The sequence below is a fragment of the Heterocephalus glaber genome, unplaced genomic scaffold (assembly GCF_053883595.1).
Source record: "Heterocephalus glaber isolate CG9 unplaced genomic scaffold, H.glaber_assembly_v1.0 deba00001497, whole genome shotgun sequence".
NCBI classification, from domain to species: Eukaryota; Metazoa; Chordata; class Mammalia; order Rodentia; family Bathyergidae; genus Heterocephalus; species Heterocephalus glaber.
The window spans coordinates 41,212,147-41,284,235 of NW_028258320.1; the positions used below are offsets into that span (position 1 = coordinate 41,212,147).

The window sequence follows — 72,089 nt, forward strand, 5'->3', positions numbered from 1 at the left end:
CATGTGTTTTCATTCCTCTCAAGTAGAAACCTAAGAACAGGACTGTTGATTCTTAACAGTAATAGAAGAAATTTCTATGTTGTTTTCCAAAATGGTTTTATCATTTTACATTCAATTAGCAAGATTAGAAAGTTCTAACTGGTTCACACCTAAGCTGACATTTGTTCTTTTAAAACTTTTAACTTCATCTCCCTAATGAGTGTATAATTCAATCTTGTTATTGTACTGATTAGTATTTTTCTGATTCTAGTGTTGCACACCTTTCCTTGTGCTGTAGTGGCTATTTATCATCTTCTTGTGTCTGCTTTTTAATCGGGATGTCTATTAATGAGCTTCAAGTGTTCTTTATATATTCTGGTCATAGGTTATATGCATTATAAATATGGTCTCTTTAACGACTACTTTTCATTTTCTTAACGATGTCATTTAAAGTTCTAAAGTTTGATGGACTCTCATTCATCAATTTTTTTCTTTTATACATCATGTTTTTTATATCCCAGGTAATTCTTGCCTATCCTAAATTCATAAACATTTTCCCTTATAATTTCTTCTTAAAGTTTTATACTTTTAGGCTTTCATATTAGGTTCATAGATCCTTTCAATTTATTTTCATGTATGGAAATAAAGGGTTGAGGTTAATTTTTTTTATATACAGATACCAGGTGTTCTAGTGGCATTTGCTGAAAACACTATCTCTTCCTCTGCTCTTGAATTGAGTTTATGTTCTATAAAATGTTAATGTTAAATAATCTTTCAAAACTCAGTGGACCATATATGTGTGGTTCTAGTTCTAGATTCTTTGTTTTATTCCAATGATCTATATGTCTTTCCTTAAACCAACACTGCCTTGATTACTGTAGCTTTAGAGGAAGTCTTAAAATTAGGTACTAAATATCTTCCAACACCATTTTTTTCCTTTCTTTTTACTTTTCTAGGTCCTTTGTCCTCCTACATAACTTTTATTTTTCAATATCCAATTCTTCATTTATACCAAGTATACACAGACTTGAATTTTTATATATACCTTGTGCTTTCTAATCCTGCTAAATTCAAATACAAGTTCCAGGGGCTCCTAGAGATTTATTAGTATTTTCTCTGTAGATGATCATTTTATCTACATATAAAGATTTTACTTCTACCTTGCCAATCCTATCCTAGTTGTGTCATTTTATTGCCAGACTATTTTAGTTTGGGCCTATGTTTCAAAGCTTAATAGACAGATGAAGAGTAGGCATATCTGCCCTTATTCCCTACCTTAGGGAGAAAGCATTGTATCTTCTCCATTCATATAAGGCGTTTTTGCTGGAAGTATGGAGTACATGTCTTTGATCTGTTGAGAAGGTTCTGTTCTTCCAGTCTCCTGATAGCTATTACCATGAACAGCTGTAGAATTTAGTCTGAAACTTTTTCTCCAACTAGTGACAGGATCATATGGCTTTTTCCTTTCCTCTGTTAAAATGATGAATTATGGGGGTGGATACTCTAATGCTGAACCAACACTGCCATCCCTACAATAAAACCACTGTCTACATGCTGCCAGATCTGGCTTCTAATAGTTTGTTTTGTTAAATAAATTTCTAGCTATGTTCATACTTTTTTCTTCTATTATCTTTATCTAGTTTTAGTATTAGCACAATGTTGATTTCCTAAAATGAAGGGAGACGTGTTCCTTCTTTTCTCTGCTTTAAATGTTTGATATAATTTATCAGTTAAAATGTATATGAGCCTGTTGTTGTCATGGAGGTAGGTTTTCAAGCTAGGAATATACTTTCTTTAATAGGTGCTATTCAAATTTTATATTTCCTCCAGAATTAGTTTCATTAATTTGTCTCCTAAGTTACTTCTTAGAAGCTGTCAAAATTATTTCAAAAAAGATTTTTGTAATATGCTTTCTATACCCTTTTAAATTCTGTAAAATCTGTGGTAATGTCTCCTAGATCTTGATATTATAATTTTAAAAATGTATAATAGATAATGTGTAATAGGAAGAAAAGGTCTAAAGGAGTAGGAGAAGTGGGAGGGGTAGGGGAAAGGAAAGAAGGGAAAAGAAAAAATATGAGAAAAGGAAAAAATGGAAACAAAGTCTTTGCAAATAGAGAAGGGTGGAGGGGGTGAAGGGAGGGCAGGGGAAGGGGAAAAAATAAGAACCAAGATAGTCATGTAAAAGTATAAGATCCCAATGATGAATGTAACTGTATTTTATACCTAAAATATACCAATAAACTTAATTGGGAAAAAAAAAGAAAGACAAAATATTATCCTTGCCTTTCAGGTGCAAGGTGGTATGCTGAGAGCACAGAATGCTTGTTGCTTGGAACTTAATTTCACTGAATTATCATGGTTCTGACAATACTTGTGCTGCCCCAGGTGTCTTCTCTTAAAACCCATTCTGTTTAGTTTACAACAATGTATCCTGTAAGTTTTTAGGAGATATCTGATATCTACAATTACAGAAGAAAGGGGCTAGAGACAGCATGAGAGACTGACAGTTAACCAAAACTCCACCACCTCTAATGTACTTTGCTATCACACCCAGCCTCCTGGGAGGTGGTACAGGAAATGTGTTTGCATCTAGACTCAGAGTCATACCATAGGCACAGCTGGGATTCTTGCTATGCCCCTTAACTAGATAAATAACCTTGGGCAAGCCCTTGACCTCTCCCCATTCCATTTTCTATTTGTAAAATAGAAGTAAAAATAGTTCCTTCCTCATAGGATTGAATGGTTGGTTTTTATCTGTTAAACAGGATGAAAATAGTTCCAACCTCATACAATTGAATGAGGTAATGCATCTAAGCCCTTAGCACAGTGCCTAGGACATAGAAGATGTAAACTAAATAAGGTAGTGACTGTTATGATAATAATTATTACTAGCTCCTTACTGCCCTTTGTAACCATGTAACAGAGCTAGCACACTGGTTCATTTTGCTATTGTTTTTGATTCATTTCCTGCTATATTCCATGGGATAAATATGAGAAAACCAGTAAGAGTCTGTGAAACATGGAAGTACATTAACCGTCAGACAGAATAAGCCATCTTTAGGGATACTAGAACCACCCCTTGCTGAGCAGGTAGTGTTCTGACCATTTTTTGGTTTTGCTCTTTGCTTATTTTGTGGTACTGGAATTTAACCCAGGGCCTTTCAGTGAGCTACATCCCCACTCCTTTTTTTGGTTTTTATTTTTTTAGACAAGTTCTCACCAAGTCACTAAATTTCCCAGTCTGGACTTGAACTTGTCATCCTCCTGCCTCAGCTTCCTGAGTGCTGGGTTTACAAGTGTGAACCACCATGCCCAGCTTGTATTGGCCCTTTTATACATGGCTTCTAAGGAAGCAATTCAGAATATTGCTGCACATCACTCCCTGTGAGCTCCCCTATTCTTCCTCTAGAATCTACAGGGGCAAATTTCTGCCCCAGTCTCAATAACAGTGACCCATTATGGTGTTTCCCAGGGTGGCTGACATCCAATAGGATTACATCATTTTATGTGATCATTCCTTACCCACATTTTGGCCCATTCTAATTTCTTTTCAGGATGTTTATATGTGTTTATATATGTTTATATGTGTTTATATGTACATTTTCAGTACAAATGTGCAAACTTCCCTTTAGTTTATTAGGGTATACGTCAGATATTTTTAGTACTGTAACTCTTCAGAGACACAAAATATTCCTCCTTCAAAAACAGAAAAGTAGAGCACATGTTGGTTCTAAAGACCCTTCAAAGGTGAGGATGAAGCTACTGGGAAAAAAGCTCATGACAGCAGGCTCTGGCCCAAGTGAATCGACATTGAATATCTTAACCCTTCAGGGCCTCGATTCCATTTTCCCTTTTAAAGTGTTAACCTTTTTCCTCTTCTAAATAGGGGATACTGGCCCCCATGATCTTAAGCTTGCTTCATTTATCTATAAACAAGTAGGTGTTGAGCTCCTGGTATATGCATACTAGGAAACCACACATATAGGATACCAGGAAACCACAGTGACTTTAACAAGGTCTTACTCTCATAGAATTTATGTTGTAATTGTGAAGACAATAGGCAAATAACTGGACAATGAGGAGAACCATGACAAATAAAGCATGATGATGAGATAGTGCCTTGGGTAGGGGAAAAGGAACCACTGTTGGTGGAATGGTCAGAGAAGACCCCTGAGGAGACAACAGTTGGCCTGTGCATTGCATGAAAAAGAGTCAGCCATGGGCATTCAAGGGTAAGAGGGCAGAGGGAATAGTTATAGAAGAGAATTTTCATTGGGGGAATAGTCTGGGTCTATAACACAGGAGCCACTGAGCTGGAACACATGAGGAAATGTCTTTATATACACTCTGATACCATACCCACTCTGTCCGGGTAAAGAGGCACAGCCTAACTCCTCCTATAAAAATGTTAGTGAGTGCCTAGGCATTGTAAGGCTCAGCGCCTCTAAGTCTAATCAGTGCTCCAAGCTAAGTGTCTGGAGGCAGAGAGGAATGCATGCTGACCTTTCGGAGCCACAATGACAATGATAAATGAAGAGGGATTTGGATCCTCGCCCTTGACTAAAAGAGGAAATGGACTTACTGAGAACTAGGGCTCATGTTCTGAAGCTTAAGTTTCACCCACTGCGCAGTTTCTCCAGCAGCTTGTTCTTGCACAGCAAGGCAGGAATTTGGACTTAAGGATGGTCCTACTGAACTTACAGGCTGCTCAGCTTTCAGCCAGACCTCTGAGTTGACAGCATGGAGGCATGAAACTTACAGCATTTGCTTGGGGTGGGCTGGCCTGGTGGGCACAAGAGTGACTGAGGCAACATAAATGGCTGTGCTGGCAGTCAAAACACAGGGATCGAAATGGCAACAGTGCCCACAGGAGTCAGGATTTAATAGAAATGCATAGGGGGGACTCCTCAAACACAGTATCCATTTAACCCTCAGTGAAAGCACCACTATATCCCTGATGGATAAGGCTGTAAGAGGTTGTGCAACTTACCAAGGTCACCCAGTGTCAGAGATGAGATTCTAACTTGGTCAGGCTAATTTCAAGTTGCCATTTCACTCTCTAGCAACTCATCAGTTAAATGGGGACAGTAATCATATGTGTTCCACCCTCCTCATGCAGCTGGTGGGAGACTCAAATGAGATGAGAAAGTGCTTTGTAAACATAATGAGCTATTCCAGGGTCTGTTGGTGCCAGCAGTTTCTAGCAGCACTGCTATCTGCAGTTTCCTGTCCATCCCTAACCACACACCCATTTCCCATCCTCCCACTCCTGTAGGGAACAACCACCTGGAATCTTACTGTAGCCACTCTTGAAATTCTTGCCCAAGCTGCCCCTTGGGGTAGTGGCAATCACTTATGGCTGCTTTTTCTCAGAGCAGTAGCAGCCCTGTCCCCGGCCTTGCTGGGGAAGTCTTGGCTCTAGGCCGGCAGGATGGGGAGAGTGCATGGAAAATCTGAGATACTTTTCTTTCTTGGGAACAGAGCCAAACTGCAGTTCACTGGAATTTTATAAATTATGCACCCAGAGAAGATTTCATTTACAAAGAAACGGAGCAGGGTGTGTTGGGGGCGGGGGGGGGGCGGGGGGGGGAGGTCGGGGCTCTTACTGTTTGCTTAGTGAGCTGGGTTAGCTGAGCCAGACCCAAACCTCACATATTTGGCCTGACTTGCTGTGTTTGCAAAACAGGCCCATGTTCCAAGAGCCAGCCCAGGAGGCCACAAAACAGCCAGGATTTCTCTGCAGGCCTCTCTTTGGCCTATTTGCAATCTTCTTGTTCCCGCCTGAGTTGATGGCTTGGTTTCATGGGCCTAAAAGTCTAGAGGATTAAGGAAAAAACAGACCACTGAGATCTCTCTCTGCACAGGGTCTTTCTCACTCCCTATATCTTCAACCCCATGAGGACACCATTTCCAGGAAGCCCTGACCCTGAGGTGGGCCAGGGCTCTCTCCCAGGGCTCCCACAGCACCTAGTCAATGTAACATTGTATTCCCTACTGGGCCACCAGCTAGTCTTCCATAGGATCGGAGCAGGCAGAGACCCTGTCATCTTTGCTCACTGTGGTATCCTCTACGTGGTATTTCAGTGACCAAATCAGTGAATACCACCTCTAGCCTCCTATGAGCCATCCTGGGGCTCTTCCCAACTTGAGATCCAGAATTATTTTACTAGAAGAGAGGCATCCTGGCTCTTGTGTTCATTTTGTGCTGTTTTGTTCCTGACTTTCTAGCCTCATCTCCCACTTCCACTAAATGCCCAGTGCAGAGGGTGAACAGGCTGCCATTTTTCACCACTGTTTCTGCCCTGATGTTTTGCTCACCTTGTCTCAGCACCTCAGTCCCTCTTCTTTCCTAGTCAGAGCCTTGAAGAATCAATTCAATGTCCTCTCATCCAAAAGTCGCCCCTAACCCTCCTCCCTGGGGGTTAGACTTGTCATCTCAGATCCCATAAAAACCCTGCCATGCTAATCTCTGGACTTCCCACATTGGCTCCAAAGACTGTTTTATGTCACTGTCCCTGCCCAGACTCCAGGCTACTGGGAGCAGGAAACCTGTCCTTACCACAGTGCCTGACACATAGCAGCTGTTCGTCACATGCCTGTTGAATTAATTCATTAACTAACATATAGAAGACAATAATAGCCTGTGACCTCATGGGGTAGAGTGTGAAAAAGACTCCTCTGGCCAACACTATGAGCAACGAAAAGGCAATTGCTGGAGGCTGGAGCAACTTGGGTGGGGAAGGAGATGGTGTGGAAAGAGAAGCTGACGTGAGATAAAGCACAAAAGGTAGAATGGAGAATGGCCATAAAGCAGCAAAGGAAGTGAGAAGTCCAGACTAAATCATAAATCAGATTATGGCCTTCTCCTGCTTAAAATACCAGTGGCTTCTTCCTCTACTTAGGAAAATATCTAAACATTTTATCAAAGCCTGTGTGGCCCCATGGAGCTAATCCAACCCTCAAATTTTGGGAAAAGGGAAACTGAGTCCCAGAGTGACTTTAAGGGAGGTTATAATCTCAGCATTTTGATTCGAAACAGTGTGTGTACATTAAAACACTTTTTATTATAAAAAGTTTTAGCAAATCATATGTAATATTTTTACTTCAAATACATTTGCCTTTGGTTTGAAATTCTTAGTACAATTTTCCAGAGCTTTTTTTCGCAAGTGAACTAAGTCCTGTGAGCCTGCCTTTATATAACACAGTTGAGCTTTGTGTTTTTCCCATGATGACCCATTTGAAAGTTGCCCTATTTAATGCTGTAGGAACATATTCTTAGATTGTTTATCTTTTAAATTCCTATTAGCCCTTAATCTTACATCCTTCAAACAGGGTCTCCTGAGAAGTAGGAAAAGAAGAGTGAATTGTTTTTTCCTTCCCTAGATGCTGAGGCCCCTCTTCATGCAAGCCAGTGGGCCAGGAGTGCCTCAGATATGTACCTGCCCACACAGAACGTACTGTCTGACAGACTCTAGGGGTCTACTCAGTACCAGGTAATGATTTTGGAGCCAGAAATTGTGCTGACCATTTTACTCTTTCTCTCCCCTGAATCATAAGCAATAAATATTATTACCTCATCTTATAAGTGAAAACTAGCAGCTAAGAGACCACTCACTGGAGTCTGGCACCAAGCTAGGGTCAGAGTGGGGATTTAAGCACAGGAAAGTCCCCACCACCATGGCAGGGGTGGCAAACCTATGGCACGCATGCTGCAGTGGGCTGTTTATTATCACTGAAAGCTCTACAATGTTCGCCATCACTGGCTAAGGCAAAACAGGATTGCCCGCTCATTCAAAGGAAGAGGGAGAATTGCTTCCATTGCTCCAAGTGAGAGAAAATGCCCCGCACCTCATCCAGCCTCTCCCTTTCTCTGCTGAATGAGATAACTGTGAAAATACAGTGAATGTTTAATTTTTCAAAAAATGTGTTACAGTAAAAGACACATTGCCATAATCCCCCCTGTATAAATATTCCCCCTCACTTGGAACACAGTTGTCCTATCATTCTACTTTTTTTGTTTTTTTGCCAGGGTCTCGCTATGTAGTTCAGGCTGTCCTTGAACTTGTGGTGATCCTGCTGCCTCAGCCTCCCAAGTCCTGGGTTTACAGGCATTCATCACCACACCTGGCTCTTACTATTTTTTGAAGCAGTCCTGGAAGTCTTCCTTTGTAAGTGTCTTCAGTTGCACTGTTGTGGCTGTCTCAGTGTCCTGAATCAATTCAAAACCTTTACCTTTCATAGTCATTTTATGCTTAAGGAAAAGCCAGAAGTCGCACAATGCCAGATCCAGTGAATAAACTGGATGAGGACACCATAATATTTTCCCCTGCTTGGGAAGTTTTCTGCCATTATTTCTGTGAAGAGTTTTTTTATGTCATCTGCACTCTCTCCTGTTCCTTCACTGACTCCAATCAGTCTTATGTTATTCTTCTTTGCATTATCTAGCAGCTGCTGGATTGATTTCTCATGTTCCCTTATAATTTTGAAGCAATTTTTCTTTTCCTGGTCATTAATTGCAATCTTATCTTCTATATCTGAAATTCTGTCCTCACATTGGCTCATTTTGCTGTGTAGACTTTCAATGGAGGTTTTCATCTCCTGGAAATCTATTTGCATCTGTTTTATGGATTCCATTTGTTTCCTATGTTGGGATTCCATCATGTTCCTCAGTTCCTCTCTAGATTTATTAATCATGTCTTGCACTAGGAGCACAATTTCTCCTGTTATCTGAGAAATTATTTCTGATTTCATTTTTTCCAGATCCCCTTTTGTTGCCAGTTCAGTGTGTCCAGGTAGTTGAGTATCAGAGTGTTCCATCTCATTTCCCTTTGGGGTTGCTGTAGGTGATCTGGAAGTCTGGTTTTGAGACTTATTTATGTGTTTTCTCATTTCGACTGCGGGGCGGGGGGGCTGTTGGCGCCTGCACAGATCACCTCCTCTGAGCTGGGAGAGGTGGGACAGGGGCCAGGAGCAGCTGTAGGGATGGTGGCCCAAAAGCCCTTTCCTCTGGGCTGGGACCATCAGGAGGGATGGTGGCCGGGAAGTCCCTTCCTCTGCACCAGGAGCAGTGGGACGGTGGCTCAGAAGCCCCTATCTCTGGGCCAGGAGCGGCAGGACTCAGTACCATGGTCTGGTGGTCTGGTGGTCTGGTGTCCTCTGCATCTTTGTAGTGTGGAACCAGGTGGCTGTACAGAGGAGCGGAGTGGGGGGGCTGTCCAGTGGATTGTTGCCGGGGCGCAGGCTTCAGCGTGTCGACACCATAATATTTTGACTAGCCTGCCCTTCCATTAGATGGCACTCAGCAGCTGCACTCCCCTTAATTTTGGTCACACCTTGTAAATACAGGAAAAAGGACTTCAGAATTGGTTTAAAAAGTGGCAAGAGGGCCAGGGATGTAGCTCAGTGGTGCCACACCTGCCTGGCAAGCACAAGATCCTGAGTTCAATCCCTGGTACTGAAAAAAAAAGTGGCAAGAACTGGGGAAAGGTATGAGCAGTGGGGGTGAGAGATGGGGAGTGGGCTGTGAAGGGGCAATTCCTGGTGCCATACCAGTGACTTACTTAAAGGGGAAATGGACAGGGCTGCAGGAGAATGCAGGTGGGATGTCTGGCTGGGAGGCCCACCTTTAAAATAATGCCTGTGTCTGCCACACAACCATACCAGGGCTAGCACTTGTCAGTCTAGGCCTCTTTGGAGTGTTGTGGCTCATCTCTGGGTGGGGGCCCAGCATTGTCTTCTCTAAGTGCTCCCTACCTCGTGGCTGCTGGGACTGAATCTGCTTAGACAATCACTGGAGGACGTGTTGGGTGGCAGGGTTTGTGATTCTCGCCTTGCTGCTGCAGCTTTGTGCTCAGATGTGCAACCTGGCACTGGCCATGTTCGTCTTGGGCTACAACAACTTCATGGCAGATGCCTTCCCCAGGACAGCTCAGTCCCATCTACTGCCAAGGCCAGGCCATGGGGACCATCCAAATCTGAACATCAATGACATATGTACTAGGGAACTATTCATTGACTCTTGTGGATGCATAGGATACACTTGTAATGTTTAGAAATTTATCAGAGTTCCAAAAAGCAGTAGAGTTAGTGATCAATAATTTCATTTGATGGATTCCACCATCCAAGTCTTTGAGGCCATGATGATAAGGGTTCTGCGAAACCTCTTTTCAGCCTACAGAATAGTAACTGACTCCAGCCAGCCCTTTAGATTACGATAGTGAACAGCTGCACATGGCCCATGACCTGGCTGTGCCATTCTTCTCAGCCTTTGGAAACACAGAGATAGGGATCTCCTATATTTGTGGGAATCTAAAGACAGGTGTTCCTCCTGACAGCAATAATGAGACACGAAAGGCAAGAACGGATTCCTGGTGGAATTTGGGATTCTGAGGTGACTGCTGAGGGATTTCACCTTTGTATAGGTGACCAGACAAGCATTCTAGATTGACTAAAAGCCATATAGTCTGAGTTTACAAAAGCAACAACAACAACAATCCAGCAAGAGCCATCTGGAGTAGTCCAAGATGGGAACCTGCAGAGAATACTATCAGGAAGGTCAGAGACAAGGAAAAAAGCTGATATATCAGGGCTGGTTCCACCTTCCGAGGGCCAGCTTCATATTCCAAGCAAACTGTATGCACTTGGGAGACTGGAGTTGGGGGGCAGAGCAAAGGAAGAACAATTAAAATGGAGGGTTCGACTCCACCAGGTAGTGCTATGGGAACACATGGCCCCATTTGAATGTAGGAAGAAAGGTCTACTGTCCCTCACTGAGATGGGTCCCCTGGGATCTCTCTAGAGAGAGCATGCCATGAATTAAAGGTGATTGTTGTATTTATAGGTATTTTTCATCTACTGTGACCTCTAAATGCACACTAACCAATTCTTCTGATGCTCAATGAGCACCTGACTGTTAGAAAATAAGATTTCTGTGTTGGAATAGGAGGAATTCTGCAAAGAGCCACTTTCCTAATCCAGAGTCATGGAGAATTTGGATTGCATAAGGTTTTAATCTTTTGTGCTGACTTTGGACTCATCCCTACCTTGATAAGACCCCACTGCCTGGATGCCTGATTCTGTGGGGCACCTTCTGAAGGCCCAGAGTGCAGAGCCTGAAGGCATGAACTGCTACCTGGTTTTTGAAAAGTGGTTTTATTTTTAAAATAAAGCAGTTAAGTTCCTAACCACTAGCAATTATGGTGTGGCGGGATAACCCAACTGGGGAATGTATTTGTGGAGGCTTTTCAGGAAAGAAGTGCATTTTCTTTTCCTTATTGCTTCCTCCTTTGTCCCTTTACCAGATGAAGCCCAAGGTTCTCTTGCACTAAGGGACAGTCATGGATCCTTTGCATTCTAAAGCCTGGCTCAGTTTGGGAATGAACAGAGCTGCTACAAGAGGCAAGTAAACTGTGTTTTGTTTTGTTTTTTTAATTTAAGTATATTTTTACTGATACCTGAAAATATAAAAATTATATCTGATTATTTAAAATAATAAACAACTTACAGTATAAAAATATCCTATTTATGGGGTACCAAGTGAGGTTTCAATACATGTATATATTGTATAATATTTAAATCAGGGCAGACATATCTGTCTCCTGAAACACTTATCATTTCTTTGTGGTGAAAACATTTTAAGTCCTTTCTTCTGGCTTTCTGAAATATACAGTTTATTACCATTGTCTAAATTCACCCTGCTGTGCAGTAGCACACCGGAATTTCTTACTCCTATCTAACTATAACTTAGTACCCATTGACCAACCTCTCCTTATCGCTCCCTTTCCCTCCCCTCCCCCGCCTTTGGTAACCACCATTCTACTCTCAATTTCTATGAGATTAAAATTTTATATATCCCACAAATGAAGGAGGGATATAGTTCTATCTATGTTGTTAAAGATGGCAGGAAAGGAGGGTTCCCATAGAAAGTGAATGATGGGGAGAAAGGTAAGGGATATCTGAGCAATAGAAGTCCGCACCAGTCTCCCATGCAGTGTCCCACAGAGCCCTGACCTTGGGTGAGAGGTGACTGCCAGATGTCTCTGAAGACTGGACACTAAGCGCAGTGAGTGGCCTTGAGTCATGAAGGGGGTCCCTGTGACCAAGACTACAGTCAATAGCGGGCTTAAGGTCCACAAGGAAGAACAAGACCAGGACAGTTGGAATTCTCTTACAACAAGTAGTATCAGGCAGATGACGGAGATCACCATACCAGATACCACCAAGGAAGCAAAGGGAACAATGCAACAGTGGAGCTTCCATGAGGTACCTCCCATGTGTTCCCAGAACTAGGAATCTTGTACATGCTAGTGAGGGGCAGGGAGCCCTACTAATAACTAATGTTGGATCTGTCCTCTACATGAAGAATGATGGCAGGGTACTCAAGCTGTTTAACTTTTATTTATAAAAATGAATGAATGAATGGTTTCTTAAAGTCTAAGCTCTGCTTCATAGTTTTGTCCTCAATATTATTATTATGCCTAAAATTAGCAGAGGTTTCTCCATTTATACTTCCATGTGCAAAAGTTCCTGAGCTCTGAAAATTTGTCCTTTGGGCTATGGATTAAAGGACTCATGGCCTTTGACTTTATTCCCATTTGAGACTTGTTCCACAACACCCTTTTGTGATGTTTCCCATTATCTATTTCAACCTGGTAGAGATCTGAGTTTCTTCAAATAACAATTGGTCCAGACACGATACATATGTACCAATTTATCAAAACAAATGCAATTATTATATATCATCAACATATACCAATAAAAATAAATGAGTAAATAACACTGTAACTCCCCTCTGTGAACAAATGCCATAGACTACTGTAAGTATGTGGCCTGTGGGATGTCTGCTACATGTTACATGGTCAATAATTTTTATTGGAAATAAAATACAAAAAGTCATATGAATTAAACTGGTTTTCTTATTGTTAGCAGATTACATTAATAAACTTTATTTTTTAGAGAAGTTTTAGGTTTACAGAAATATTGAGCAGAAAATATGGGGAGTTCCTGGATACTCCCTTCCAGCCCTCACTCCCACCTCACCTTATCCCTACCACGTATACAGTTTTCTCTATTATTATCTAGCATTGATATGGGACATTTGTTATAATTGCTGAGTTAATACTGAGATACTATTATTAAAGTCCACAGTTCATGACTGGATTCATGCTTTGTGCTGTATACTTATACAGGTTTTACCAACTACATAATGTCATGTACAAGGTATGATCACAAAATATGATGAATGTTTACATTTTTAAAATGTATTACAATACAAGATACATTGCCACTAACCCCCCTCAGAATACTCCCCTTCACTTTGAGCACTCTTATCCCATAATTCTTGCCCCTTTCTAAAGCATTCTGGAAGTCCTCTCATGAGGTTTTTTAGTTGTACTATCATGACTGCCTTGATGTCCAATAAACATATTCAAAACATTTGCCTTTCATGGTCATTTTTACTTTGGGGAAGAGCTAGAAGTTGCATAGTCCCAGATCCAATGAATAAGTTAGATGAGGACACACCACAGTGTTTTTGACAGAAATTGGCATAAATGGTTAATTAATATGATGTGATCAGAAAATACTGTGACTGTTTAACATTTCAGTATAGTAAAAGACACATGGCCATTTATGCCCCTCAGAATACTTCCATTCTCTTGCTTTGAATGCACTAATCTCAACATTTTGGTAATGTGTCTTTTATTGTAAGAAGTTTTATTAAAATTCAATCAGCCTTTGTATTTGCCATTTTGGTATCATACTATAGATTCATAACTTCACTACCCTAAAATCTTCTGTCCTCTGCCTATTCATGCCCAACCACTATTTTGTGGCAACTACTAAATTTTTTGTCTCTATAGTTTTGTCTTTTCCAGAATATCATGAAGTTGGAATTATACAAACATGTAGCCTTTTCAGACTGGTGGAACTGTACATTTAAGGTTCCCCCATGTCTTTTTGTGGTTTGACAGTTCATTTCTTCTTATCATTGAACAATATTCCATTGTCTAGATGTACCGTGGTTTATCCATTCACCTATTGAAGAACATCATGATTGTTTCCAATTTTTGACAATAAGAAATAAAACTGCCATAAAAATTTAGACGCAGATTTTGTGTGGACATAAATTTTCAACTCATTTGGGTAAATACTCAGGAGTATGATTGCTGGATTGTCTGGTAAAGACTGCATTTAGCTCTACAAAGCTTAGTTTAAAAAAAATTTTTTTTTCTAGTTAGTATTATCTCATAAAAGAAGGGAGACGTAGTAAGTTTTGAGAAAGCAAGCCCTGCTTTTACTGGTACTAAACAAACAGTTCAAGATTCAAAATATATTCTACGAATATTGGATTTAATGACTAATATGCTACATACAATAATTGCCCCTTTGATTTCATTTTGGCCTTTTCAATTTGACTTCTAAGACAGACTGGTCTGAAAGTGTGTCTACTCATAGAGACATATATTCTAGAGGGAGAGACGATGAATAAGTACACAACTAAACTCCATTGTCAGAGAGAAATATTGGATAGAAAAGATAGCAAATATGCAAGCAAGAAAACATTGACTTATATGTTAAGTCTGAATGTGGAGCTGAACTGGATTTGGGGAAGAGGGAGAGCGGGCAATGCAGAGACTGTTTGGCTCCAAGGAGATACTATTAGAAGAAGATCTCTTGGAATAATTTCCACAATGTTCAAGTTATCCTACAAGAAAGGAAGACACATATGTTAAGGGTAAAGATTCATATTTTGAGAAAAGAAAACCTTTAAAACATGGAAAGAGAAAACAGGATATTTACACCATAACCACTTAACCCCTTTTAATTAAAATGGAAGAATCTTGCCTGTTTTTTTATTGTCCTTTACATTGCTACTTTGCATATGGTAGGTGCTCAAGAAGAACTTACTACATTGAAAAAGGAAACTATCACCGTAATACACATTTTTATAAAAGACTGCTATCATTCTCAAAGTTCGACTACACGAAAGTCAAAACAAATTCAGAAATATCCTCTAAGTAATTAAGGTTATTTTTTACGTGGTGGTGGAATAAACCAGCATATACATTTTCAAGGCTTTGTAATCATCAAAACTATTCTCCACCATCCTGGGAAACATGCATTTGGATAGACTCCAAGAATCTTAGCAACAACACAGCAGCTCCCAAACGGAGCCCAGTCCTCCGATGGGGCCAGAATCCCACAGACAAAGAACTATTTATCGACATGAACTGTTTTGTTTCTGAAGCTAAAATCCTAAGGACCAAGCTAATGAGGTGTCTTGTTGCCAGGATGTCATACTGCATTAGGAAGACCAATCCATTAACAGTCTGTATGTCTGCACTCAGCCCAGACTAGAGGAGATGCAGAGCAAATACATACAGCAGCTTCTGAAAAGATCTTAGCACTTGACACTAGAACACCAAGACAATCACTGTGTTTAGCTGGGAGTGTGGGAAAAGTTTCAGAACACAGAGCATTTCTTTAATAATTGGGCAGTGCCTGGCATGGAAAAACAGAAGCTGCCAGCCGCAGGCCTGGGCAACAGAAATGTCCTCAAACTCCTGAGCATGACTGTCAGGGCCATTGTATGATGACCCAAAAGACAAAACATAACCTCCCTCTTCTCCTTCTAGTCCATCTTTATCACAGGCCTCAACCAGGCCTAGTGTAGATGGGAAACATATACTCAGCACAGCAGTAGTGATCCCTTAGTTTCAGAAGAATAATTTACTTTTCTGCAAACTGAAAGAGGAGATAACATTTCTCTACACCCCATCTAGAATTGTCTTTGAATGTTTTCTAGCTTGAAAACATCAAGAAATTCAGCAAGTCAAGCATAGAAAAGTGTTTCAATCTATGTCAGTCATAGTCAAAGATCCACTAATGTTTGCTAAGCTCCTCACAGAGCAATTTGCTAAGCACTTTACATTCATCACCTCACAATTGTATAAATTAGAAACATCACAAACCTCCCTTTTACTGAGGGGACCAGCAACATCAAGAGAAATTTGTTAGAAATGAAATTTCTCAGGCCCTATCCTAGCCCTAGAAACTCTAGGGCCGGGTCAATTTATCTTTAACAAGCCCTTCAGGTAATTCTGATGTATGCTCAAGTGTGACAACCCATGGACCAGCAATTTAGCCAAAACCACACAGCCAGCAGGATCCAAAGACCAGCAATTTGGCTCCAGAGCTCTGGCTCCTAACCACTGCACTATGAATTTACCTGGACCAAAACATAAGATCTCCTTTTCTATCTGCAATCACTAACTTCAAATCTAAAAAAATCAGAGAGCATTGAAAGATATTAGGCCTCTAAAAATGTCTGGTCAGATTCATAAGGGGGAATAAAAGGGAGAAGTAACCTGCCTTTCCTACATTAAGGCTTCAGCCTCTTGTTGACTTCATAGGGCACTGTTACATTTCTCAGGACAATGAGGATTTCCAGCTTGTTTAACACCTCATTCCACCCTAGCCACTCCTAGACACTCCCAGAGACCACTCCCAGAGACCACACCCAGGCCACATGGATTCTTCATTTCACATCCAAGAGGATACATAGAGCAACTCAAAGGAATGGAAAATAGCTTACATTAAAAACTAAAAAATTAAAAGCATCTGTTTTAGTGTCCTAGGACTAGCATAACAAAGTGTCACAAAATGTGGCTTTGAACAATAGAAATTTATTGTTACACAGTTCTGGTTAGAATATTAGAAGTTTGAAGTCAAGGTGAAGGATGGGCCATGGTTCCCTGAAATCTATAGGGGAAAGATACTTCCTTACTTCTTCCAGCTTCTAGGGGTCCCAGATGTTTCTTGGATTGTGGCAACAAAATTCACATGGCATTTTTACTCTCTGCATCTCTTCACATCATCTTTCCTCTATGCCTGGCTCTCTGTCCACATTTCCCTTTTTCTATGGTCACCAGTCATATTAGATAAGAGGCTCATTCTTCTCCATATAACCTCATCTTGACTAATTCTATCTGCCAGACCTTGTTTGTAAATAAGGTCACATTCCGAAGTACTAGGAGTTGGGACTCTTAACATATGAATTTTGGGGAGAATGTAATTCAACTTATTAACAGTATCTATTTTGAGGGGGAGGATTAAACTGCAGAAATTTCCACACAATGTGTTTGCTGTGAAACCATTTCAGAGAATCTTAGGCTGACATCAGAAGATGCTTCCCATTATGGCTTATTATTAGAACCATCTGGTATTTGTTAAAACTAGAGTTTTCAAGGCCTCATCCACATATTCTGAATCAGAAAGGAACTCAGGGATCTGTATTGTCAAAAGGGGCCCTATGACTCTGATGTAGCCTTTTGACGCCCTCAAATTTTGGAAGCACAGTTCTGGCCAAACCTCACAAGTTGCTTGACATTCTGGCCCGGGTAACAGCCAAGGCTGAGCAGATAACCAGGCCTCCTTTAGCTCTCCCACTGTAGTGAGGCCCATTGTGAGCTCTAAACTCAGACCAGCCACTCTACAATACTCAAGGGGGATGTCCCAGACTTCATGCTCAGGTCCCCGATTATTACCGACTTTGGTTCACAGCCAGCATCATAAGTTTAGAGAAATCTGACTTCCAAGACAGATTATTTCATTGGGTTGGAATCAAGTGGAACCAAATCCCTTAGGATTCATCCTTCTCCTTCAGAGAAGTCAGTCTCTAAGAACCAGTGCCCAACTCTAGAAAGAAGTCAACAAAGGCATTCTCATGACTCTGAACTGAGCCTGGGGGAGAAGCTGCATGGAACTCTGGAGGAAGCGGGAATCAGTGAAGGAAAATGTCAGACAGGGTTAGCCCCACATCTTCCCTCCAGGACATACTTTCTTGCCTCATCTGCCTCACAGACTCCCTATCTGGAGCCCAAGACCAGGGAGAATAACTGTCATAGCTGTACTTGCCAGACAAAGCAGCAAAGACCATGTGCCTTAACTGGGCATCTAAGTTCAGTAACTGCTTTTAACTCTCAGAAAGCCCTTTTCTTCATCTGTTCAGTTCTCATTGATCTTCTTGTTACAAGGAACAGTACCTATTCATATCAGCCTAAGAAAAAGGAAGTTGACTTAACAACAACAACAAAATATAGTTCCCATGGAATCCAAGAATGGGGAAGAATTTCATGGATATGAGGATGTGACTGATTCTATCCTTCATGTGCCATGTGAGTCACCTGTCCTCCCTATGCCTCTGCTCATATTTCTCTTCACCACAGGGCTTCCTTGTCACTACTTCTGTGTATAATAGACATCACAGTTGCTTCTGTTACCAAGACCCCACAACCTTTCTGCTCTGCCCCCTGCTGCTCAATGGCACAGTCCCTCAGTTTCCAAATTCCAAATTCCAGGACAGGAATCCAAATCCATCCTGTATCAGGTGATTTTCCTACAATCCAATTAGCTGTGACTGAGGGGCAGATGACATAGTACAAATGCTGTAACTTCATGAAGGGCTATGGGTGGGTGCAGTCACCACAGAAGGATGCTATGGGTAACAGCACTCAAGGCATGTCTACGACAGATACAAAGTGATTGTCATTGTTAAAGCACATCTGACAGACAGAGCTACATGACAGTGATCCTTACTTCAGATATTCAAGGTAGTTATTGCACATATGGAAACTGAGCTGCAGTAATTTGTCCAGGATCTCTCAGCTAGTAAGAGATAGAGGGAGGAATTCCAACTCAAGTCCACCAGATTCCATAATCGTACATTTCCTATGTGTCGTTCAACCCAAGGTGATTCCACCAGAAGACGGTATCATCTCATCAAGTCAGGGAAAATTGGATATCAACTATTTGTTTCCTACCTATCCTACCAAACTATATTGAACATAAAGTGAAATCACAGATTGGAAAGTTCCTTGAGGAAGCTGATAAATGTGAAATCTTTAATGTACCTGCTGCCACCATCCCAGTGTGGTGTTTGCACATGGGGCATTTCCCAGAGAAATGTGGAGCATTTTTTTTACCTCTATTCTCTGTGGCCAGACTTGGTCAGGACCACAGCAGGGGTCTTAGCAGCTGTCCAAGACCTCCTAGAAGGAACTGCCTGTTGCTTACCATCTGGTGGTGTGGCCCCACATAAACAGGATATTAATTCTCAACTCTGAGTTTGGCACTCCAAGGCAGGCAACTGTTTGAATTGGAGTGACTATTTTTCACTAAGAAACTTAGCCAAAAGAGTTGGTTTACTGGGCTCCAGTTAGGTATAACTGCACAAACCATGATTACAGGCAACTCTCAAATATTATTGGCACCCTTCAGACCCTAATATGAGGGCCAGGCCATTGAGATTCTGCACCCAGAAGGGAGGTTGGTGTGCAGGGATATGTCCATACTTGGACATGGTAGGCACAATCTGAGACTGTAGAACAGGTCATGCTCTTTGGGTCTTATGTCCAGTTGGGTCGTACACTAGTGCAGATGTCACTAGTTGGTATTTGCAGGTATAATTAACATCTATAATCAGTTAACTTTAAGTAAAACATGTTATTCTTTATAATGTAGGTGGGTTTCATCCAATCAGTAGAACTTAGAAGCAAATACTAAGGTTTCCTAGAAAAGAAGGAATTCTATCTGACGTTCTAGCCTGTTGGGCTAGAACTGGAATAGAGACTTTAATATTAATCCTCATCTGAAGTTCCAGCCACGAATCTTAAGATCCCTTAAAATAAATCTCTTTCAGATGCAGATGAAAACAACACTGAGATTCCACCTTACCCCAGAAAGAATGGCTGCTATCAAGAAATCAACCAATAGCAACACTCCAGCTGCAGCCCCTGTGGTGCATGCGCAGTATCCAGCTTGCCCTGACGCTCCCCACAGACACCACAGCAGTTCAGAATGGCCAACAGGGGACCTGCATATGGCCTGAGCTGGGAGGTACAACAGAAGATTGAGAAACAGTATGACGCTGACCTGGAGCAGATCCTGATCCAGTGGATCACCACGCAGTGCTGAAAGGATGTGGGCCGGCCCCAGCCTGGGCGTGAGAACTTCCAGAACTGGCTCAAAGATGGCACGGTGCTTTGTGAGCTCATCAATGGGCTGCACCCTGAGGGACAGGCCCCAGTGAAGAAGATCCAGGCCTCCACCATGGCCTTCAAGCAGGTGGAGCAGATCTCTCAGTTCCTGCAGGCGGCTGAGCGCTACAGCATCAATACCACTGACATCTTTCAAACTGTGGATCTCTGGGAAGGAAAGAACATGGCCTGCGTACAGCAGACACTGATGAACCTGGATGGGCTGGCTGTGGCCCGGGATGATGGGCTCTTCTCTGGGGATCCCAACTGATTTCCTAAGAAATCCAAGGAGAACCCTAGGAACTTCTTGGACAAGCAGCTGCAAGAGGGCAAGAACGTGATCGGGTTACAGATGGGCACCAACCAAGGGGCATCTCAGGCAGGCATGACTGGCTACAGGATGCCACACCAGATCCTCTGATCCTGCCCCACCCTGCTGCCCTCTCATGAATGGTTAATATATATGTATATACGTTTTAGTAGTGACATTCCTGGAGAGCCCCCGGAGCTCTCAAGCTCCCCTCTGCCAGGGCAGGGACCCAGTCTTTCCTGTCACCTGTGAGGGTGCCTGATGGAGCCTCTCCCCCTGCTCTTACTAATACATTCCTCCCCCATGCCCATCAAAACTGGACCAACTTTTCCCCTGGGGCCAAAATTTGGGAGGTTTTAGCCTTCCGCTCCCCACCATTCCTGTCCTCTTTCTCTGGCCTCTCCTGACCCTGAGCTCTGTGCTCTCAGCAGTCCTTGGCTCAGAGTCAGGGATGCTGCCTTCTGGCCTGGGGTTGGACTGGCCTCCCTTCCACAAGCATGCCTGTCCCACAGCTGTGGCTGCAGGGACTTAATTTATAGGGAGGGCCTTGTGGCGACTGCCGCTCCAGCCACAGCTGCTGCGCTGTGCTCACCACACATCTGGGGCAGCCTTCCCTGCAGAGGCCCTCTTGGTTCCTCATTTTCCATTCCCCTCACTGTGGCTCAGGGATGGGGTTGAGGGAAGAGAAGAAGGAGGGCTGCCCACCACGATCTGGGGCTTGAGGAATATGAGTTTGCTGATTTAAATAAATAATCATGGTCATTTTGGAAAAAAAAAAAAGAAAGAAAGAAATCAACCAATAACAAATGCTGGCAGGGTTGTGGGGAGAAAGGAATCCTCTATTGTCGGCGGGAATGAAGACTGGTGTAACCACTGTGGAAATCAATATGGAGATACCTCAGAAAATTAGGATTAGAGGTCCCATTTGGCCCAGCTCTTCTACTGCTGAGTATCTTCCCAAAAGAACTAAAAGAGTCATACCACAGCAGTATATGCACACCCATGTTCATAGCAGCACAGTTTGTGATAGCTAAAACTTGGAATCAGCCCAACTGCCCATCAACTGGAGATGGGATAAAGAAAATGTGGGGTTTTCTTTTTCAATAAAATGGACTACTACTTAGCCATATAGAACAAGAAACTAGAGACATTTATAGCTAAATGGATACACATTAAGCCCATACTCTTAAGTGAAATAAATACCACGCACATGTGTAAATACCAAATAGTTTCTCTAGTGTGAGAAACTGAAAATGTAAATAAGGATCAAAGTGTATAATTTGACAATGTGAAATAGGAAGAAAAGGTCTAAAAGGGAAGGGGAAGTGGGAGAAGTAGGGGAAAGGAAAGGAAGAAATATGAAGAAAGGAAAAAATATGAAAAAGGAAAAAATGAAGACAAAGTCTTTGTAAATAGGGAGGGGTCAAGAGGTTGAAGGGGGAGCAGGGGAATGGGGAAAATATAAGAACCAAGATATATCACGTAAAGGTACAAGATTCCAATGATGAATGTCACTGTATTGTATATCTAAAATGTACCAATAAACTTAATGAAAAAAAAATCTCTTTCACTTACTGGGGCCTTCCCTTTGGAGAATCCTAATTGATAGAGTCCTCAAGAGCTAAACCATTATTGCTAGCCCAATGACAGCCACTCCCACATAAACTAAGCCACTCCTCTTACTGTCGGAGGAGCTGGGTCAGACAGAGAGGAAAGCAGGCCATGATGAACAGAGCCCAAGCAGGCATTATGGAGTGAATCCCTCCTCCATGGGCTCCTGTCTCTCCCAAGGTAACCTCAGGTAGCCTGTCTCCCATGGGGTGAGACTCAGGTAACATCAGAGAGTTCACAAAGGTTGGAACAGACCTTCATGCTTCAACATAGAGCCCAGATGCATAGATATCACCTGGGAGCTTATTTGAAATGTAGAAGTTCAGGCCCCAACTATGACCAACTGAAGCAGAATCTGCATTTTAACAAGATTCCTGCAATATTCAAATGTACATAAAGTTCAAGAGGCACTGTGGTTGAAAATAATCTGATTTTCCAGGATGAACACTAAACCAAATATCCATAAATATGGGTGGAATTCCTGACTGGATTCTAACCAGTTCTGAACACTTGGGCAGAACTAATTAGGAAATGGACTTGTTCAGAACTAATAAGAATAGATCCCCTTAGTAAGGTTTCACTATGTTCCAGTCACTGAACTAGGCATGTTGCATATATCAACTCTCTCAACCCTCCTATCAAACCTATGAGGAAGGTATTATTAATATCTCCATTTTACAAATGCTAAACTGAAATACAGAAATATTAAGCAACTTTCCCAAAGTCACACAGCAAATAAATAGTTGAGTCAGGATTTTAACTCAGACAGCCTGGCTCTATAGGTATATACCACCTCTCATACTGAAAGCACAGAATCTCCGAATTGTTATTTCGGTCATATGAGACAAGTTCTAGCATGGGATGGAGTAATTCTGATTATAAGAGCTCAAAGAAAACTTCATAAAAGAGGAAATTTTTGAAGTGATCTTTGATGACAGGCAGGAGTTTGGTAGAAGTTATGAACTGTGGTAGCTTCCATGGATAAGAAAACTGTTGGGGCCGGGGATTTAGCTCAGTGGTTTCACAGCCTGCTGCGCAAGCACAAGGACTCGAGTTCGATCTCTGGTACCAAAAAAAAAAAAAAGAAAAGAAAAGAAAACTATTTCAGGTCGGGGATTTAGCTCAGTGGTTCTGGCGCATGCCGCGCAAGCACAAGGTCCAGAGTTCGATCCCCCGTACGAAAGAAAGGAAGGAAGGAAGGAAGGAAGGAAGGAAGGAAGGAAGGAAGGAAGGAAAGAAAGAAAGAAAACTGTTTCCATGATGAAGAGGGAGTTTACCATGCAACCAAGTACTCTGTACTGATGCTACTCCCTCTGCCCAGACCATCCTCAATCCTTTCACCTGGGACCTGGTTTTTCTGATCCTTCAGATCTCAGCCTGCCAAGACCTCTAAACTGTGTCTGTCAGGTTCCCTGTGGAACTTCCCTAACATCAATGCCTCTTCCTTCATGACCCTCATGCCAGTTTATAATTAAACAGTTATTATGCAGGAGTGTCTGATTAATGCCTCATTCTCCCACCAAACTGTGAGCCTTGTGAAGGCAGGGACTGTACCTGCATCTGCACACTTGTGAACTTCTGTGGCCTCACCAAGTGCTTGCACACAGTCAGCACTCAGTAACTGGTAAGCACCATAGACGTACAGCAAGGATTGTCTGCAGCCCTTTGTAGTCACCACCCCTCCCTTCTACTCTCACAGAGGTTATAAAATGAGTTGTGACCCAAAGCAGAAAACCACCTTCCCCTTGATTAATTAATGTCAACCAAGAATGTTGCCAAACCTACAAGTCTTGGGTTTATCCATTTTGACTCATTCCTAATTTGAAGCCACAATGAACACAGACAAACAGCTGTTGATAATCCTAGTGGCTGTTATTTGTACAAGGTTGTATTGTTATCTCCAAAAGCACAAATCAGAAGGACAATATGCATACATTTAAATTGAAAACATGGACTACATTCCAACAATATTGTGGCTCCTTAAAACATCAAGATCAAAAAGGATTGAAACCAAGTTGAATCCTTCTGTTTTAAGGCACTGCAAGGTTAGCTCAAACACCAGAAATGTTGACCTAAAGAGGAAAATTCTTCAGAGTTACATAATAGATTCAAATAATTTTTCCAAATATATTCTCTTTTCAATATGAAAACTTTCTTTCAGATTCTGGTGGCTTTTTGATAAAGGATTAATTTAGTGGTCACTGAAAGGATCCATTGCAATTCAAAGCCCTACCTCAGGTATGCTCAAGAACCCACTGCAAAGCCTTCATCCCACTCCACTTGGCCAGGATGGTGTTTAAATAAAGGCATCTCTTTTCCAAATCAGGTTGCCATTTATTAAAGCTGCATTTCTTCTCCTTAGAGTTCAGTTTCATGTTCCTTTGCTTGTTTACCCAGACTCAGTCTTTTTCAGCCCCAGATATAAATATGTTTCCAACTGGAATTTAGGGCCAAGGATTTCTCAAAGCAAGTCAGACTTTAGAATGTTGTTCTTTCTTGTAGGAAGGCTTTATCAGATCCCACTGCACACACACTGTTTTTGTGAAAACAAATTCACATGAAAACCAATAAGAACCACAGCTTTATGACTGGTGACAGTGAAAATAAATATTAACTCTGGCTATGAGCTCTACTGGCGGAGGTTTCTTAGATCCCCCACATACAGCAAAGAATCTACTAGGAGATATTCAATTCTGCTGCAATTCTTGATTCCCCCAAGCAAATGTAATCTGAATGTAATTCAGTAACTGATATTAGTACAATCTGTAAGATGATTTGAAGACAGGAAAAATTGACTTCTTAGAAACAGGATTTCTCTAGAGAAAGGAATGATCATATTTATAGTTGCCCTTTGAGACATTTGAGTTTTGTTTGCTAGTTTGCTCAGAAGAAGACAGAAATTAAAGAAAAACTCTCCAGTGCTGATTTTCACTATCTTCAAAATCTGAGACCTCTAAAGAAAAATGACTCACAAATGCTTCTGTTTAACTATCTGCTTCCTGGCCTCGTGAACTAAAGACAACGAAAAGGTTGACATATTCTCTGCTAAGCCGGTGAAATACTTATTATTTAGGACCAAGTTATCTGCACTTAGAAAGCAAACTCTTCCCCATTTAGGACTTCCCAAAACCATTCCAGCACTGAAACTTAGCCACTTAGACCAGGAATCTCACAGTGGCAACCTAGTGGCTGAATCCAGCTGGCATGTGTGTGTCAACCAGCGCTGACAGCATTTTTTAAATTGAATTTCCATGTCTTTGGACATGCCACCCCTTCTACTATATATATCTGGTCCACTTCCCTAATTGACATTACCTGCTGGCTCTTGAAGGCATTTGAGCTTATTACTTCTCATAAAGATTGAAATCATTCTGAAAAAGGTTATGTTCTTCCTAGTCTCAGTAAAGAGTATCTGAAAAATAATTTAAGCTTCTCATCATAATTTAAGGTTATCATTGTGAAGCTCATTGATTAAACCATGCAGAAATGCCCTTGTGGGTTAGATTTTTGGACATTCAGGAGTGCCAGTTGGGTATGCTTTTAGACGATTTTTAAGTTACATTATCTCATCCTTTTCTATCTGATTAATAACCATTGCATTTCACCGTTTCCAGTGTGACCATCAACCACCATGACACACACACACACACACACACACACACACACACACACACACTCTCTTTTGATACGCACTAACCATTTTTAATTCTTGTTATGGTTTGGATCAAGTATGTCCCACAAAGGCCTCTTGTGTTCAGAGACAGGGCTTTTGGAAGGTGACTGAATTACTGGGATGCTGACTTGCTGTTAGGAGATGGGGCCTGATTTGAGGAGTGTCACGGGGGCCATGACCTGGAAAGGTATGTCTCCCTCCCTGGCCTCTCACATCTCTCTCTGCTTCCTGGCCACATGATATGAGCAGCTTTCCTCTGCCAGACCCTTCACAATGCCATTCTGGCTTGTAGCCAGCCAACCATGGACTGTAACTGTGAGTCAAAAATAAACCTCTCCTCTTTTAAATTGTGTGGGTTGGGCACTGTGTCTCAGCAATGAGAAAGTACCTAAAACAACCCTCCATTGTTCTGTAAGCTAGGACCCAAGAAGGTAAATTGGTTAGAATTGTGTGCAAAGTAATAGTAAATAGGATCTGAGTTAGGGGATCCTTAAGGGAGATGTCTCTTTATAATAAACTTTGGTGTGCACTCTTCACCCACCATTTTGACTGCTCAGAAATCATCATTGTTCAGGTACTAACTCTTCAAAAAAGGTCCATAAAAACATGAGTCCTGTCTGATGAAAGAGTAATTGAAATTCTGAAAATTGGATTTCCCATAAAGAATCAAAAACCCATTCATTGAGCCAAATAAAAACATGCCCACTGACTTTCAAATCTTGGCCATCACTGCTCACTACAAAACAAACAACTGGAAACAGGCAGCCATAGGTGTTATTATACCCTTGTGTTGCTTAGGAGCCACCAAGAGCATATTGTGTCCAGCACTGTCCTGTGGGTCATTCACATAAGCAGAAAGCCGCTGTTCATTAGCTGGACAATTATGGGCCAGCTAGCCCAGTCAAGAGACTCTTCTTGAAGCAAGGCCCCCAAGACAGCTTCCTCAGAAGAGCTGGGGCTGCCTTCTTCCCCTGACATCTAATCAGCCCCACACCCCCCCTGCCCAAGTGGTTTTCTCTTCTCACCCGCTTTTCTACAATGTCTCCTTGACTGACCTTTTCCCTCTGTCTCTCCTCCAGCCATCCTGGCCAAGCTTTCTGACCCTCTGCTCTCATCGCTTTGCTTCTAGGTAAAGACAAACTTTAATCTATCTCCCTATTCCTTAGAGAACAAAGGAGTACTTTCTCCAACCCATATCATCTCAAACTCACCGAAGCCCCAGCACTGATGGCCAAACACATTTATCTCTGCTTCCCCACCACACCATGATCATTGCCAATTCTTGCCTTTCTCATGCTCTTTTGCCTTCTTTGTCCAAATTCTACCATCCTTCATATCTCCAACCTAGAGTCCACTTCCGAGCAGCAGTGCCAGGCGCGGCGGGCTGTTGGGGACCCCGGGGGGCGGTTGGGGGCATCCCACGCGCTGTGGCCCCATCCCTGGACGACGCCCACTTCCGCACCTTCAAGGCTGTGTGGCCTTTGCGAGCTCCAGCCTTTCCACAGGATCGCTGCTGGTGGGCAACGGCCGCACCCGTAAGACCACATTCGGGAAGCGCCACTCAATGAGCGAGTTCGAGAAGAAGTAAGTGTTCCCGCCAGGCATGGAGCTGTACCTGCTCGTGTTCCATGACAACCGGGACCCCGTCAAGGTCAACGTGTGGACACGGCTGGCCAGGAGACGTTCAGCGAGCTGCGATCCAGGCTGAGGGCTGTTGTCATGTTCGACATGACCTCAAGAGTTACCTACAGGAGCATGCCCAGCTGGCACAGAGATCTGTGCGAGTGTGTGAGAACAACCTCACTGGCCACAAAATGGACGTTAAGGACAGGAAACTGAAGGCAAAATCTGTTGTATTTCACCAGACGAAGAATCTTCAATACTATGATATTTCTGCCAAAAGTAGCTACAACTGTGAGAAGCCCTTCCTCTGGCTCTCCAGAAAGCTCATCGGAGACCTGAACTTGGAGTTTGTCCCCCGTGACCACTTCTGCCCCACCAGAGGTTGACATGGACCCAGCCTTGGCAGCACGGTATGAGCGCGATTTAGAAGTTGCTCAGACCACTGCTCTCCTAGATGAGGATGGTGACCTGGTTTTCTAGAAGCTGTCCTGTGATATCAGCAGTGCCACGTGTGTCCCACTTATTATCTAGCTAAACGGACAGACCTGTGCTTCATCTTGGGGATGCGGGAGAAAATGAATGGGCTCTCAGCATGAATGTGGCAGTTAAACCTTCATTGTTTTGGACCCGCATATTTAGCTGTTTGGAAAGCAGTTGTTTCCTTCTTGAGTTTCAAATATAAGTGCTACAGTCATATCACAATATTCAGTGGTGAAATCTTGTTTGTTACTGTCATCCCTATTCCTTTTCATTTAGAACCAGAATAAAGCTGTATTTCAAATATCTAAAAATATTTTCTTAAAAGCCCATTCCCTGGCACCCATTTCTTAAGGTGTCCTCCTTTCATTCAACTCCTTATACTTCTAGCGTTTAAAATATTCCTTCTGTTTTCTATTGTACTGAGACTAGGCCCTGGAGTACAGCAGGGTCATACTTGAAATTTCTTTGGTGGCTCCTCCCCAGTTCCCTCTAAACACAAACATTCAGTGAACACAACTGACCTTGCACATAAAGACCCTAAGTGTGGCAAGGTTTACATTTGGAAAAACTGCAGTGCCTTCTCCCAGAGTGACACTTTGCCCTTCAAGTTCATGGAGAAAGTAGTGTGGGCCAAGTTCCCAGATAAATGGCCAAGAAAGGGTGAGTCAGCCTCCTCCTCCCCCCACCCCATGCTTGCCAGGCAGAATTAAAATGCTCTTCGGTGTGTTTTTATTTGGAAAGGAAACAAGTCTTGACATTCTGTTTCTCCCATTTCATTAAGGATGGAGGTCATCCCAGGCACCAGAAGGGTAGTTTCCAGAGTCCTTGTGAGGGAGTGAAGTTAGGGTTGGAGTCAGGCTGCTCTCCTCCTTCTCTGTAGCCTGCTTCACCCTCTGAAGAGAACAAGCCCAGCTTTCACAGTGAATTATTTTCAGGGAGGCCTCTGCCAAAACTTGGCTCTCCCTAGCTGAGGCAGTACCCCGGAAGGACTGAGTGATAGCTCAAGATCAGACAAGGTGTCCAGACAGAACTGGCCAGAGGGGGTTCCAGTAAGACAGCTGGGAGATCAGGAAGTGAAGAGAGGGGAGGGATAAGGAAGATAGTGGGGAGTATCTGCTAAACGGAAGCCTGGAAAACAGCTGAACCTGCAAATCTCTCTCTCTGTCTCTCTTACTCATACGCATGTACACAAACACTCCTACACAGAAACATAGTCTTTGTTTCCTTCTCCTTCTCTACTCCCCGAGGCTTTTCTATAAGTAAACCAATAAGACCTTGAGCCTACCAGAGGCCCACTGTTAACTCTTGCAGTGTTCTGCCTCTAAGTGTATAAATCTTTACACTTTTCCTCATTTCGTAGTTTGCAAAGCCCTTTCCCATATGTACCCTTTACCTGATCCCTACATCACATATTTTAAAAGTCCTGTAAGTGCCTCTTCCTCAGTCTCATATGCAGAATTGGGGACTGAGTACCCCATACTCACACTTTCAAAGTTCTTATCCTTGAAACAGTAAGCCTCAACCCATGCTAATAAAAAATTGCTTTTGGTTCAGGCCATGTATATCTTTTAAAAACTTTTTAAATTTTTTAATTGTCAAATAATAATTGCATATATCTATGGGGTACTATGTGGTGTTTTAATACATGCATATACCCCATCACTCACATCCTTATCATTTCATTGTGGTGGGAACATTCATCTCTCTCCTAGAAATTTCAGAATATATATTACTATTAATTATAGGTACTACACTGGGCAAAAGGTCACTAGAACTTATTTATCCTGTGAAACTGAAATTTTGTACACTTTGGCCAACATTTCCCTTTCCTCATCCACCTCCAGCTCCCTAAGACTAATCACCATTCTACTCTCTTGTTCCTATGAGTTTGGCTTTTTTAGATTCTACATATAAATGAGGTTGTCCAGTATTTGTCTTATTCAAATTTATTCCAAACCAATTTAAACTCTCATCCCATATCTTTTTTTGTCTAAAGGCCTCTGCCCTTCAAGACTTGCTGTGGGAGGGGCTAGGGTGGAGCCTATTCAGGACTCCCTACCTACCTCTTCCTGGCTGACTCCCTCTGCACTAGGGGTAGAAAAGCAAAGTGGGGCTGAGCATTTCCTTTTCACCCCAGCTCTTACCACCTGCTGTCTCCTTGACCCTTGCAGCAGGACAGCTTCTCTTGCACAGACTGGGCACCTCAGGTGGCAGCCAGCCAAGTCTTCTCAGGCCTGGTATTTTCCTCAGTGTCCTTTCCATCCATGGAAAATTCAACCTGCCAGCCATGCTAGGCCTTAGAAGAGACCCTGCCCCATCAACATTCCTTTTTTCAGCCCTGCCTTCTCTTAGACCTGTTTCTTTTCCTAGTGCACGGCCTGCAGCAGGACTGTTGCCTGGGTCAGCCACGAAATGTGATGCTAATGATTCCCTTAGCATGTCCCCATCTCCTGACCTAGAAGAGTAAAAGATTCACCTGCCCCTGGATGAGTTCTCTCTCTAGGAGCTCTGTACCTCCCTCAAACTGAGGACTCTGAGAATCCCACCCCCTCTCTAGCTCAGCTTTCTCCTTATAGACCTGGGAATGGGAAAAGTCCATGATTTTTCCCAACAGTTCTCCCACATCAATCATTAAAGACTGATTGAGACTGCTCTTTAAAAATGTGAAGTGCTTAGCACCTTTCATGTCACCTTTGGGCCTTGACACCCATTCCAAAATAGCAGAAAATGTCTCACTCAACACCCTATATCATTATGAGACATGTGATGAAGAAAGAGAACAAAAAATGCTCATGCTCTGGAATCATACTCCTTGGACTTAAATCCAGGTCTGGCCCTTACTAACTATGTAATCTTGGGCAAGTCACTTAACCCTTCTGTGCCTTGTTTTTTTTTATTTGTAAAATGATGATAATAGTGCATACCTTATAGGATTAAAATTAGAAAATGTAAATAAAACTCTTAATCTGGTGACCGGCACATTAACAAAGGCACCTCATAGCACTCAACATTTGATGAAATAAAACATAAGAGAGAAAAGCCAGGAAAACCTGTAGAGATTGGGCAGTCAAAGCAGACTGATCTGAGGCAGTGACACTTAAGCTTTGACTTGAGGAACAAAGGAGAAGTCAGCCAAAGAGTGAAAAAAAGGACAAAAAGGAATGATGCACATTAGTTACTTTGTGGTAAAATTTCTCCCAAGTTCTAGTTTGGCAGATTGGACTGGGATCTTATTACCTAATCGACCTTTCTAGGTTTTCTAAGTTGCTTTTGATATGTTAATATTGTGTGTAAATACAGGGTTATATGATATTAATCCTTTCGGGACCAAAGGAGGTGGTAACTCCCAGTAGCCAAAGTTTTCCAGGCACCTGCTCGCAGTTCCAGCAATTCTGACAGTACAGTCAGTGATTCCATCATTTTCCCCACTGGTGGGCTTGTCAGCTATCTTCTAGAAGCCCCCAGCTTTTCCTGGACACACTGCCTCTCCATAAAGGAAGTTCAAAGACAAAACTCTTCAGTCTTTCTTCAATATCACCCCAAGAGTGGGTCTCTACTCCCCATCCAAGGTAAACCTGTAAAACCTTGCAGAGGCCTGCTTCCATCCCACATGCCCATGACTTCTCAATACCTTCTATAACTGCCAGTCAGACTGCCCCACCCTACCCTTTAAGAGACAAATGGGGGACAGCTAAAACAAGAAACCAGGCTGGGGAAGAGTGTGGGGCAGAGGGGTGGGAAAGGAGCAGCACACTCAGCTGAGAGTTTTATAGCAGGTAAACAAAACAAAACAAAAAAATGATTATAGAGGTGGATAGAAGAATGTCAACAATCCTCAAGCAACTAAAGGACTGAAATGTGGAAGATTGAGTGGAGTTGAAAGACCCTAACATCCACAGGGCCCAGGGGGAAAACACAAAATGAAGGCTCCAACCCAACCAGTTCCCTTCTCTGCCCACCCTGGCTTCATCTTGCTGTTCTGGGTAGCCCACATTCATGCAGTGGACACTCCAGCCCACATATCCCAACCTTGTCCACATGCAGCTCCCCACCACCATCCTCCAAAAAGCCACCTTTCAGATCCCAAAGTGCAGCCACTGGTAAGGTAGGCCATCCTCAAGATGCCATACTCAGATCAAAGGACAACATGGGCACTGGAGGTGGGACCCAACATTTGGAAAAGCATTTCCAGCTTCAGGGATGCTGTAAGCATAGTCTAGGAGGGAAAAAACCACAGGGTCCAGGAGGGAACATATCCCCTGGGCCTCGAGGACTTCTCACTCCACTAAAGGTTGACACTGAGGTAGTGTCCTGGTTATTGGTTGAACACCAAAAGTAGAACTGAGAGACAAGTGCACAGGAGTTAGGAGGAGGCAAATTTCTTAGATAATTTTTTCCCGCTCTGTGCCCTACAAATGTATATGTCCAGCTCTAAACTCGTCTGCATTTCCAATTATCTGTAGAATAATTGTCTGTGGATACTACTCTGTCTCACTCAGTATATGCAGAAATACAATATTTCTTCTTCCAAATTTCACAAAATTCTCTTCTTGAACTGATTGAACCATCGTTTCCCCATGTCCCAAGGTAAAACAATGAAGTCATCTTTTATTCTGCCCTCTTCATCTTCCCTACTATCTAGAACTCTTTCTCTGAGGCTCTTAGCTAAAATTATATATGCTTAAATAAAATAAGAAATATTTTTTTAGTTTCCACAAATTTATGAAAATTAACATGTTTAATCTCTTCAATTCATCCAGTTGCCTGCAATAAAGACACTGATTTTAACCCTATTTCCAGATTTCAACTCATACAGTAGTTGAGGAACACAAAGTAGAAACATGTTTGTAGTGAGAAGTCAGACGCTGGATATTGGAAAAACAAAATACCATTGTAAAGCAGTCTCCAGAAAGGCATGGTGACACATACCTATAATCCCAGTACCCTGGAAGGTTGAGGCAGGAAGATCACAAGTTTGAGCCCAGCCTAGGCAATTTAGCTACCCCATTTCAAAAAAAAAAAAAATGCAGTTTCCACCTTTAAGAAATAGGAGAATCTACTTTCCTATCATATCATATTTTAAATCACAGGCTAAATCATGGCTATCGCCACCTGCAACAGCCTTGTCAGCATAGTAACAGCTCAAATGATGTCTCAATGCCAATAGGAGTTACTTCCAACATTAACTCTAAGATGCAAAACAATTTTGACAATGATAGTCTACATAAAAATAGTTTAAGGATATTTGTTGTTTGTTACCAAGGTGGTTGCTTTGGGAATTTGTCTGTTTTTTTATTAGTCAGGACTTTGGTAGCAACAAAATCAAGATGTGGCTAGATGATAGGTCTGATTTCACATGATTGCACTAGTCAGGACCGGAGAGTGTCAGCTACCACAAGGAAGAGAGAGAATATCATAAATTCAAAAGAGACACATGAACAAGCAAGTTGTTGCCTGGCATATAAAAGATCGATTTTGAAGGTTGCATCATCTAACCAGGTACATAACTGAACGCTTGAGTCTTTGTGTATCTCAGGTTACAGTCAGTTTTAATTACTTTGAACCTGGTCAGCATTTAATACCCTTTAATACAGGAGCAGTTGATTCATTCATAGATTGTGAATAAAGCAAAAGGCTATGGAAAGCTTGTACAAGCAAATGGCCAGGAGCCCCTACTTCCTATCCTGTGACTCTCCTTTTGTGAAATGAAGCATCTATACATTTTGTTGCTGTAATGGCAAGTTTTTAGCATAAGTGTGCCCTAATCATTGTTGTCAAACACACTGAACCTAGACAGTGACATAACAGGATTCCTGGAACTGTTCCTAAGATAAGAAGATGCCTCTGTCTACCCTGGTGTGATGAACTCTTAATGTAAAGGATGGGAGACTGAGTTAAGAATCTGAAGGGCAGGGGATGTTGATGCCTACAGGTGTAGATGGTAGTACCAAAACAGGGGCTTTCTATTATGTGGATGCTATGCAGAATGTTAAGGGAGGGTGGTTACCATGTTAAACAGGACTGCTCTTGCGATTACCTAGAATCTTGGTTAGAAGCACTGAAAACCTAGAATAGCTGGTTCTTACAGAAACACGTGATAATTTAGCTTTTATCCTTATGTCCTCTCCAGCAGTGAGAGTGCACTGGAAATTTCTACTCAACTTAATGCTAACTGGTGTCTCAAAAATTATAAAGGTTAGGACCAGTATACAAAATAGTCTATTGTCATGAATTCAGGCAATGTCCTAAGGCTGCCAAAATAATGCTTCCAACATCCAGATATTCTAAAATAATGTATTTTTCTTTTTTTTTTGTATTAAATTCTTTTATTGGTACATTGTAGGTATACAACACAATTACATTTCTCATTGGGAATTGTACCTTTATATAATGCATCTTGGTTCTTATTTTTTCCCCATTCCTAGCCCTCCCTTCATGCCCTCCACCCTTTCCTATTTAAAAAGACTTTATTTCCATTTTTTCCATTTCTCAGCATTTTTCCTTTCCCTTCTTTCCTTTCCCCTGTGCCTCCCACTACCCCTACCCCTTTGGACCTTTTCTTCCTATTTTACATTATCAATTATTCATTCTAAGCATTGCTACATTTTAGGTATACAATATAATGACATTCATCATTGGAAATTTGCACCTTTACATAGTCTCTCTTGGTTCTTGTTTTTCACCTTTGCCCAGCCCTCCCTTCAACCCCATCCAGCCCTCCCTATTTACAAAGATTTTGTTCCTATTTTTCCATTTTCTCATATTAATCCCATTCCCTTCTAGCCTTTCCCTTAGCCCTCCCACTTTCTTCCCCTTTGCCCCTTTTCTTCCTATTTCACATGACCTATTCTACATTTAGTCCTTATTTACACTTTCAGTTTCTCACACCAGAGAAACTATTCGGTATTTACACATGTGTGTCCTATTTATTTCACTTAAGAATATTGCCTCAATGTGCATCCACTTAGCTATAAATGTCTCTAATTTCTCATTTCTTATGGCTGAGTAGTATTCCATTTTATTAAAAAACCACATTTTCTTTATCCAGTCTCCAATTGATGGGCATTTGGGCTGTTTCCAAGTTTTAGCTATTACAAACTGTGCTGCTAGGAACATGGGTGCACATATATCACTGTGGTATGATTCTTTTAATTCTTTGGGGAAGATCCCCAGCACTGGAATAGCTGGGTCAAATGGGATTTCCAGTCCTAGTTCTTTGAGGTATCTCCATACTGATTTCCACAGTGCTTGTACCAGTCTACACTCCCACCAGCAGTAGAGCAGGGTTCCTCTTTCCCCACAGCCCTGCCAGCATTTGTTATTGGTTGATTTCATGATAGCAGCCATTCTTTCTGGAGTGAAGTGGAATCTCAGTGTTGTTTTCATTTGCATCTCTCGAATGACCAGTGACTTTGAACATTTTTTCATGTATTTATTCGCTATTTCTACTTCTTTGTCTGAGAAATGTCTGTTCATTTCAGATGCCCATTTTTGGATTGGGTCTTTAAATTTGGGAGATCTAATCTTTTGAAGTTCTTTATAGATTCGAGATAGGAGACCTTTGTCTCAGGAAGAGCAGGTGAAGATTTTTTCCCACATTGTGGGTTGTCTCTTCACACTGCTGGTGGTTTCTCTTGCTGTGTAGAAGCTTTTTAATAAGAAGAGATCCCACTTGTTGATTGTGCTAGTTCACGGGCAACTGAGGTTTTGTTCATAAAATCTTTTCCTACACCGATGTCTTCAAGGGTTCTACCTAACCTCTGTTCCAACTGGTTCAGAGTTTCTATTTTAATATTTAGATCTTTAATCCATTTTGATTTTAGTTTAGTGCATGGTGAGAGATACAGGTCTAGTTTGAATCTTTGGCAAGTTGAAGCCCAATTTTTCCAGCACCATTTATTAAAGAGGCTATCTTTCCTCCAGTGAGGGTGTTTGGCTCCTTTGTCGAAGATGAGATGCCTGAGTGTGCCTGGCGTTGTTTCTGCATCTTCTAATGTGTTCCACTGGTCCTCAGGTCTGTTTCTTTGCCAGTACCATGCTGTTTTTATCACAGTAGCTTTGTAGTAGAGTTGCAGGTTGGGGATTGTGATACCCTCTGCCATGTCTCTGTTATCTAGAATTGCTTTTGCTATTCTGGGTCTCTTCTTATTCCAAATGAATTTTTGGATTGTTTTCTCGAGGTCTATGAAGTATGATGCTGGGATCTCAATTGGAATTGCATTAAATCTATATAGCAGTTTTGGAAGGATGGCCATTTTCACTATATTAATCCTTCCTACCCAGGAGCAGGGGATGTCTGTCCATTTTCTGATATCATCTTCAATCTCTCTTTTCAGAGTGCCATGGTTTTCAGAGAAGAGGTCTTTGATTTCTTTCGTTAGGATGATTCCTAGGTATTTCAGTTTTTTGGATGCTATTTTGAAAGGAATTATTTGTCCTATTTCTCTCTCAGTGAGTCTGTCATTTGTGTAGAGGAAAGCTATTGATTTTTGTGTGTTGACCTTGTAACCAGCTACTTGACTGAATTTGGTTATTAAGTCTAGAAGACTTTTGGTGGCATTCTTGGGGTCTTCTATATAGAGTATCATGTCATCTGCAAATAATGACAATTTGACTTCATTTGCTATCTTTATTCCTTTTATTTCTTTCTCTTGTCTAATTGCTGTGGCTAATGTTTCCAGAACTATATTGAACAAGAGTGGTGATAGTGGACATCCTTGTCTTGTTCCTGATTTTAGTGTGAAGGATTTCAGTTTTTGACCATTTAGTATGATATTGGCTGTTGGTTTTTCATAGATGGCTTCTATCAGTTTGAGGTAGAGACCATCTATTCCAATTTTTTGTAGGGTTTTTATCATAAATGCATGTTGGATTTTGTCAAATGCTTTTTCTGCATCTATGGAGATAATCATATGGTTTTTGTCCTTGGCTCTATTGATATAGTGTATTACATTAATTGATTTTCATATATTGAACGATCCCTGCATCCCTGGGATGAATCCCACTTGATCAGGGTATGTGATCTTCTTGATGATCTTCTGCATTCTGTTTGCCATTATCTTATTAAGGATTTTTGCATCCATGTTCATTAGTGAGATTGGCCTATAGTTCTCTTTTTCAGTTGGGTCTTTCTCTGCTTTGGGATCAAGGTGATGCTTGCTTCCAGGAATGAATTTGGGAGTATTGCTTCCCTTTCAATTTCATTGAAGAGTTTAAACAGTAGTGGCAGCAATTCCTCTCTAAATGTCTTGTAGACTTCAGCAGTGAAGCCATCAGGGCCCGGGCTTTTCTTAGGTGATAAGTTTTTAATTACGTTTTCAATTTCATTGGTTGATATTGGGTTGTTCAGAATTTTTAGGTCTTCTTCATTCAACTTTGGTAATTCATATGTATCTAGGAATCTGTCCATTTCTTCTGTGTTGTCCATCTTATTGGCATATAGGTTCTGGAAGTAGGTATTGATGATCCTCTGGATTTCTGCTGGGTCTGTTGTAATTTCACCCTTTTCATTCTTAATTGCATGGATTTGGGCCTTTTCTTTCCTTTTTCTGACAAGGTTGACTAAAGGTTTATCAATTTTGTTGATTCTTTCAAAGAACCAACTCTTGGCTTCATTGATTTTTTGTATCATTCTCTTAGTCTCCATTGCATTGATTTCTCCTCTGATCTTTATAATTTCTTCCCCTGTATCAGCTTTGGGGTTGTCTTGCTCTTCTTTTTCTAGAAGCTTGAGGTTCAGCATCAGGTTGTTTAATTGGGCTCGTTCTGCTTTCCTAATATGAGTATCCACTGCTATGAATTTCCCTCATAAGACTGCGTTCATTGTGTCCCATAGATTCTGACATGTTGTATTGTCATTGTCATTTAATTGAAGGAACTGTCTGATTTCTTCTTTAATTTCCTCTGTGACCCATTGGTTATTCAGAAGTGTGTTGTTCAATTTCCACGTGCTTATGAAATTTTTTGAGTTTCTTTTGCTATGGATCTCCAATTTCATCGCACTATGGTCTGATAATATACAGGGGATAACTTCAATTCCTTTGCACTTACTTAAACATGTTCTATGTGTGAGTATGTGGTCTATTTTGGAGAATGACCCATGTGCAGCTGAGAAGAATGTGTATTCTGATTTTGTGGGGTGGAAGACTCTGTAAACATCTATTAAGTTCATTTGTTCAAGAGTTCAATTGAGTTCTAGTATTTCATTACTTAATTTTAGTCTAGTTGATCTATCTATTTGTGACAGTGGGGTGTTGAGGTCCCCCACTACAATTGTATTAGTGCATATATGGCTTTTCATGTCCATTAGTATTTGTTTTATACAGTTGGGTGCACTAGTGTTTGGTACATAGATATTTATGATTGTCATCTCTTCCTCTTGGATTCTTCCCTTTACAAGGATGTAGTGTCCTTCTTTGTCTCTCTTAATCAGTGTTGGTTTGAAATCTACTTGATCTGCCAAGAGGATACCTACTCCTGCATTTTTTCGGGTTCCTGTCACATGCAGTATTGTTTTCACCCTTTAACTTTCAGTCTATGAGTTTCCTTTTGAATTAAGTGTGTTTCTTGTATGCAGCATATTGTTGGATTTTGCTTCTTGACCCATTCTGCCAGTCTATTTCTTTTGATTGGTGAATTGAGACCATTAACATTGATGGTTATAACTGAAACGTATTGACTTGTCATTGCCATGACTTTTTGTTTTTGTTGGGTTCTCCCCCTTTACATTTAATTTCTTGTCATGCCAGATGGGTTCATTCTACTTTGCTTCCTGGGGTTGTGATCCTCAATGTCTGTTCCTAGGATATTGTGTAAAATTCTTTGGAGTGCTGGTTTGGTATTCACCAAGTTCCTAAGGTGCTCTTTGTCATGAAAGTATCTTATTTCTCCATCCATTTTGAAAGATAGTTTTGCAGGGTACATCAATCTGGGTTGGAGGCTGTTTTCTTTTAGGGCTTGGAATATGTCACTCCAAGCTCTTCTTGCCTTGATGGTTTGTGTTGAGAAGTCTGCTGTGATTCTGATGGGCTTTCCTTTGTATGTGATTTGTTTCTTTTCTCTGACTGCTTGGAGAACTTTGTTCTTCTGTTGTGTTTCTGGAATCTTAACAATTATATGCCTATGTGTACATTTTTTTTGATCAAGGCTATTTGGAGTCCTATATGCCTCACTTATCTGTATGTCAAGCTCTTTTCCCCTGCTTGGGAAGTTTTCTGCCATTATTTCTGTGAAGAGATTTTTTATGTCATCTGCACTCTCTCCTACTTCTTCATTGAGCCCAATCAGTCTTATGTTATTCTTTTTTGCATCATCTAGCAGCTGCTGGATTGATTTCTCATGTTCCCTTATAATTTTGAAGCCATTTTTCTTTTCCTGATCACTAATTGCAATCTTATCTTCTATATCTGAAATTCTGTCCTCACACTGGCTCATTCTGCTGTGTAGATTTTCAATGGAGTTTTTCATCTCTTGGAAATCTATTTGCATCTGTTTTATGGATTCCATTTGTTTCTTATGTTGGGATTCCATCATGTTCCTCAGCTCCTCTCTAGATTTATTAATCATGTCTTGCACTAGGGGCACAATTTCTCCTGTTATCTGAGAAATTATTTCTGATTTCATTTTTTTCCAGATCCCCTTTTGTTGCCAGTTCAGTGGGTCCAGGTGGTTGAGTATCAGAGGGTTCCATCTCATTTCCCTTTGGGGTTGCTGTAGGTGATCTGGAAGTATGGTTTTGAGACTTATTTATGTGTTTTCTCATTTCGACTAGGGCGGGGGGCTGTTAGCGCCTGCACAGATTACCTCCTCTGAGCTGGGTGAGGTGGGACAGGGGCCGGGAGCAGTGATAGGGATGGTGACCCAAAAGCCCTTTCCTGTGGGCTGGGAGCATTGGGAGGGATGGTGGCCGGGAAACCCCTTCCTCTGGGCCAGGAGCAGTGGGAGAGAAGGTGGCCCAAAAGCCCTTTCCTCTGGGCTGGGAGCAGCGGGAGGGATGGTGACTGGGAAGCCCCTTCCTCTGGACCAGGAGCAGTGGGACAACGGCTCAGAAGCCCCTACCTCTGGGCCAGGAACAGTGGGACTCAGTACCTTGGTCTGGTGGTCTGGTGTCCTCTGCGCCTTGGTAATGGGGAATCAGGTGGCTGCCTGTCTGCAGTGGGGTGCTTCGGTGTCCTCTGCGTGACTCAGGACCTCGGCAGTGCGTGCACAGACCTGCCTGTCTGCAGTGGGCTGATTCGGAGTGTGTTCCACGCGACTGGGGACCCCGGCAGGGTGTGGCCAGACCTGCCTGTCTGCAGCGGGGTGATTCGGCATCTTCCGCGTGACTCAAGACCTCGGTAGGGCGTGCACAGACCCGCCTGTCTGCAGCAGGCTGACTCGGCGTCCTCCCAGTGACCCAGGACCCAGGCAGGGCGTGCACAGACCTGCCTGTCTGCAGTGGGCTGATTCGGCGTCTTCCGTGCAACTCAGGACCCCGGCCAATAATGTACTTTTCTTAAGGGTTGTACAGGGAAGAGATCACTCTTACCCCAACCCTCCCCTCAAAAACCTAGAGAGAAAAAAATAAGACACAAAATGGAAAATTCCAATTGTGTTTGTAGGTACTAATAAAATATGTTTAAATTTTTATTTTAAAATATTATAGTGGACCCTCAAGTTATGATAGGCCGACATAAAAATAACTTGGGTTAATTAGGTTAATGGACCTAATTCTGCCTCTTGTTATCTATAGCGAGTTCCCAGGTAAACATCCAGATCTCAGCTGTATTGACTTACAACCAACTTGAGTTACAAGCAGCCCTCAGGAACCAATCGAGTACATAAGTGAAGGGTCTACTGTATTTACATGAAATAATATGTGTATAATTTATATACAAGAAATGTTTGCCGAGAAAGAAAACATTAGCATACTTTTGGATCCTACTTTGTATCCCTCCCAATTTCTTCTATCCTCTTCCTTTGGAAGTAATCATTAAACCAAATTCTATTTATTATCACCTCGTCACCCTTTATTTTTTTTCATATATATGCAATATACATTCATTAAAAGCTGATTATTTAGTTTTGTGTGGCTTTGAATCTTATGTAAATGAATCATCCTGTACATATTACCTGCAACTTGTCCTTTTTGCTTAATTTTATGTTTGTGAAATTCATTCATGTTGGCAGGAGTAGCTGCTATTCTTCTTTGCTTATTGTTTATATGCCATGGAAATAATATAATAGAATTTATTTATCCAATCTACCTTTAGTGGGCATTCATGTTGGTTTTTGCTTCTGCAAAGGACACTTAAATTTACATATCTCCTGATATACACAGGCAAGGGTTTCTCTGTAGGGTATATACATAGAAGTGGAATTGCTATGCTTCTTCAACTTTACAATGCTAAATTGTTTCCCAAGGGAGCGCACCAGCTTATTACCTCACCAGAAGGGTGTGAGATCCACTGTCAAGCTCAAAAACACTTGCTATTTACAGCAGCCTCTCAGGTTGAGGTGAAAGAGTAGTATCGCATTGTAATTTTAATTTGCATTTCCTTGCTTATTAATGAGATTGAGAATCTTTTCATATGTTTATTGGCCATTGAAGTTCTCCCCTCTGTGAAATGCCTATTCAAGACTTTTTACCTGTTTTCCTTATATTATTTGTCTTATTAAATATTGAAGTTTAATACATACCTAGATACTAATTCTACTAATTCTTTGTCAGTTATATCTCTCCAAGTTTGTAGTTAATCTTTTTACTTTCTTTATCTTATCTTTATAATGTAAAAAAATCTATAATTTATTTGTTATTTGGCTGGCTGTTTGCTTTAACATACTGGGGATTAAACCTAAGGCCTCATGCAGGATAAGCAAGTACTCTGACACTGAGCTACATCCTCAGTCTGCTGCATTTTAATGTGGTTAAACTTATCAATTGTTTCCTTATGGTTTGTATTTTATCATTTCAGAAACCCTTTCCAGTGCAAAGGTTCTAAAAGCCCCCTGTATCTTTTTCAAAAAAATTATTAAAAGCTTTTCCTTTCATCTTTATTTATTAATTCCCCAGATCTGCCTTTCATGCAAAGCATGTGGTAAGGGCCTGGTTTCATGTTTTCCCATGTGGGCAACTATTTCCTCCAGTACCAATAACTTTGAAGTTCATTCTCTTCCCATTTAACATCATTTCTAGCTCTGTCATAGCCACACCTTCATATAGATGTAGGCTTATTTCTAGGCTCCATATTTTGTTCCACTGGAAATTGTTGATCCCTGACTTTGTATCTTACTGATAAATTTCTTTATGATATTCAGACTTTCTAGCCATAAATATGAAATCGATTTTAATTTGTAGGTCTCTTTAAATGTCCCTCAGTATATTTTTAATAATTTACTCTATAAAGATATTGTGAAAATGTTGTTACATTACCCCAAGAAATTTGATATTATTGCTACTATTGTCAGAGTATTTTAAAATAATTTCAGAAGGTGGGGATCATTGGGACCATCTTGTAGACTATTATAATCTTATATCCAACAATCTTGCTAAATTCTTATATTTATTTTAATAATTTAATGGTAGATTCTTTTTGATTTCTACACAGGTAAATATATTCCCTATAAATAATGCCAATTTTATTATTTTGCTTCCAATTTAATTTTTATATCTTTCCTGCTTTACTTTACTGGCTCAGATTTCTGGCATGATGCTTAAAAGAGACAGGCTTGTTGTATGAGATGTAACTTTGGACACACTATCAGACTTTTTAGGGACCAGGTTAACCCATAAAATACTTCTAGAGGGCAGAGTTGAAATAGCTTTCCATCTGGTTGAGGATCCTGGTTATGCTGTTAAATTTTTACCATAATAAAATATACTTATGCCCTTGTTCTTAGAAGAAATTCACATGGGATGAGGCAGGGACTAAATGCTTTATGTAAGTTATTTTATTTAAGATACAATGAGTAAGATTATAAATGAGTAGAATTATGGCAGAGAAATTTTCAGCAAACTAATGCTCCTCATGAGAGTACTAGAACAGCCATGTAAAATATCCCCCCAAATCATTTGACAACATTGGAGAATCTCTGAGACAACCAAGGACTTGAAATAAGAAACTATACAGAGATAATCAAAGATCAAGGACGATTTTCATTTCTGAATGTAATAGAGCAGCTTGAGGCAGATTTATACTAACACAAAGATCAACTCAAAATTCTAGAAAAAAAAAATTCCCAAAAAGTAGTTTAAAGGGATTGGGGAGCTTCTCAGACAGCTAGGACTTTATGAATAAATTGAATGAAACACTGTAGCTATTTTTTACTTGGATATTTGCTGATTTGGGGTAAAGACTAAGAATCTGGTTCCTCCAAGAAGAGACCTAGAATAGCAAAAGCAATTCTAGGCAACAGAGACATGACAGGGGGTATCACAATTCCCAACTTGAAACTATACTACAAAGCCACTGTGATAAAAACAGCATGGTACTGGCAAAGAAACAGACCACAGGATCAGTGGAATAGATTAGAAGATGCAGAAACAACTCCAGACATACTCAGCCACCTCATTTTTGACAAAGGAGCCAAACATCTTCACTGGAGGAAAGAAAGCTCTTTAAAAAATGGTGTTGGAAAAACTGGATTTCAACCTGCCAAAGATCAAAACTAGACCCTATCTTTCACCATGCACTAAAATAAAATCGAAGTGGATTAAAGATCTAAATATTAAAATGGCAACACTAAACTTGCTGGAAGATAAGTTAGATAGAACTCCCGAAGACATTGACATAGGAAAAGACCTTATGAACAAATCCTCAGTAGCACAGGAACTAGCACAAAGAATCAACAACTGGGATCTCATCTTATTAAAAAGCTTCTGCACTACAAGAGAAACCACCAATAGAGCTAAGAGTCAACCTACAATGTGGGAAAAAATTTTTATCAGGTGTTCCTCAGACAAAGGACTACTATCTAGAATATATAAAGAACTTTAAAAAATCAGACTCCCCAAATTTAAAGACTCAATTCAAAACTGAGCATCTGAAATGAACAGACATTTCTCAGACAAAGAAGTAAGAGCAGCAAATACACATATGAAAAAATGTTCAACATCACTGGTCATTCGCGAGATGCAGATGAAGACAACACTGAGATTCTACCTCACCCCAGAAAGAATGGCTGCTATCATGAAATCAAGCAATAACAAATGCTGGCAGGGTTGTGGAGAGAAAGGAACCCTTCTCCATTGTTCGTGGGAGTGTAGACTGGTGCAAGCACTGGGGAAATCAATATGGAGATACCTCAAAAATCTCGGATTAGAGGTCCCATTTGAACCAGCTCTTCCCTTGCTGGATATCTTCCCCAAAAGAATTAAAAGAATCATACCACAGTGATATATGTGCACCCATGTTCATAGCAGCACAATTTGTAATAGCTAAAGCTTGGAAACAGCCCAAGTTCCCATCAACTGGAGACTGGATAAAGAAAATGTGTTTTTTTTATAAAATGGAGTACTACTCAGCCATAAAGAATGAGAAACTAGAGACATTTATAGCTAAGTGGATGCACATTGAGGCAATACTCTTAAGTGAAATAAAGAGGACACACATGTAAATACTGAATAGTTTCTCTGGTGTGAGAAACTAAAAGTGTAAATAAGGATCAAAGTGTACAATTGATGTGAAATAGGAAGAAAAGGTCTAGAGGTGTAGGGAAAGTGCCAGGGGTAGGGGAAAGGAAAGAAGGGAAAGGAAAAATATGAGAAAAGGAAAAAATGGAAACAAAGTCTTTGTAAATAGGGAGGTGTGGAGAGGTTGAAGGGAGGGCAGGGAAATGGGGAAAAAATAAGGACCAAGATATGGCATGTAAAGGTACAAGTTCCCAATGATGAATGTAACTGTTGTATACCTAAAACGTACCAATAAACTTAATGAAAAAACAAAAAGAATCTGGTTCCTCTATATACCTTTGCATTTCAGCAGGCTACACCTCTTTTAAATCCTGGGTGGTTGCTTGGGAGTGTGACAGTCTTGTTTCCCCACCAGAGAATGATTCATCCACAGGCATAGAGACTAATTCTGGTCGAAGTCTACAAATCTTTGGTGGAGGGTATAAAGAGCTTCTGGGAAAGGTTTATTCACCCATTTAAAAGGTTACACAGCTGAATGTGGTGGCACATGCCTATAATCCCAGCAATCTGGGAGGCTGAGGCAGAAAGGATCACAAGTCTGGATATCTTAGTGACTTAGCCAGATCCTTTCTCAAAATAAAAAATTTAAAAAGGGCTGAGGATATAACTCAGTGAAAAGCTCTGGGTTCAATCCCCAATACAAAAAAGAAGTAACAAGAAGAGATGGCCTCCTTCTTCTGGTGGATGGATTGTTTCTGTGCATGATGCCTGGAAATTGTGGCAGCCATTCCATAATCAGAAAATAAATTAGCACAAGGACAATCAAAAGTAATGAGGATAGTGGAATGAAAATAGAAATAACCTGAATGTAAGCCACTAAACCAGCTAACTTTGACAACATGCTACGTTGGGGTTTATATAGTGAGATAATAGATTTTCTTTATTGTTTGTGGTACTTGAGTCAAGGTTCATGTCACTTGCATGCAAAGGCCTCCTCATAACTCTATATACAAATGATCAGAGAAGATAAAAAGAGAGAAAAGATTAGGAAAACCAAGTCTGTGTTCAGGCTGTTCAGCAGGAGATGGTATTGGCAGAGGTGAGAATGTTGGAAGAAGGGGTCAGGAAATCAGCCTCTACTATTTCTGTGCACTCAGGTAAGTTTTAACCTCTTTGGGCCTTCATTTCATCATTTATAATTTTTTTTCATCATTTATAATTTTTTAAAAGGTGGTGAAAAAAATCATCTGAGCCACTTACTTCTTTAAAAGGATGCAGCTGAAAACAATTCAGCCAGCTTAAATCAGAAGTCCTCAACTTTGATGCATATTGGAAAAAAACTAGAAAGCTTATAAAACTGACCAACCCGAGCTACAATGCAAAGCAATTAAGTCACAATCTTAAGAGGTGCAGGGGAGGCATCAGTATTTTAAAGCTTACAAGGTGATTCCATTATGCAGCCAAGGTTGAAGACTAGCTAAAGGGACCCTCTAAACCCAATGGAAGGTGTCCACCCATTGGCAGAAAGAGAGATTGGGCAGTAGGCCAGGAGCCATAAAAAGTGCATGTGAGGACACCTCAGAGTTTGGGATCCCTGTCCACTATTAAGAGGGTTTGTACAGGCCACAGCTCCCTGTAGCCACTAGAAAACTATGAAGAACCTAGACACAAAAACTAAAGAAGACTCTCCCTTTGCAGACTGAAGGATAACCCCAAGTTGCACAGAACTTTGGGAGTCCCATTGAGAAAGATGCGAAGTTCTCTCACATGCTAAGGATTCCCAGCCTTTTTGCTTGAACATAAACAGAAGAGTCTAAATGTATAAGAAAAAAAAAAGGCAGTCTTTCCTTAAGTAAATTAAATCAGGTTTGTTTGGCTTTGGCAGGGGGGTGGGAGGTGCAGCAGATATCATGCACCCAAAATTCAAGTCATGTTTTAATTTTAAAAGCAGAATTGCTTCTCCTATTAGGTGAGATGTCAAGATATGGAATGTGAGTTAACTGTTCTATTGTAAAGGGCCAGGAACACCCTCCTCTTTGATTGAGTCCTCCTTCAGGAGCAGCTCACAGACATGCCAGTATTGGGTCAGGCTAGCACAGGCAGCCAGTAAGAGCTAGCCAGAGTCATACCTACCTGGAAATGGCTCCCCCTTTCACTACAGAAGGAAGCTCTCAAAGGATGACTTCAAGGAGGAAGTATGAAGCACAGGAAGGAACACTAGTCCAAAATCTACTGATCAGCCAACTACCCAGCATAAGACCTAGAACTAGTCACTTTCCCTGTCTGTATCTTAATTTTTCCTTTCATAACATTAGGCATTTGAGTCCCATGATTTTCAGTATCCCTGTCAAACCTAAATTTCAGTTTGCTCCATCTCTTAGGAATAGGATATCCTTCATCCATCTATCAGCTTGACTAGAGACCCAAAAGAGACAAAATAGAAGTTATAAACTTTAGTGCTTACCAAAGCCAGCCAACAGTGTAGGAGAAAGCAGCCAAAGGTGGGGACTTTGGCCAACACTTCGGCACTATCTACATGGGGCCTACTCAGCCCCACACATTTGTTGCCTTCAACTTTTAGAGGAAAAAATAAAATCCACATTTTTATATAGTCTCCTAATTATTCTACCATGGCAATGAATTCTGTGCTCATATACAGCCCATGATTTGTAGTTTACAACTTTTGACATAGAGGATGTTATATGATAAAAGTTTATTCTTCATAAATGGGCCTTTCCAGGTTGGTCATTGATTTCCTCTTCAGTTAAAATACACTCTTCAGAAGCCCCACCTGGAGTTTTAGGCAGAACAGGAGCAACACCTTAAATGACTGAACTGCTGCTTTTCACCCTCAGAGTCATGCTTCTCTCTTCAGTCCAGGACTGACACCCACTGAGCCTCCTTAGGCCCCTATGTGCAACTCTAAGCTTTGCCCCTCAGCAAAGTGCTGGAGCTCAAGAAGTAGGAGCCTCTCCAGCCCTTTCCACATCATCTCCTCTCCCATTTTAAAGCTAACAGGTTCTCCAAGATAACTCTGACCCAGCAAAGAACACGTGTGGTAAGTAGTGATCACAGGTAGGGTTAAGGGGACAGTCACAGTAACTCAAGCCACCACCCCTGGACCCCCAGTGATCAGGTGGTAAGAATGTGCTCACTAAAGAGACTGGAGCTATGTGAATACCCTCAGGTGGATCCAAAACAACTCCGCTTGGTTAGTCCTAAACAAAACGGGAGAATGTCAGCTGAGTTTCTTATTAACTAATTGTGGCTTTAAGAAAACACTCTCAGATCTTATCAAACACATTTATTCTTAAAGTGAGAAGCTTATAAAGGATAGCTAGAAGGGAGTGAAATACTTACAGTAGAAAAATGTATGGATGCTAGTCAAACCTGAAATACTGTCATTGCAGAGTTATTCCTATACTCTGCATGGCAGACCATACATGTTAAAATTAACTGCTTTCTCTTAACACCTCTCAATGGGTGTGCCAACTACCCAGCATTTTGGGACTCCTGCCCTTAAGATCTTACAGAATGAACATATTCACACACAAAAACAATTCACATCCCAAACAATTTATATCCATTTTCTAAAAAAAGCATTTTGACTTCAAAGGAAATTAAAACAGCAAGACAAAAATAAGCAAGAGATAGACTGCTACTTCTATGTGCAAGGTACTGGATTCTTCTACTGAGAACCCTAGTGTCAATCCTCACTTCAAATATCACATTGAAAAAGTGTTGCAGAAAAATGAGTCACCTTCAATATGAAGGATGTGGCTGTGTACACTGACAACACTCTTGAAGATACAACAGTATTGTACGATGAATGCCAATGTACATAGTAGACCTCCTTATGAGGCCAAACACTCATGAGTTATCATATGACCAGTCAGATGTTTGGGTTAAGCAACTATAGCATTCTGGTTTAATCAAGGCACTTGCAAAGAGCCATTTCTGCCATGACCTAGAGGTCCTATATTTTGTCAGCCATTGCTGATAGCACAGTTTTCACTGGTCAGCATTCTGTTCCAAAAACCCAAGTATGATGCCTTGATCACAAAGTCACTTATTACATTATGACTGCAAAGCCAGGTTTGCTTAAACTTTCCTCAAATCATGATTTTTTGATAGACCATGTTTAAACAGAAAAGCTTCTCTTAAGATCTTAATTCTCCAGAATTATAGATCATCTTCCCCCAATACCATCGAAAACCCTGGAATTTTATTTGCCTCTTCTCCACAGAAATACATAGAATGTATCTCTTTCCCCTCTGTGAGTTATTTTCCCAGGAGAGATCCATAAAACCAACTTTAATACACAAAACATCCTTACATGTTCTCACCACCAATTAAGTATAGATCTTCCTCTCCTACTCTGACTTGAGCTGCAGAGCCCTTCGAGTACAGTACACACTTCACACATTCCTCATACCATTGGCACAGCTTTCCATCACCATCAATTCTCCTTCCTCAACTTTTCCTTGCTCAATGTGAAAGCTAGTGAATTGAGAGGGAAGGAGGAAGGGTACTGAAAAAGTACTACTTTTCTAAAAATAGTTCCTAGGGTTACTTGATTCTCCAAAACAAAATTGGGTAGCATCGTCCATACCAGACTCCAATGCTAAATTCCCAAGTTGCTATATTTTCTGTAGCCAGGTCTCAAAAGCTCAAACCTAAACCTACTGGTGGAAGAAAGTAGCAAAGACGTCCTAATATTGAGCAATACAGACCTAGAATTGCACAGGGACTAGGACAGGTCAAGCCTAGACACTAGGTTGCTTAATTCATCGATAAGAGGCCAAGTTCTCCATTCTCCCCCAACTCTGCCATTCTGGAAAGAGTCCACTAGCCAGCCTTGGACTGCCAAAGATTGTTGACTCTAACTCTGTCTTAGGGGACACCTGGTGGAATGCACAGTCCTGGGGTGCTGTGTGTGCCTGTACCCCATCAGGCTTCCACTGTACATGGACTATTCTGTAATTCTGACCCTCATTATTGTCCCAGAAGACCTGCCCATTAGCACTGTAAGAAATACAGAATTCAATTTTCTCCTCAGTTGGAATGACAAGGGGTAAGTCAATGGTAAATGAAAAGGTGTCACTATCTGAGCTGCCATACACATTCTTCATGTAGACACAGTCCACATTCTTGTAGCTTTTCCAACTGTCAAAAGTGATACGGACCTGAACCCTCTTCTCAAAGCTCATGTTTTTCACTTTGACAGTCCCAGTCATTGTCCGCTCTTGCAAAGAGCAGTTCTCCAGGCAGACAAAGTTCTTTTGAAAATTATTCCGGAAACTTAAGTAATCAGTTGAAGGCTGAGGAAAATCTAAAATCAAGTTTTTCTCTTCATGGAGTTTTAAGCCAGAGGAGATATCATTAAGATCCAAGAGATCAAACTGGAGATCCCATGCAGGTTCTTCTGGGAGGTCAGAGAAGACACGGATAGCAGTCAGAGAGAGGCCTTTAGAGTCAGCAAACACAACCCGCTTCTTAGCTTGGTTGTGTGAGCGCTTCCATTCGTTCTGTGATTTGGCTTCTGGTTTGCGGTTAAGACACGGTTTCAGAGGTTTTAATTTATTCACAAAATTTCTTCGTTGAAAGTCATTATAAGGACCCAGGAAATTCTTCAGAGGTGGTGAATGAGCCAAGCAAAGCCTCATGGCCACATCCACTGGCATGACTGAACTTGTCAAAGGACGTGGATCCAAAACCTGGATCATTCTGGAATGTAAAAGGAAAGGGGGTTATCACCTCTATCTGAAATGTTCTCTGCCTGATCCTCAATACACGTGTACTATTTTTGTACTGATGGAATTAAAGGCAGGGCAGTATCTGGGAAGTACTTTCATGTAGGGTAAAAAAGAACAGTATCAGGTGACTAGATCTGCATTCTTTGTCTACCTCTCCCCTTGGCTGGCAATAGGGCCATAAGTTAACTGTTTACAACATTTAGAGGAGGGTTCAGTTCCCCCATTTGAGAAATAAAAGGGTTGGATTTGATGATGTCTAACTTGCTCTGTTCTGGACCAGTGGTTCTCACATTTTTCTGATCACCATGGCCTAGGGAGTTAGTTTCTTTCTTTAAAAATAGAAAAGAAAATTTCAGAGTTCTGTAACTTACAGACTATAGTAAACCTCTGAGGGTGGAGCCAAGCAGGTAGCTATATTCTTAAAGCTTCCCCCAAAGAGTCTAATGACCAGATGGTTTCTTTGGGAACCATAGTTCCAGACCCTCTTTTCCCTCTGGCTGTAATTGCTTATTTTGTGATTAACTTGATTACACTTCTCTGAAAGAGTAATTCACTTGAAAAAAATAGCAATAAAATTTTCATACAACATTATGAGAATGAAAAGCTAAAAGTCTAAGTCAGAATTATCATTCTATGGATTATCATGCTTGTCCTCATTTCCACAAATAACCAACTGAAATACAAGCCAACACTTCATGCATTTAAAGAAAAGTCTGCATAATCTATATTTCATATAGAAAGATGTCCATGGCAAGTCTACATTCAAATGGAAAAACTGGTTGCCTATGTGAGATGACAGATGTGTTCATTTGTTACACAATAACCATTTTACTACAGATATAACATTATGTTGTACACCTTAAATTAACACAATGGAATTTATTTTAAAAATAAAACACTGGTTACTTGAAAACTGAACTGTTACAAAACATATATTAGGTATATAAATCTATAAATATTGAAAAACTTTATAGAAAATATACCTAAAGTTAACAATTATCTCTGGGTGATAGGATTATGAATGATCTATTGTCGTCTTTGTACTTTTTTGGTATTTTCTAATGTTTGGGCAATGGTCATTTATAAATAGAAAGACAAGAAAGCTATTTAAAACTTAAATACAACTATGTTCAGCAATATTAAACCAAGACACATCCATCAAGAAGGTTTTTTCTGGCCTTTGGCTCTCATTATATGTTGCCAAGCTTATAGAATTGGGATTTTTCCCCCACCAATCTTTGCCTTCCAGATAAGAGATAATGTGAATACTGTACATGACATTTCTCAGTTTGGCTTTACTAACTCCTCACATAAATTCTAAGCATAGAGGCAAGTGGTCATTTTCACAAGATGGATAATAATAGACATTCACAGAATGTTCAAGGACTTTTCTGGGAGACCTACAAACTTGGAGCAAACAAATGAAAGCTAAAGCTATATTTGTGGATCTAATGATAGTTAACAGGCAGGATTTTTAGAGAAGTCTGCTATGTCTAGAGAAGCTACTTAAAGCAGTTTACGGAAGGTTTTTATTTTTTGCAATTATAGAAAGACAGTTTTAGCACTGGTCAATTTCCCTGGAATGTTAAGGCCTGGCCACGAGTTAAAAATAATATGTGTTCAAACTCTGAGACTGTGTTTGCCATGACAAACCATGATAAGAAGAGTAGAGGAGAACAAATGAATGCAGAGTGGAGAAAGAATGAATGCAAATATCGCCCTGTCATTTTTGCCTCCATGCTAAACTACCTACCCAAAAATATCACAGTGCTGTCACAAATTAAGCTGCCTGAGTACTTGGGACACTTGTGCAGGACCCAAAGATAACAGTCGCATCAATGAGGGAATCTGAACTACAGCTGACTAATGTTTCTGATTTAGGATGCTGATTGCATCCTAACAGACGTTCCCTAAGAAATACAGTAAAAAATTCCACACCTCCAAGGCCTCCCGGCTGCCAGATTGAACCAATGCCCTGCCCTGGGGTCTCATTTGCAGAGACGACAGGAGCACGGCCCTCAATTTCCCCACAATTGCACATTTCCATCTGTCCGGGGCGCAGAATAGCAGTGAACCTACCTGGTGCAACTCATTAGGCACAGAGGAGGCGACGGACCGTGAAAACCGGCACCCCGCTGCCTGCGCAAGCTCGCAGCCCTCAGCTCCCTGCTGTACCCTTTCAGTGGTCGCTCGGGCTGGCTGGGAGTCTAGCGCCGGAAAGGCAGTTTATCGGCACCGAAGCACGTGAACTGGGGCCTTGAACCAATCCCCGGGCGGCGGGCCCGATGGCCCGACCAATCAGCGCCCAACTGCGGCGCGAGCCCACATCCCCTGAACGTGATCTGCGCTCGGCTGGATGTACGGAAAGCACGCTGGATCCCCGGAGTGGGTCGCTGAGGACACCCGGGCCTGCTGGACTGAGAGGCGTAACGCGAACCCTGGGCAAGGGGCACCAGGCATGTAATGCTCGAGCCCGGGAGAAAACGCAACACGCTTCACCCAGGCCGGCGCCAGCTCCTTTGGAGTTGGGGTGTGTGTTATTTGGAAATATGTGGGTCTGTACACAGCTGAGTCTGAGCACAGAACGCTGTGGCTCAATCCAAATGTATATATTACTCCAAATGTTTATTTTGTTCATGAATTTGTGCGTCCGCACACACTGGCCTGTGCAGTCAGAAGCTGGCTTCACTTTTGTTGTTTCTTTGGGGGCTTTGTTTTGTTTGGGAGTGTTGATACTGTTGGTTAAAATGCCTCCACAGATGCACCATACCATAGAAGGCCTACCAGGAATTACCGACTTCACTGACAAACGTTAAGAAAGCATGTGAGCCCCATAAAACAATGAGATGGCGTTTAACTAAAAGGAACTTTGCATTTTGGTCTGTTCTTCCGTTTTCTCCTGGAAGAGAAAACTATAACCAGAAATTAAATGACCATTTTTACTCACGGGGCCAGTCAGCCAGTTGTCAACCCAAATCCCTCATTCTGACGTCCTTTGGCAATGATACAGAAATCAAAATGTTAAAATATCACATTCCATTTCATGAGCCAGTTACTTTCACTAAGGTGTCCTTATTTTGTTTAGTTTGGGGAACTTTTAGACCATCAGTTATAACCATGAAATTAAATTTCTAAGTCGAGTATGTTATTTTTATAAAACCCATGTCCTAGTTTGGCTCTAACGTGGTTATCTAGCAGTGAATTAAAATGTTCAAAAATCCGTGGGTCTTTTAAATAAGTGTAAAGTGGAATTGTTAAAATGGATTATCAAAATATAAAAGAAATTTATGCTGGATATCACTGAGAAAGATATTTCATGGTTGGATTTTATTTTTGAAATTAAACACTCACCTAATGGCAGGTATCATAGCCCTTCAGCTCAGCCAGAACTAGCTAGTCTTTGGGATTGACACTAGCTACCTGAATCTAGGCAAGTTTCCACCTCAGTTTCTTGATGTGTAAAGTGAAAATAATAAATTTATTCAGAAAATGAAATAAAGATTGTACAGATGAGCAGAATGCCCATCTCATGTGGTCAACGCATGTGTGTTCTCAAGTGAGCACTCAGTTCCTCAGTATTTGTTTTCACTCTGTCACCTCAGGAAACCTGGGGCCTGAGCAGAATATTGATGATACCAGTTGCCTGTTGAGTCTTTACCATGTGCCAAACACGGATCTAAGTGTTTCATGTGTGTTATCTTTTTAATGCTCACAATAACCCCAGATGGCATCCTCTATCATTAATCCCATCTTACAAAAAGGGAAACTGAGCCACTGAGCAGTCAAGAAACTGTCTAGGACCTCACCTCATAAGTAGAGCTGACCACTGCACAATACTGTCTTCCTTCAATTACCCACCAACTATTAGAATGATAGACATGGAAGGTGCCTTATATATCATTGATATCAAATGATAAATTCTTCACAGTTGAGGAATTTAAATCTTAAAGAAGTTGAGCTGTTGAGGCTGGTTAAATCAGAGCCAACTAGATACCTGGGTAGAATCTCTTCCTCTACCCATAATTGTATTTTGAGCTAAAAAGTGAATATTACCAGTAAAAGTTATGGAGCCATATAAAATGATAAGAATGTATTGTGACTGGGCATAGTGGTACATGCCTGAAGTCCCAGCTATTCAGGAGGCTAAGATGGGAGGATCACTTGATCTAGCTAGTTGGACAATAGGCTGAGCAACATAGTGAGATCTCAACAATAGTACCAAAAATAATAATTTGTTGTGATCCTGTTTAGAGAGGTGTGCATGCATAGAAGATAGAACATGGTCAATTGTTTAACAAAAATGTTAAGTGATTTTTTTAAAGATGATGAAATTATGGGTAATAAAAATGCTTTGCTTTGTTTCTCTATCTTTAAATTTTTTTATAAGGAACATAGCAAATTTTAAGAGATAATTTTTAAAGGGTCTTAAAACTTTCAACTAACACATATAGTGTACATGTTTGATGCTAAGAACTGTCACTCATGGTCTGTTTGGTTTTTTTGTATTTGAAAGTTTACTTTTAATACCAAATTTCTAATTAGTGACATTTGAAATGAAAGACATCCAAGTTTTTCAAATATTTTTCAGGTCATTTTCTTTTTTTTTAGCAAAACATTTATTGGTACATCTTAGATATACATAGTGACAAGAAAAAAAAAGAGAAAGTCGAAGGAAAAAATGAAAACACCATTTTCTCACACCATCTTCTGAGTTTAAACTTGTTTCCATTCACTCTGCTTTCTCTCCTGCCCCCTGGTGTTGACTAATGCCATGAAAGTCACTCAACTCCTTCAAATGGAAGATTTAGGGAACAGCACTCTCCTAGGAGTCACATTCAGTAAAACTCTAAGAGATCCAGGCCCTTCACATCATGGCTTTAACTACTCTTTATTATGGGATGTGAGGAACTGGGATAGAATCATGTTCTTAGTTGGGAATTGTGCCAGTGAAGATGAGATGGGCTGGGAATTGTGGGGAGTTTAATTGTTATTTGTGGGCTTTCTGCAACTGTGGTTTGGCAGCATACAAACATTGCTTTGTCTTACTCATCCTAATGATAAATCTATCAACTGGAGGCTGTTGAGCAGAGCAGTGTCTGTAATGCTGTATCAGCAAGTTACCAGGATTTATAAACCATAGCCCTTTGACCTGGAGGATGTTACAGTCTTCTTACAGAAATTCAAACTCATTAAATACCCAGGGGACATTTTAAGGAGCTACTAAGCAAGGGAATGATAATCTGGCTTACATGTGTCTCTTAAAGCTTTGCTCAACATATTACAAGAGAGCTACCCTTGTGGGAAAAAATCCTGGCAGGTTCCTAGGTTACCAACTTATTTTCTGCAACTTTGCCTTTTCTCAGTGACCAAGAAAATGTTTGAGAATTAAATCTTACAGTCATTAATATAACAGTGTCAGTATTAAACCACAGCTCGTTTGGTCTGGGGGTTTAGCTCAGTGGTTCTGCTGCCTGCCTTGCAAGCACAAGGACCCGAGTTCAATCCCTGGTACAAAAAAAAAAAAAGAAAAAGAAAAACACAAACCACGGCTTGTTTTAACTTGGATAAACCTTGTAATTGATCTTGTGTAGCATTAGTGAGATTGAAAACTACTCATTTTGATTAAAAGGGCCAAATTTCCACTGAACCTTCTAAGTGATCTGGTCAATTTGTTCTTATCCTGGAATTCTCAAGCTCATAGAGTCTTTGTGGATTTACTCTCAAGAGCTACAAGTTCTCCATCTTTCTTCATTTTTAAATCCTTTGATTCTTTTTTTGAGAAGACTCTAAAAATTAATAGATATGTGTCTTAATTCTTCTGGATAACTGCTTCAGATCTGAATACAATTTCTGTGCAGACAGTTTCTAGTGCTCACAGGAAGAAAGGAATTTTACTTCGAGATTTTTTTCCATTAAGGTTATTGGTACATTTTAGGTATACAATGCAGTAACCTTCCTCACTGGGATCTTGTACCTTTACATGATGTATCTTGGTTCTTCATTTTTCCCCATTCCCTTGCCCTCCCTTCAACCCTTCCACCCTTCCCTATTTATAAAGCCTTTGTTTTCATTTTTTTCTTTTCTCATATTTTTTTCTTTTCCCTTCTTTCATTTCCCATACCCCTCCTAGTTCCCCTACCACTCTAGACTCTTTCTTGCTATTTCACATTATCAAATATACATTTTGATCTTTATTTGCACTTTTAGGTTTTCACATCAAAGAAGCTATTCCATATTTACGTATGTGTGTCTTATTTATTTCACTTAAGAGCATGGCCTCAATGTGGATCCACTTAACTAGAAATGTATCTAATTTCTCCTTAAGGCTGAGTAGTACTCCATTTTATTAAATAAATAAATAAATAAATAAACACATCTTCTTTATCCAGTCTCCAGTTTAAGGGCAATTGGGTTGTTTCCAAGTTTTAGCTATTATAAACTCTGCCGCTATAAACATATATCACTGTGGTATGATTCTTTTTTTAAATTAATTTTATTGGTACATTTTAGGTATACAATATAATGACATTCGACATTGGAAATTTGCACCTTTACATAATCTCTCTTGGTTCTTATTGTTGTCCCTATTCCCCTGCCCTCCCTTCAATCCCTCCATCCCTCCCTATTTAAAAGTACTTTGTATCCATTTTTTCATTCTCTCATATTAATTCCATTCCTTTTTTTCCTTTCCCCTACCCCTCCCACTTCCCCTTCCCCTTTGCCCCTTTTCTTCCTATTTCACATTATCTATTATACCTTTTAGTCCTTATTCACACTTTCAGTTTCTCACACTAGAGAAACTATTCGGTATTTACACGTGTGTCCTGTTTATTACACTTAAGAGTATCACCTCAATGTGCATCCATTTAGCTATAAAAGTCTCTAATTTCTCATTTTTTATGTATGAGTAGTACTCCATTTTATTTTTTAAAAATCACATTTTCTTTATCCAGTCTCCCGTTGATGGGCAATTGTGTTGCTTCCAAGTTTTGGCTGTTACAAATTGTGCTGCTACAAACATGGGTGCACATATATCACTGTGGTATGATACTTTTAATTCTTTGGGGAAGATACTCAGCAAGAGAATAGGTGGGTCAATGTTGCCAGCAATGCTGCATAATTCTAGGGAAAAATCATTTGAGTAGGTCTAGTTCTCCTGCCTACAGGCCAGCTACGACATTCTAGACATAATTGCATTTTGGCCTCAGGTCACAACTGAGACCTCAGTTACACCCCGATGCTGTAATGCTCCAGGACAAGACCACACCTGCGGGAGACACCAGGCTGGAACCAAATGTTCATCTGCATAGTTCCTCATTGTTCTTAGATTTCCACTGCCCCCCAGTCTTTTGTTACACCTTGTTTATCCCAATGTAAAGTACTGAACTCTGCATTTTCACTTGTTACATTTGTTTTCCCATGTTCTGAATAAAAAGTGCTGCAAGCTAGGGGGTCTTTGTCTTTGCTGCCCAGAGCAGCACTGATAAGACCCAAACTCAGCTTCTCAGTCTCATTTTTCTACCTTTCCTGTAATTCGCCGTCTTCTGCCCAGGCTTGCAGGAGACTAGGACTTACTGAAGAGGTTCCGGTAACATGCCCTTCCCCTGTTCCCTACAGGTCAAATGGGACTTCCAGTCCTAGTTTTTTGAGGTATATCCATACTGATTTCCACAGTGGTTGCACCAGTCTACACTCCCACCAGCAGTGGAGCAGTGTTCCTCTTTCCCACAGCCTTGCCAGAATTTGTTATTGGTTGATTTCATGATAGCAGCCATTCTTTCTAGGGTAAGGAGGAGTCTCAGCATTGTTTTCATCTGCATCTCGAATGACCAGTGATATTGAATTTTTTTCATATATTTATTTGCTATTTCTACTTCTTTGCGTGAGAAATGTCTGTTCATTTCAGATACCCACTTTTGAATTGGGTCTTTAAATTTGGGAGGTCTGATTTTTTTAAGTTCTTTATAGATACTAGATAGTAGACCTTTGAGGAGTAGGAGATGAAAATATTTTCCCACATTGTGGGTTGTCTCTTCACACTGTTGGTGGTTTCTACTGCTGTGCAGAAGCTTTTTAATAAGAAGAGATCCTGCTTGTTGATTGTTTGTGCTAGTTCACGGGCAACTGAGGTTTTGTTCATAAAATCTTTTCCTACACCAAAGTCTTCAAGAGTTCTTGGTAACATCTGTTCCAGCTGGTTCAGTGTTTCTGTTTTTATATTTAGATCTTTGATCCATTTTAATTTTAGTTTAGTGCATGGTGAGAGATATAGGTCTAGTTTTAATCTTTGGCAAGTTGAAGCCCAATATTTGAGCACCATTTATTAAAGAGGCTATCTTTCCTCCAGTGAGGGTGTTTGGCTCCTTTGTCAAAGATGAGGTGGCTAAGTGTGTCTGAAGTAGTTTCTGCATCTTCTAAGCTCTTCCACTGGTCCTCAGGTCTGTTTCTTTGCCAGTACCATGCTGTTTTTATCACAGTAGCTTTGTAGTACAGTTTCAAGTTGGGGGTTGTGATGCCCCTTGCCATGTCTCTGTTGCCTAGAATTGCTTTTGCTAATCTAGGTTACTTCTTGTTCCAAATGAATATTTGGATTGTTTCCACAAGGTGCGTGAAGTATGCTGCTGGAATTACAATTGGGATTGGATTGATTCTATATAGCAGTATTGGAAGTATGGCCATTTTCACTATTTTGATTCTTCCCACCCAGGAGCAAGGGATGTTTTTCTATTTTCTGATATTGTCTTCAATCTCTCTTTTCAGAGTGCTATAGTTTTCAGAGAAGATTTTTGATTTCTTTTGTTAGGTTGACTCCTAGGTATTTCAGTTTTTTGGACGCTATTGTGAAAGGAATTATTTGCGCTATTTCTCTCTCAGTGAGTCTGTCATTCCTGTAGAGGAAAGCTATTGATTTTTGTGTGTTGACCTTGTAACCAGCTACTTGACTGAATTTGGTTATTAAGTCTAGAAGACTTTTGGTGGAGTTCTTGGGGTCTTCTATATAGAGTATCATATCATCTGCAAATAATGACAATTTGACTTCTTTGTTTCCTGTCTTTATTCCTTTTTCTTTCTTTCTTTCTTTCTTTCTTTCTTTCTTTCTTTCTTTCTTACTTTCTTTCTTTCTCTTGTCTAATTGCCATGGCTAATGTTTCCAAGACTATATTGAACAGGAATGGTGATAATGGACATCCTTCTCTTGTTCCTGATTTTAGGGTGAAGGATTTCACTTTTTGACAATTTAGTATGATATTAGCTGTTCATTTTTCATAGATGGCTTTTATCAGATTGAGGTAGAGATGCTCTATTGCAATTTTTTGTAGGGTTTTTATCATAAATGCATGTTGGATTCTGTCAAATGCTCTTTCTGCATCTCTTGAGATGATCATATGGTTTTGGAACTTGGCTCTATTGACAATAGTGTATTACATTAATTAGATTGTGTATGTTGAACCATTCCTGCATCCCTGGGATGAATCCCACTTGGTCAGGGTATATGATCTTCTTGATGATCTTCTGCATTCTATTTCCCAGTATCTTGTTAAGGATTTTTACATCTCTGTTCACTAGTGAGATTGGCCTATAGTTCTCTTTTATGGTTGGGTCTTTCTTGGCTTTGGGGATCAAGGTGATGCTTGGTTCCAGGAATGAATTCAGAAGTATTGCTTCCCTTTCAATTTCATTGAAGAGTTTAAACAGTAGTGGCAGTAGTTCCTCTCTAAATGTCTTGTAGAATTCAGCAGGGAAGCCATAAGGACCCGGGTTTTTCTTAGGTTGAAAGTTTTTAATTACATTTTTAATTTCATTGATTGATATTGGGTTGTTTAGAAGTTTTAGGTCTTCTTTGTTCAACTGTGGTAATTCATACATGGACAGAATCTGTTCATTTCTTCTGTGTTTTCCATCTTATTGGCATATAGGTTCTCGAAGTAGGTATTGTTGATCCTCTGGATTTCTGCTGGGTCTGTTGTTATTTCATCCTTTTCCTTCCTAATTGCATGGATTTGGGCCTTTGCTTTCCTTTTTCTGACAAGGTTGGCTAAGGGTTTGTCAATTTTGTTTATTCTTTCAAACAACCAACTCATGGCTTCATTGATTTTTTTGTACTGTTCTCTTAGTCTCCATTGCATTGATTTCTTCTCTGATCTTTATAATTTCCTCCCTCATATGAGCTTTGGGTTTGTCCTGCTCTTCTTTTTCTAGATGCTTGAGGTTCAGCACCAGGTTGTTTAATTGGGCTCACTCTGTTTTCCTAATAGGAGTATTCACTGCTATGAATTTCCCTTGTAAGACTGCTTTCATTGTGTCCCATAGATTCCAATATGTTGTATTGTCATTGTCATTCAATTGAAGGAACTGTCAGATTTCTTCTTTAATTTCTTCTGTGACCCATTGGTTATTCAGAAGTCCATTGTTCAATTTCCATGTGTTTATGAAAGAAATTTTTGAGTTTCTTTTGCTATGGATCTCCAATTTCATCACACTATGGTCTGATAATATACAGGGGATAACTTCAGTTCCTTTGCATTTACTTAAACAGGTTGTATGAGCGAGTATGTGGTCTACTTTGGAGAAGAACCTGTGTGCACCTGCAAAGAATGTGTATTCTGATTTGAGGGGTGGAACACTCTGTAAACATCTGTTAAGTTCATTTGTTCAAGAGATTGATTGAGTTCTAGTATTTCGTTGCTTGTTTTTTGTCTAGTTGATCTATGTATTTGTTGCAGTGGGGTATTGACGTCCCCCACTACTATTGTATTAGTGCTTATTTGATATTTCATGTCCATTAGTATTTTTTTTATATAGTTGTGTGCCCTAGTGTTTGGTGCATAGATATTTATGATTGTCATCTCTTCCTCTTGGACTGTTCCCTTTACAAGGATGTAGTGTCCTTCTTTGTCTCTCTTAATCAGTGTTGGTTTGAAATCCACTTGATCTGCAAAGAGGATAGCTACTCCTGCTATTTTTCTCGTTCCTGTCACATGGAGTATTATTTTCCACCCTTTTACTTTGGTCTATGAGTTTCTTTTTGAATTAAGTGTGTTTCTTGCATGCAGCATATTGTTGGATCTTGCTTCTTGACCCATTCTTCCAGTCTATTTCTTTTGATTGGTGAGTTGAGACCATTACCATTGATGGGTATAACTGATAAGTAATTGACTTAGCATTGTCATGACTTTTTCTTTTTGTTGGATTCTCCCCCTTTGCATTTAATTTCTTGTCATGCCTGATGGATTCATTCTGATGGGCTTCCTGGGGTTGTGATCCTCATTGTCTTTTCCTATGATATTGTCTAAAATTTTTTGAAGCGCTGGTTTGGTATTCATGAGGTTCCTAAGGTGCTCTTTGTCATGAAAGTCTCCTATTTCACCATGAATTTTGAAAGATAGTTTTGCAGGGTACATCAATCTGGGTTGGAGGCTGTTTTCCTTTAGGGCTTGAAATACATCACTCCAAGCTCTTCTTGCCTTGAGGTTTTTGCATTGAGAAGTCTGCTGTGATTCTGATGGGCTTTCCTTTGTATGTCATTTGTTTCTTTTCTCTAACTTGTAGAATTTTGTTCTTCTGTTGGGTTTCTGGAATCTTAACTATTATATGCCTATGTGTACATTTTTTTTTGATCAAGGCTAGTTGCAGCCCTATATGCCTCACTTATCTGTATGTCAAGTTCTTTTCCCCTCCTTGGGAAGTTTTCTGCCATCACTTCTGTGAACAGTTTTTTATGTCATCTGCATTCTTTCCTGTTTCTTCATTAACTCTGATCAGTCTAATATTTTTCTTCTTTGGATCATCTAGCAACTGCTGGATTGCTTTCTCTTGGTCCTTTACTATTTTAAAGAGATTTTTCTTTTCCTGGTCACTAATTGCAATCTTATCTTTTATATCTGAAATTCTGTCCTCACATTGGCTCATTCTGCTGTGTAAACTTTGAATGGAGTTTTTTATGTCCTGGAAATCTGTTTGCATCTGCTTTTTGGATTCCATTTTTTTCATATGTTGGGATTCCATCATGTTTCTCAGCTCCTCTATTTTTTTATCTGTGTCCTCTCTAGATTTATTAATCATGTCTTGCACTATGGGCACAATCTCTGTTGTTATTTGAGAAATTATTTCTGATTTCTTTTTTTCCAGATCCTCTTTTGTTGCCAGTTCAAGGAGCCCAGGTTGTTGAGTATCAGATTGTTCCATCTCATTTCCCTTTGGGGATGCTTTCAGTGATCTGGAAGTCTAGTTTTGAGACTTGTTTATGCATCTTCTCATTTGAATGGTGGGGGTGGAGTGCTGCTGGTACCCGCATGGCTCACTTCCTCAGCACTGGGGGTAGTGGTACAGTGGCCTGCAAGGCTCCTCCTCATCCACTGGGGGTGGCTCTGGTCCTCAGCACTGGCGGTGGTGGTACAATGGCCCAGAAGGCTCCTCCTCAGTTCTGCCAGGGGCTGTATTCCTGGGTGCTGTGGGCAGTGTTACATGACCCAGAAGTTTCCTCCTCAGCATGGGGGGAAGCTCTGTGGTATCATTCTTTTAATTCTTTTGAGAAGATATCCAGCAGCGGAATAGCTGGGTCAAATGGGACCTCTGCCAGCATTTGTTATTGGTTGATTTCTTGATTGCAGCCATTCTTTCTAGGATGATGTGGAATCTCAGTGTTGTTTTCATCTGCATCTCTCTAATGACAAGTGATGTTGAACATTTTTTGATATGTTTATTTTGCTGCTTTTACTTCTTTGAGAAATGTCTGTTCATTTCAGATGCCCATTTTTGAATTGGGTCTTTATATGTATGTGGGGTGTTTGATTTTTTTTGAGCTCTTTATATATTCTAGACAGTAGACCTTTGTCTGAGGAACAGCTGATAAAAAATTTTTCCCACATTGTAGGTTGTCTCTTAGCTCTGTTGGTGGTTTCTCTTGTAGTACAGAAGCTTTTTAATAAGATGAGATCCCAGTAGTTGATTCTTTGTGCTAGTTCCCACTGCAAGTGACGTTTTGTTCATAAAGTCATTTCCTATGCCAATGTCTGTGAGAGTTCTACCTAATTTATCTTCCAGCAAGTTTAGTGTTTCTGTTTTAATATTTATTTGGGGTTTTTTTTGGTACTGGGGATCAAACTCAAGTCCTTGCACTTGTGCAGCAGGCGGCAAAACCACTGAGCTAAACTCCTGGCCCTCTGTTTTAATATTTAGATCTTTAATCCACTTTGATTTTATTTTAGTGCATGGTGAAAGATCAGGGTCTAGTTTTGATCTTTGACATGTTGAAATCCAGTTTTTCCAACACCATTTATTAAAGAGGCTATCTTTCCTCCAGTGAAGATGGTTAGCTCCTTTATCAAAGATGAAGTATCTGAGTATGTCTGGAGTTGTTCTGCATCTTCTAATCTGTTCCACTGATCCTTGGGTCTGTTTCTTTGCCAGTACCATGCTGTTTTTTTAATCACAGTGGCTTTGTAGTATAATTTCATTTACTTTGAGACGTTTAATGCAGCATAGATGGGGACCCATGACCACAGGTTCTCAGGTTATCTTGTCAGCTGACAGTAGTTGATTCATCTGAAGCCTGCCCAGTCCACCCTCTTTTTTCATGATCAACTCCTACTTACCATTCCTCATCTCTGTTAATTCTTCCCATAGAGAAACTCATACTAAAGTGGGTTTGGTCTTGAAAAGATCTGATGATGCTGAGGTACACCCCCAAGGTGTTAGGTACCTCCCCAAAGTATCACAGTCCTTAGAGGAAGATTTGTGTGAAAACATACAACCTTGTGCCTCTGACCCCGTTGCCATCTGGCTTCATTTTTCAATGGCTTTAATTGTTCCTTTCCCTGTTGGACTGGTGGCTCAGTAGAACCCGTTTGAAACTACTTGTTCCCATCCTAAACCCTAGAGCCAGACCAAACAAGTGTAACTGGCAAGTCCTCTGGTGAGGAATGCCATGTCTTGAATCATATAACTCTCTCTGTTAGGGTATGGGTTTTGTTGAAAGTCAATGGATAGGGCCAGGGATTTAGCTCAGTGGTACCACAGCTGCCTTACAAGTGCAAGGTCCTGAGTTCAATTCCCAGTACCACAAAAAAAAAAGAAAGAAAGTCAATAGATGTGGTAAGAATATAACAACACATTTGTATCTTTGAGCAGAAACTAAATTTTTATTTTATTTTTTAAAAAAATTTATATAATGGAACCTTTTCTTAAAAAGTAATAGAGGAAATTCATTTAAAGAATGAGTCAGGCTGGGGCAAAAAGAATTTCACATTTGAATCCTGCCATGGCAACTTAGATTTTTTATGAGAATTAAATTTTCAAGAAGGCAGTGAGAAAATGGAAAACACAGAAGAAATGGACAGATTCTGAGATACATATGAATTACCAAAGTTGAATGAAGAAGGTATAAAAATCCTAAACACCCCAATTATAATCAGTGAAATTGAAAAGGCAATTAAAAATTTACCAACAAAGAAAATCCCAGGCTCTGATGGCTTCACAGCTTAATTCTACAAGACAGTTAGAGAAGAACTATTGCCACTACTCTTTAAACTCTTTAATGAAATTGAAAGGGAAGCAGGACACTCTCAAACTCATACCTGGAAGCAAGTGTTACTTTGTTTCTAAAACCAGGGAGAGACCCATCCAAAAAAGAGAACTACAGGCCAATCTCCCTAATGAACGTAGATGCAAAAATCCTCAACAAGATACTGGCAAACAGAATACAGAGGGTCATCAAGAAGATCATACACCCTGACCAAGTTGGATTTATTCCAGGGATTCAAGGATGGTTCAACATATGTAAATCAATAAATGTGATCCACTATATTAACAGAGTCAAGGACAAAAACCATATTATCATCTCAATAGATGCAGAAAAAGCATTCAATAAAAATCCAACACCCATTCCTGATAAAAAAAAAAAACCTTACAGAAAATTGGAATAGAAGGCCTTTATCTCAACCTAATTAAGGCTATCCATGAAAAACCAACAGCCAACATCATACTAAAGGGACAAAAACTGAAAACTTTCATACTAAAATCAGAAACAAGCCAATGATGTCCACTATCACCACTCCTGTTCAATATAGTTCTGGAAACATTAGCCACAGCAATTAGAAAAGAGAAAGAAATAAAAAGAATAAAGACAGGAAAAGAAGAAGTTAAACTGTCATTTGCTGATGATAAGATATTCTACATAGAAGACCAAAGAAACTTCACCAAAAGACTTCTAGACTTAATTGACAAATTCACTAGAGTAGCTGGATACAGGGTCAACAGTCAAAAATCAATAGCCTTCTTGTACACAAGTAACAGAGTCACTGAGAGAGAATTTAGAGAAATAATCCCTTTCACAGTAGCACCCAAGAAAATGAAATGTCTAGGAATCAATCTAATGAAGGAAGCAAAAGACCTCTACATTGAGAACTATAGCACTCTGCAAAAAGAGATCAAAGAGGATATAAGAAAATGGAAAGACATCCCCTGTTCCTGGGGATGGGTAGGAAAACCAATAGAATGAAAATGGCCATACTTCCAAAACTGCTATACAGAGTCAATGCAATCCTAATTGAAATCCCAATCATATATTTCACAGAACTAGAGAAAACAATCCAAAAATTCATTTGGAACCAGAAGATACCTAGAATAGCAAAAGCAATTCTAGGCAACAGAGACATGACAGGGGGTATCACAATCCCCAATTTGAAACTATACTACAAAGCCACTGTGATAAAAACAGCATGGTACTGGCAAAGAAACAGACCTGAGGACCAGTGGAACAGATTAGAAGATGCAGAAACAACTCCAGACAAACTGAGCCACCTCTTCTTTGACAAAAGAGCCAACCATCCTCCCTGAAGGAAAGATAGCCTCTTTAATAAATGGTGTTAGAAAAAACTGGATTTCAATGTGCCAAAGATTAAAATTAGACCGCTATCTTTCACCATGCACTAAACTGAAATCAAAGTGGATTAAAGATCTAAATATTAAAACAGAAACAATAAACTTCTTGTAAGATAAGTTAGGTAGAACTCTCAAAGACACTGTCATAGGAAAAGACTTTATGAACAAAATCTCACTTGCACAGGAACTAGCACAAAGAATCAACAACTGAGATCTCATCTTATTATAAAGCTTCTGCAATGCAAGAGAAATCACCCACAGAGCTAAGTGACAATCTACAAGGTGGGAAAAGATGTTTATCAGCTGTTCCCTAGACAAAGGACTACTATCTAGTATATATAAATAACTTTAAAAAGTCAGACCCCCCAAATTCAAAACCCCAATTCAAAAATGGGCATCTTAAATGAACAGACATTTTTCAGACAAAGAAATAAAAGCAGCAAGTAAACACATGATTAAATGTTCAACATCACTGGCCATTCAAGAGATGCAGATGAAAACAACACTGAGATTCCATATCACCCCAGAAAGAATGGCTGCCATCAAGAAATCAACCAATAATAAATGTTGGCACAGTTTTGAGGAGAAAGGAACCCTTCTCCATTTTTGGTGGGAGTGCAGACTGGTGCAACCACTGTGGAAATCAATATGGAGACACCTCAAACAACTGGGATTACAGGTTCCATTTAACCCAGCCATTCCTCTGCTGGGTATCTTCCCAAAAGAATTGAAAGAATCTTAGCACAGCAATTTTTGCACACCCATGTTTATAGCAGCATAGTTTGTAATAGCTAAAGCTTTGAAACAGCACAAATGCCCATCAAATGGAGACTGGATAAAGAAAATGTGGTTTTTTATAAAGTGGAGTACTAGTCAGTTGTAAAGAATGATAAATTGGAGAGATTTATAGCTAAATGGATGCACATTGAAGCCATATTCTTAAGTGAAATAAATAGGACACATATGTTTAAATATCAAATAGTTTCTCTGGTATGAGAAACTGAAAGTGTAAATAAGGATTAAAATCAATAATTGATAGGGTGAAATAGGAAGAAAATGTCTAAAGGAGTAGGGCAAGTAGGAGGGGTAGGGGAAAGGAAAGAAGGTAAAAGAAAAAATATGAGAGAAGAAATAAATGTAAACCAAATCTTTGCAAATACAGAGAGGTGGAGAGGTTGAAGGGAGAGCAGGGGAATGGGGAAAAAATAAGAACCAAGATACATCATGTAAAGGTACAAATTCCCAGCGATGAATGTAAATGTATTGTATACTTAAAATGTACCCATAAAAGAATTTAAAAGAAAAAAATGGCAGTGGGGAGGTAGCTCAGTACTGGAGTGCTAGCCTTGAATGTACAATCCCCCAGACTGGAGAAAGAAAAACAAAAGGACTCATTTGGCATATAATCATTTCTTGCTATAACTTTTGAAAATTTGAATTTTAAAAGGTTTTCTATTAAAATTTTAACTTGCACAATATTTACTTTTTAAATTTAATTTTGAGTAGGGAATATCTTTACATTATTTCAAAATAAGAAGCTGTGGAAAGATATTGAAACCATTCTGTCTCTGTGGACCTGGTCCTCCTATCTTTTCATGCCATAGATCACTCCAGGGTCTGTACGTGCAAATACAACATTGCAACATGTAGAAATACACGTGTGTGTGTGTGTGTGTGTTTAAAATAGGTATTTCTTAAGAAAAAGCATGTATGCTGTGAAATTTGTATTTCTCATTTGATCTTGTTTCATGAGACTGCAAGATGTTTGGGAAATATTGGCACAGTTCTAGATGGGACAACTTTACTAGATTTTTGGACTGGGTACTGCCAAATAGTAGCAATTGATTTATTAATAAATAAGAATTTTTTAATTAAAAAGGCCAGAATTTCTACTTTTGAGAAGGGAGAAGTGTCAGTTCACGTCTCAGTGACTAATAAGCTCTCTTCTACTGTTTCCTTCTCTACTCAACTTGGATGGGAACACCAATAATAGCTAATAGGGTGTGATTTTTTAAATAGTGCTTACTTTGGGTTAGCCACTGTTTTTAGCATTTTATAAATATTAACACATATGATCATTGTGAAGATGCTTTGGGTCCCTTTTTTCCCTTTGAACTTGAGTCCTTTTCTCCTTTTGCCCAGGAGTCCCTTTTCTCCTTTACCCTCTTTTCCACTTTGCCCTTCTCCCTGCTTCTGCCACCATCCCATGACCTTTAATAAATGTAGCTACTTGCTACATACTAAAAAAAGAAAAAAATGCCTTGGTGTAGAAACTTATTTCACAGATGAGAAAACTGAAAAGGTCTGGAAAGTAACTTGTGAAAAATCACGTGGCTAATAGGTGAAGGAACCAGGTTTCAAAACTGTTTCATTTATACTGCTACTTTATCTTAGTTCATTGAAAAGAAAGATTTATCTTATCTGTTTCTTTTTTGTAAGAATCTTTCTGGTCCTGCAAACATACCACCACTCCCAGCACAGAGGAAGAGGCTTCTGGGTCAATATGCCACAGCTCACAGTGCAGAGGAGGAGGCTTCTGAGTTGACATGCCACAGCTCCCAGTGCAGAGGAGGAGGCTTCTGGGTTGATGTACCTCTGCTCCCAGTGCACAGTAGGAGGCTTCTGGGCCAACATACCACCACTCTCAGGACAGAGGAGGTGAGCCGCACAGGCACCAGCACACACATTCCACTCCCCCTGTCAAAATGAGAAGACATGTAAACAAGCCTCAAAACCAGACTTCCAGATCACCTACAGCAACCCCAAAGGGAAATGAGATGGAACAATCTGATACTCAACAACCTGGACTCCCAGAACTGGCAACAAAAGAGGAGCTAGAAAAAATGAAAGCAGAAATAATTTCTCAAATAACAGCAGAGATTGTGCCCATAGTGCAAGAGATGATTAATAAATCTAGAGAGGATACAGATAAAAAAAATAGAGGAGCTGAGGAATATGATGGAATCCCAACATAGAAAATGAATGGAATCCATAAAACAGATGCAAACAGATTTCCAGGACATAAAAAACTTCATTCAAAGTTTATGCAGCAGAATGAGCCAATGTGAGGACAGAATTTCAGATATAGAAGATAAGATTGCAATTAGTGACTGGGAAAAGAAAAATTGCTTTAAAATAGTAAAGGACCAAGAGAAATCAATCCAGCAGCTGCTAGATGATGCAAAGAAGAAAAACAAAAGACTGATTGGAGTCAATAAAGAAACAGGAGAGAATGCAGATGACATAAAAAAACTGTTCACAGAAGTGATGGCAGAAAACTTCCCAAGTAGGGAAAAAGAACTTGACATACAGATAAGTGAGGCAGATAGGACTCCAACTAGCCTTGATCAAGAAAAAAAAAAGTACACATAGGCATATAATAGTTAAGATTCCAGAAACCCAACAGAAGAACAAAATTCTACAAGTTAGAGAAAAGAAACAAATCACATACAAAGAAAAGCCCATCAGAATCACAGCAGACTTCTCAACACAAACACTCAAGGCAAGAAGAGCTTGGAGTGATGTATTCTAAGCCCTAAAGGAAAACACCCTCCCACCCAGATTGATGTACCCTACAAAACTATCTTTCAAAATTCAAGGTGAAATAGGAGACTTTCATGACAAAGAGCATGTTAGGGACTTCATGAATACCAAACGAGAACTCCAAAATTTTTACACAATATCATAGGAAAATCAGCAGAATGAATCTGTCAGGCATGACAAGAAATTAAATGCAAAGGGGGAGAATCCAACAAAAAGAAAAAGTCATGACAATGCTAAGTCAATTACATATCAGTTATACCCATCAATGGTAATGGTCTCAACTCACCAATCAAAAGAAATAGACTGGAAGAATGGGTCAAGAAGCAAGATCCAACAATATGCTGCATGCAAGAAACACACTTAATTCAAAAAGAAACTCATAGACCAAAGTAAAAGGGTGGAAAATAATACTCCATGTGACAGGAACGAGAAAAATAGCAGGAGTAGCTATCCTCTTTGCAGATCAAGTGGATTTCAAACCAACACTGATTAAGAGAGACAAAGAAGGACACTACATCCTTGTAAAGGGAACAGTCCAAGAGGAAGAGATGACAATCATAAATATCTATGCACCAAACACTAGGGCACACAACTATATAAAAAAAATACTAATGGACATGAAATATCAAATAAGCACTAATACAATAGTAGTGGGGGACGTCAATACCCCACTGCAACAAATACATAGATCAACTAGACAAAAAACAAGCAACGAAATACTAGAACTCAATCAATCTCTTGAACAAATGAACTTAACAGATGTTTACAGAGTGTTCCACCCCTCAAATCAGAATACACATTCTTTGCAGGTGCACACAGGTTCTTCTCCAAAGTAGACCACATACTCGCTCATACAACCTGTTTAAGTAAATGCAAAGGAACTGAAGTTATCCCCTGTATATTATCAGACCATAGTGTGATGAAATTGGAGATCCATAGCAAAAGAAACTCAAAAATTTCTTTCATAAACACATGGAAATTGAACAATGGACTTCTGAATAACCAATGGGTCACAGAAGAAATTAAAGAAGAAATCTGACAGTTCCTTCAATTGAATGACAATGACAATACAACATATTGGAATCTATGGGACACAATGAAAGCAGTCTTACAAGGGAAATTCATAGCAGTGAATACTCCTATTAGGAAAACAGAGTGAGCCCAATTAAACAACCTGGTGCTGAACCTCAAGCATCTAGAAAAAGAAGAGCAGGACAAACCCAAAGCTCATATGAGGGAGGAAATTATAAAGATCAGAGAAGAAATCAATGCAATGGAGACTAAGAGAACAGTACAAAAAAATCAATGAAGCCATGAGTTGGTTGTTTGAAAGAATAAACAAAATTGACAAACCCTTAGCCAACCTTGTCAGAAAAAGGAAAGCAAAGGCCCAAATCCATGCAGTTAGGGAGGAAAAGGATGAAATAACAACAGACCCAGCAGAAATCCAGAGGATCATCAATACCTACTTCGAGAACCTATATGCCAATAAGATGGAAAACACAGAAGAAATGAACAGATTCTGTCCATGTATGAATTACCACAGTTGAACAAAGAAGACCTAAAACTTCTAAACAACCCAATATCAATCAATGAAATTAAAAATGTAATTAAAAACTTTCAACCTAAGAAAAACCCGGGTCCTTATGGCTTCCCTGCTGAATTCTACAAGACATTTAGAGAGGAACTACTGCCACTACTGTTTAAACTCTTCAATGAAATTAAAAGGGAAGCAATACTCCTGAATTCATTCCTGGAACCAAGCATCACCTTAATCCCCAAAGCCGAGAAAGACCCAACTGAAAAAGAGAACAATAGGACAATCTCACTAATGACATGGATGCAAAAATTCTTAAAAATATACTGGCAAATCGAATGCAGAAGATCATCAAGAAGATCATATACCCTGACCAAGTGGGATTCATCCCAGAGATGCAGGAATGATTGAAAACACACAAATCAATCAATGTAATACACTATATCAATAGAGCCAAGGACAACAACTATATGATCATCTGAATAAATGCAGAAAAAGCATTGACAAAATCCAACATGCATTTATGATAAAAACCCTACAAAAAATTGCAATAGACGGTCTCTACCTCAATCTGATAAAAGCCATCTATGAAAAACAAACAGCCAATATCATACTAAATAGTCAAAAAGTGAAATCCTTCACAGTAAAATCAGTAACAAGACAAGGATGTCCACTATCACCACTCCTTTTCAGTATAGTTTTGGAAATATTAACCATGCCAATGAGACAAGAGAAAGAAATAAAAGGAACAAAGATAGGAAATGAAGAAGTCAAATTGTCATTTTTTGAAGATGATGTGATACTCTATATAGAAGACCCCAAGAACTCCACCAAAAGTTTTGTAGACTTAATAACCAAATTCAGTAAAAGAGCTGGATATAAGGTCAACACACAAAAATCAATAGCTTTCCTCTACACAAACAACAGACTCACTGAGAGAGAAATAGGGCAAACAATTCATTTCACAATAGCATCCAAAAAATTGCAATACCTAGGAATCAACCTAAGAAAAGAAATCAAAGACCTCTTCTTGAAAACTATAGCACT

At 40.2% G+C, this 72,089-nt stretch overlaps 1 protein-coding gene and 2 pseudogenes across 1 annotated transcript; 2 read left to right on the forward strand and 1 right to left on the reverse strand.

Annotated features, from left to right (window-relative positions):
- Positions 1–19,501: 19,501 nt before the first annotated feature.
- LOC101722364 (transgelin-2 pseudogene) lies at positions 19,502–20,858 on the forward strand (annotated as a pseudogene).
- A 3,030-nt stretch (positions 20,859–23,888) lies between these two features.
- LOC101705457 (GTP-binding nuclear protein Ran-like) lies at positions 23,889–27,991 on the forward strand (annotated as a pseudogene).
- Positions 27,992–47,613: 19,622 nt separating this feature from the next.
- Ppp1r3c (protein phosphatase 1 regulatory subunit 3C) lies at positions 47,614–52,499 on the reverse strand. Its single transcript, XM_004838499.3, has 2 exons — positions 52,160–52,499; positions 47,614–50,051 (listed from the first exon to the last, which is right to left on the reverse strand). Exons 1-2 carry the CDS (start codon positions 52,171–52,173, stop codon positions 49,112–49,114), a joined length of 954 nt encoding a protein of 317 aa, XP_004838556.1. The 5' UTR covers positions 52,174–52,499; the 3' UTR covers positions 47,614–49,111.
- Between the last annotated feature and the right edge of the window lie 19,590 nt (positions 52,500–72,089).